General features: G+C 35.2%; 6 protein-coding genes and 1 long non-coding RNA gene across 7 annotated transcripts; 5 read left to right on the forward strand and 2 right to left on the reverse strand.

Annotated features, from left to right (window-relative positions):
- Nucleotides 1-9527: 9527 nt before the first annotated feature.
- Nucleotides 9528-10779, reverse strand: LOC121247600 (probable membrane-associated kinase regulator 6). Its single transcript, XM_041145978.1, has 2 exons — nucleotides 10038-10779; nucleotides 9528-9833 (listed from the first exon to the last, which is right to left on the reverse strand). The coding sequence occupies exon 1, from the start codon at nucleotides 10725-10727 to the stop codon at nucleotides 10038-10040; it is 690 nt and encodes a 229-aa protein (XP_041001912.1). The 5' UTR covers nucleotides 10728-10779; the 3' UTR covers nucleotides 9528-9833.
- Nucleotides 10780-21948: 11169 nt separating this feature from the next.
- LOC121247252 (14.7 kDa ribonuclease H-like protein) lies at nucleotides 21949-22530 on the forward strand. Its single transcript, XM_041145628.1, has one exon. The coding sequence runs from the start codon at nucleotides 21949-21951 to the stop codon at nucleotides 22528-22530; it is 582 nt and encodes a 193-aa protein (XP_041001562.1).
- A 766-nt stretch (nucleotides 22531-23296) lies between these two features.
- Nucleotides 23297-24202, forward strand: LOC121247601 (hevamine-A-like). Its single transcript, XM_041145979.1, has one exon. It carries the CDS (start codon nucleotides 23297-23299, stop codon nucleotides 24200-24202), a length of 906 nt encoding a protein of 301 aa, XP_041001913.1.
- Nucleotides 24203-25754: 1552 nt separating this feature from the next.
- Nucleotides 25755-55703, forward strand: LOC121247602 (delta(8)-fatty-acid desaturase 2-like). Its single transcript, XM_041145980.1, has 4 exons — nucleotides 25755-25785; nucleotides 29356-29365; nucleotides 53194-53202; nucleotides 54035-55703. The coding sequence occupies exon 4, from the start codon at nucleotides 54102-54104 to the stop codon at nucleotides 55443-55445; it is 1344 nt and encodes a 447-aa protein (XP_041001914.1). The 5' UTR covers nucleotides 25755-25785; nucleotides 29356-29365; nucleotides 53194-53202; nucleotides 54035-54101; the 3' UTR covers nucleotides 55446-55703.
- Nucleotides 29185-30465, forward strand: LOC121247605 (hevamine-A-like). The gene has a single exon (XM_041145982.1). It carries the CDS (start codon nucleotides 29242-29244, stop codon nucleotides 30133-30135), a length of 894 nt encoding a protein of 297 aa, XP_041001916.1. The 5' UTR covers nucleotides 29185-29241; the 3' UTR covers nucleotides 30136-30465.
- On the reverse strand, nucleotides 33313-34162 carry LOC121247606. Its single transcript, XR_005937262.1, has 3 exons — nucleotides 34112-34162; nucleotides 33721-33855; nucleotides 33313-33634 (listed from the first exon to the last, which is right to left on the reverse strand). It is a non-coding gene; the product is annotated as an uncharacterized LOC121247606 (long non-coding RNA).
- Nucleotides 38041-39201, forward strand: LOC121247604 (hevamine-A-like). The gene has a single exon (XM_041145981.1). It carries the CDS (start codon nucleotides 38210-38212, stop codon nucleotides 39104-39106), a length of 897 nt encoding a protein of 298 aa, XP_041001915.1. The 5' UTR covers nucleotides 38041-38209; the 3' UTR covers nucleotides 39107-39201.
- Nucleotides 55704-72089: the final 16386 nt, after the last annotated feature.

Below are 72089 nucleotides of genomic sequence, written 5' to 3' on the forward strand. Positions count from 1 at the left end.
TTATTTTATTTTATATGAGAATTTGGAAAAGTTATAATGATGAGATGAGATGTTTTCTAAAAACAAACGAGGCCTGAATTGAAGTCGGTCTCTCCTAAAACCGATTCCAACTCTGACTTTCTCAGAGTTGACTGTAGCTCCAACTTCCATAGTTTCAAACTCGACTCCGACTAGCTTCTTGGAGTAGAGTTAGGTTGTATTTGGATGTTGAACTGAGTTGAGATGATAAAATATTATTAAAATATTATTTTTTAATATTATTATTATTTTGAGATTTGAAAAAGTTAAATTGTTTATTATATTTTATGTTAGAATTTGAAAAAGTTGTAATAATGAGTTGAGATGAGTTGAGAGGAGTTTGGCTTCTAAACGAAGTCTTAAATTTGGATTTTTTTTTGGGCTTCACATTTTTCCCATTTTGGGCTTCATTTTTTTGTCAGCTTTCAAGTTTCAAGTTTACTAAAAACATTACACAAAAAAAAAAAAAAATTGAAAAAAAAAACAAAATTTAGATATGAAGAAACCAAAAATATAACTAAAAAATTAAAAAAAATTAAAGAAATTAAAAATATACAGTAGGCCTTTAGGCTATTCTTGATATTCTATCATTTATAATTTCATATTGGAGCCCCAAACTCCCAAATCAACTAAAAATAATAAAATGATTGTTCAACCATCTAGCTAAGGCACAACATAACAACCAAGGCCCCAAATAACAACTAACAAATAAGATCAAATAACACTAGACTTATTTCTATACTAATATCTAACTTATTTTTATATGAGAATTATACTATTGTGTCTAATTACATGTTATTATTGGAGTGTATGTAGAGACTGATTTTAGAGTTAAAAAAGGTGGATGTGTGCTCGACATGCGCTCGAGTGAAACTCAACCCGTGAGTACGCTTGACATGCGCTCGACATTGGGCTTGAGTGAAGCTCAACCCGTGAGTTCACTCAAGTCTCGCTCAATAGTGAGCTCGAGCGTGACACAAACCCTAGTGTTCGCTTGACACCCCATTTGAGCCAATGTTGATATGATTGTTCGCTCGAGGCACACTCGACACGCCGCTTGAGCGAAGACCGCAGATTTTGCCAATTAGGGTTTTCAGCGCCGCTTGCTATTGTCATATTTGACTTATGTTGGATGACTTAAAAGCCTATTTAGGGAGAGAACAACTGTCAAGTGAGTGCATATTGATTGGGAGAGCAAAAAAGCCCTAGAGAGTGTGAGTTGAGATTTAGTGATTGTAATCTCCTTTGGTTAAATAAGATTTCTGCAGTTTTGTATACGTATGCAATTTGCCAAACCACATATATTATGCGTTGTATGCTTGATTGTGATTGCTTTTACTTTATTTGTCATCATTGATGTGTGTGTTTTGCACAACATTTCACAACAACTAGTATCAAGAGCCAAGGTCTGATCTAAAGGAGAATGATGGCTGGAGATAAAGTGATCGCACCCGGGATCAAGAAGTCTGACGACACTGATTTTGGGTACTGGAAAATGCAGATTGAAGACTATCTCTATGGGAAGAGGCTCCACCTTCCACTATTGAGAAATAAGCCGGAGCGTATGGATGATGCTGAGTGGACCTTGTTAGATCAACAGGTTCTAGGGCTTGTTCGGCTGACCTTATCTAGAACAGTGGTACACAATGTCAGTAAGGAGAGAACCATGATGGATCTCATGACAATTTTGTCAAGTATGTATGAAAAGCCGTCGGTGAACAATAAGGTGCACTTGATGAAGAAATTGTTCAATCTAAAGATCTCAGAAGGTATGTCTGTAGCCCAACACTTGAATGAATTCAATACGATCACAAATCAATTGTCTTATGTAGAGATTGAGTTTGATGATGAGATTAGAGTATTGATTTTGTTGGCATCGCTGCCAAATAGTTGAGAGGCCATGAGGATGGTTGTGAGTAGTTCAGCCGACAAGATGAAACTAAACCACGATGACATACGTGACATGGTCCTTGCTAAAGAGGTACGTATGAGAGACTTAGGTGAGTTCTCGAGTTCAGGATCTGCCCTGAATGTTGAAAATAGGGGCAAAGGACATGATAGGTCAAGCTCCAAGAGCACAAAGAGAACAAGACGAGATCTAGGCAACAGATCACGTACTGGAGTTGTGGCAAGCCGGACCACATTAAGAAAAACTGCAGGAATCAAGAAAGTGCTAAGAATGATAAGGTGAATGTAGTGGCATAAGAAATTCATGATGCAGTACTTCTTGCAGTGCATAGTCTAATTGACGATTGGGTGTTGAATTCAGGGTTTCGTTCCATAGCACCTCATATCAAGAAATCATGCAGAATTATTTTGCTGGTGATTTTGGAAAGATGTATGCGGCTGATGGAGAATCACTGAATGTAGTGGGAGTGGTTGATATGCACATTACACTTCCAAACAGGGGTGTATGGATTTTACAGCAAGTCAGACATATTCCAGATTTGAAGAAAAACCTGATCTCTGCAAGACAGCTTAATGATAGCGGTTATGCAGTAGCGTTCTCTAGAGGAGTTTGGAAGATCACTAAGGGTGCACTAGTCTTAGCGTATGGTAAGAGATCTAACTCATTGTTTTTAACATTAGGGTCCAGTGATGTGCAGGGAAATACAAGAGTGCAAAAAAAAAGGCTTGATTGCGCGAAACATGTGAGGAAGCCAAAGAGAGTCAGCTTTGTCGTTCCTCATGAAAACTTGGGAAAGTTGGCTAAGGTTACCAAGATTGGTTCAAGACCGGATATTCCTGGTGCAGTGGGAATTATGAGTTGCCCTGTGGATGTACTGACTAAGGGCGATGTATGTGGAAGACTGAAGTTGGGCTTGACTTCAGTGCATCTTCTAGCTGGAAACAATGGTTGGTATGTGGAGACCCAGTCTCCAAGTGGGAGATTGTTGGGGTGTATATGGAAACTGGTTTTGGAGCTGAAAAAGATGTTTGCTGGATGTACGTTCGACACGCGCTCGACGTGCGCTCGAGTGAAGCTCAACCCATGAGTTCGCTTGAGTCCTGCTCAATAGTGAACTTGAGCGAGACACAAACCCTACTGTTCGCTCGAATCCCGCTCGACACCTCTCTTGAGCCAATGTTGATTTGGTTGTTCGCTTGAGGCGCACTCGACACGCTGCTCGAACGAAGAACGTATATTTTGCCAATTAGGATTTCCAGTGCCATTTGCTATATATTTGTCATATTTGACTTGTGTTGAATGACTTTTTTTGCCTATTTTGAGAGTGAACAATTGTCGAGTGAGTGCATATTGAGTGAGAAAGCAAAAAAGCCCTAGAGAGTAATCTTCTCTGGTTAATAAGATTTCTGCAACTCTATGGACATAGACAATTTGCCGAACTATGTATGTTGTGCATCGTGTGTTTGATTGTGATTTCATTTACTTTATTTGTCATCGTTGGTGTGTGTATTTTGCATAACATTTCACAATAGTTATTACACTATAGTATTACATATTATTTTTAGTATCTAATTACATGTTCTGATATTATAGTATTATGTGTTATTAACTTATTATGCTAGACTTTTCTATACTAGTGTCTAATTGCATGTTATTATATTATAGCATTACGAGTTATGAACATATTATACTAAGCTTTTTATGCTAGTGTCTAACTTATTTCTTTACTTGATTATGTATGGTAGTAATAGTAGTAATATTATGATGTTTACATATACTTAACTATTAATCTATTTATATTATAGTATAAATATATTATTTTTATAATAATTAGCTCATACTAACATATTATTTAATTTTACCATATAAGTTGTAGTTATATATATAACTATATAACTATACTAGTATATATTTTTTAATAAAACAGATCATAACCCTTCATTAAGAGAGGAGTTACAAAATTGACTTGAAAAATAAGCCAATTACAATCGTTAGTAGATTTCCAGTACACTTTCATGACTGACATGGTCTAGTCCAGACGGTAAATATCTAAAGACCTAGGTCTTAGAGAAATACCACCTCTGTCCACGACAGAGGTTACAAAGCCCCCTACCCTGACTAAGCAGGGTATGGTTCACCAAAACCCCACCAAACCCAGTCAACATGGAGGGTGGGACCACTACTCCATTCGGATCAAAGTCTGAAGACACTACTTTTTTGAGATTTTTATTTTCCTAGAAACAACATTTTATAAAAGAAATTACAAAAAAAAAATACTGCATAAAAAGGGAAAAGCAGTGCACAGAGGTTGCTGTGGCGCATGCAGTGCACGCACCACTCTGGGAAAAGAACCAACAGTCGATCTTGGAGATCCCGAACTCACAAACTCCAGAAACGCCGCGTGTGGCATTGGCAGAGGGCTCCCCGGTGGTGCGTGAAAACCACGCACCGAACGATGCCGGAACTTCAGCGTGCGGGCTACTCGCCGCTCCGCTTGGTGCTGCATTCGGTGGTCTTAAAGATTGGCGGCTAGGCAACACCATGGTGGGGCACGTGTTGGGCTGTGAGCGGTGGAAAGACCCAGATTTGTGATTCTCCCTTATTTCGCTTTAAAATACACAAAACAAAACACAACACAGAAGAGAAGGGAGGGAGGAAGGAGGAGGGAGGGAGGGAGGGGAAGGGAGTCGAAGCTCCCACCCCCCTCTAGCCGGATCTGTGGAGAAAGTTTTAGAGAGAAGGGAGTGAAGGGATGGTGTCAGCTGCTAGCCTCCACTATACTAATATATATGATCAATATATAAAGAATATATATGTTTATAACATATATACAATATCAAAATTGGAATTGGTCAAACAACACATCCGACTCCAACTTAGGCTAAAAAATCTAAGAAAGAAAAATCCGACTTCGACTTTGTTTTGTTAGAGCTCCAACTACAACGGTGCTAAATCGGAACGAAGTTAGATTTTTAAATTTTTGTTTAGTCTTAGACTCGAAACGTTTTCAATTATTTTATTTATTTTTTATTTTTTTATCTCATCTTATTTATCAAATATCTCCTTAATCTTGATTAGCTCCGATTTTTTTCTTGAGGTTCTCAATCAGCATGTCAACTCCGTTGATATGAGTTTCACCCCTGTTTTTATACGTTTTTAGACCTGCATTTAGACCTGCATTTATAGCGTTTTCTTTTGAGGTGTGGTACATCTATTTGATCAATTTTATTGACTATCATTCTTTCCTTATCTGGTTGATGAGAAATTTTTGAGTTGAGAAGTGACTTTGACTCTAATACAAGTTGGAGCTCGAAGTTATGATTATTTAGGTTAGGTTTAGATAACAAGTTGTGATAAAATAAGAGTTAAAAGTTAAATAAAAATTTGTTAAAATATTATTTTTTAATAATATTATTATTATTATTTTAAAATTTAAAAATATTAAATTATTTATTATATTTTATATAAAAAATTATAAAAATTATAATAATAAAATGAGATTAGATGAATAGGTTACTCTCAACCTATACCGATCCGATTGTAATAGAAATAAAGTCGGGATTGAGCCCTTCTCGAAATCAGAGTAGAGTCCATAAAAGACTTTGACTCTCATTAGAGTCAAGCTCAGAGTTACGTATTCATGGATCAGAGCCCAACCTTATCTATAATGCTGCAGATCGTATGACTCATAAAGCCAGAAAGAGTAACCATAGATATATTTATTTTTATAATTATATTTTAAATGTGGTCCTTATATAAACTCTAAGATTTCATATAGAGGTTGGCGTATTTTGATAAAGTGAAACCATCACATTAGTTGGTTGCAAAATCGATGTATGAATATTAGGGGTGTACAAAAACTGTTAAAATCGGCTGGGATAGACGCAGACCAGCCGCCAGAGTACGGACTCAGTCGAAACCAATAGAGACTGGTCGGCCAGCGGTAGAAATAGGCTACAACCGACGTCGGTCAGTTCGGTTCCAATTTGAACCTAGTTCAAACCAACGAACCGGACAATTATATATATATATATGTGTGTATATATATTACTATTATACGTGTATAAAACAACGCCGTTTCACTTAAGTAAGTGAAACACCGTCGTTTTAAACAAAGGGTTTTGAAAATATATATATATATATATATATATATATGAAACGACGTCGTTTGGTTTAATACACCAAACGACGCCATTTTGGGTTAGGGCTTCAACCCTAAGTCCCGACCCCCCTTCCCTTCTATCATTTTCACTACCATTTCTCTTTCAACTCTCTCTCCCTCTCAGATCTCTCATCTTCCTCTCAGATTTCTCTCTCTCTCTCTCTCCGATGCAATATTCCCCTCAGATGTCTCATCTCCCTCTCATCTCTCTCATCTTCCTCTTAGCTCTGATAAGACGACACACGCAGAGAAGATCGATGAAGGGATACCTTCCTCTCTGATTCATTTTTCTATTTTTTGTTGTGATATTTGATTATTTGTTGTGAGATTTATTGATATTTGTTGTGAGATGTCAGATTTGTAAAATTTCTTTGATGGGAGTGAAACCGACGGGGACACCAATAAACCAAGGGTAACTGGTTGAAACTATGCTTGCCGGTTTTAACTCCTTCATTGGCCAGTTTTGATTTGTATCACCCCCTGGAAAACATGTCGGTGCAGTTTCGGTTTTGGACCAAAACCATACCAAAAACTCCCCTAATGAATATTATCATTGTTGAGAAACAAAAACCATTACAATGTAACAAATAGGGACACCAATTATAAATTGAGAAAACAATAAGGAAATGAAAGGCAGGTTACAACTTATAAGCTGACTCATGGACAAGCCATTCAAAATTGATCAAGTCAAACTCGATTATTTTATTAAATTATCGTTCGTCAACACAAAATCATGATTGCTTGTGAAACTAAACAGCTCGTGGAAAGCTCGGTTCGATTCGACTCGTATGTACACTCTTATAACTCGTATTTATTATTTTTAAAAAATTAATTTTAACTTAATATCTTGAGTACTATATAAAGAGGTAGGGGAAAATTATGTTCTTAATACTACTTATATATGTTACTTGAATCCTTATAATAAAGATAGATATCTATTGTTAAATTTATATATAAACAATATAAAGATATTTACAAAAACTCAAATATTATTTGCCAAAGTCTGTAGATAAATTAAATTATAAGATACAATATAAATAATCTGTTTTCTCAAAATCATGTATCTTTTAAATGATACTTGCCCGGCCGGATTATTCGAATGATCACTATAAGAAAAATTGGTTTTTGTGACTAATTTATTGCGACTAAAAGATTATTCACAACTAATTTTAGTTGCAAATAGTTATTTCGTTAGAATTAACTGCTCGCAAATAAACAGTTTTTTTGTAGTGGATAGAATTAAGTTCTTCAAGAAAAACAAAAAGAGAGCATGAACAGATAAATATCGGGAGAAGGTTGCCAAATTGGAGGGGGCCGGGGGTCATTGAAAGCAGCTTCCTCCAACATGCATATATGGCAAGTTTTTGTCTGGTTTATTTATTTTTAATTTTTATTAATTTACTGCATTAATTACTTTGTGTTGTATGCTGCTTATAATTATTATTTAATTTAGTAAGATTTCTGCATAGACTAACTAATATGATAATCGATCTTGAAAGTTATAACATATATATCGATATAATAATTCTATTAACGTAGGACCGACATCAATTAATTCCAACATGCAACATGTCATGAGGGCGAGGGCGGGCATGCAAATGTCTATGGCACCATGCATGCAGACAATTTGCTTACACATTCTAGCATATATGTTGTCTGGGAGTGTTCTTTATAAATATATCAGATTCCCTGAAACTTTGCTCCTATTTTTCTGAGAATATATGTTCGTACAGCTAACAAATCCCTGAGTTTCATATATATATATATATATATATATATATATATATATATAAGTGAATATATATATAATTGATCTATTATGTGCAGACACTTTTACATATTCATTTTGTATTCCGTTAATATGATTGATTGCGTCATTTTTTTTTAATATAAAATAATTATTTTGGTCAATTATATTAGTGAAGTGTACAAAAAATACGTAACAATGACTGTATATAACAGAACTTTATATATATACATACTTCTTTGTTATGAAAAAAAGAAGAAGAAAATCATGTCGTGATCGGAGCCTCGTTGTTTTTGAGAGAGACGGGATGAATTGTAGCGAAGACAAGAAGGAAATTGGAAGGGTTGGTCCCCTCCTATATTGATGCTAAAATTTGTAGCTACAGAAGAAAAACAAATAATATTATTAGGGGGATAGAGGCAGCCACAGTATTATTCCTCCACCTAATTTAATGTAAACATAAAAGGTGATGGTGCCAATTGTGGCCTTTTCTCCTAGCATTGCCTTCTCCATGTCTCCTCCTTGTCTTTTTTTATTTTCATATTAAAAATATTTTGGGGAACCAATCCCCTGAGCTCTCTCCATCAATATTCATACCTATATATAATCTATCTCCTTAAAAAAAAAAAAATTGTTTATAAATAAATTATTTTATAAATTAACGTGATTTGATATGATAAGTTAATTAAATATGTAATATAATAAAAATAATATATATGACATGATATGATATAACATCGGCTGACCTTTTGCCATCTTAGGCTGTATTTGGTTCCTAAACTCAGTTCAGTTCAGTCTAATTTTAAACTAAATCTAACATTCAAACACCAAACTCTTAAATTACTAAACTCATCCTAACTCAAAACCTTCTTACACGTGAGATCCACAACTTTTTTCAACTTAAAATATCTTTATAAGTGGGACCTTTTTCAATTTTCCATAAAAATTATTAAATTCATCTTAACATCTAAACATACTTTAAACTCAGTTTAGATGGCTTCATAACTCCATCCACTACTCAACTCATTACTATTAATAAAAAACTCAACTCAACTGAGTTCAGATCAAGATCCAAACACAGTCTTAAAATTCATTCTTCCGCAAAATCATGAACAGAAAAGCGACATACATATTTAATGTTGCTCATATTTACGCTTGTAGGCAATTTCAATATTTCATAATGTTGATCGCTCAACCAATGAATTCGTTGTTCATGATCTGACACAAAGAAGATCTCTGGTCTCTTGCATATATATAGATATATACTCCCATTCCTCCGGTAAATTAAATTCCCTTTTGGTTTATGAGTTTGCTATTATATCTAGTGTACGGCAAGCTTTTATCTATAAATTAACTAACTTTATTTTCTTAGGAATTAAAGAGATAGAAGTCCTTTGGAGAACTATGGCATAAATATCACACAAAGAATTAATATAAAGAGGAAACAAATGATTGACATGAAAAAAAAAAAAAATTAACAAATATTGTAGAATTCACTTTATCTATTTTTCCATCTCTGACTCGAGACACTTTATATGTATTTATCGTTAAGAAAATACTTTAAATACAAAAAAATTACACAAAAATAAAAGTAAAAGAGAGAGTGCATTTCCTCATCTGGTTGCCAATTAAGCTCACATATTGGCCATGCATAGACACATGATACAAATAGGATAGAGTTTGAAGTAATCTTAGTTAACAAAGAACGTCAAATAATATTAAAATTTTAAACTTGTCCTTTCAAGTTGAAGACGACAAACGATATCTGATTTTTTTTTTTTTACATGGGTTTGGTATCACAGCTGTGTATGATATGAAGCTTATCTTCTCAAATTCACATGAGTTGCCTGGAAGAAACAAAGAAACACAGTGAAATACGACACAGAACAAGTTGTGCATGCTGGATCTCGTACATACATGACTTCTAGAAGCCCATCACAGCTCCCAACCTCTGTTTCCCTTCTCCCTCCTCCTTTCTATGGAAAGTAATCATTTTTCTGAAAACAAGAGCACAAAATCATGTAAGAACTACAGTCAAACATGCTAAGCATGCACCAGAATATATCAATCTGCTCACTTGTTGGAAAATATACAAACTGATATGATCACCGCCAGGCACGTTAAATTACTAACAATTATCTGTTTGAGGGAGCCAAAAAGAAAAGAAAAAGAAAAAGAAGAGATATATAGCATCAGCAAACCTATTGACATGATCTCTTGCAATGAAGAACAGCCTCATGAATTGAGCTCTCCATATCAGCAAACCTTTGTTCCGGAGATGCTTGTGGGGAACTGCTCCAGCTCTTAACTTCCAGTGATCTCCTATCGATGTCATCAACTCTAGTACATTTTCTTGAGCCTCGTAGTACTCTGCGGCATAAAGGCCGACAGAGATATCCAAAACACTCCCGCAAGATTCTCCCGGTCGCCAATGTTCTTTTCCATCTCCGGAGAAAATGACAGTTAACTTGAACAGTTGGAACAAGAGTTCTGGAAGAAGATGATGCAGAAGAGAAAGGTATGAGGGGATTATTGCCGTTTGAGACAATACTGGAGGAGTAGTACCGTATCCTTTGTGGATTTTTAAACACTGGTTTAATGATGCCGTTGGAGAAAAGCTCATCAGCATGAACAAGATCAGAAGAAGAAGAAGACTGGGATATGGGAACATTGAAATCAAAGTTCTGGGTTTCTAATTCCGAGTATCTCTTTGAGTTTTCCTTGGAAAACGAGCATTTTGAGGTGGTCTCATCATGAGAAGTACTGTCAAAATTTGATGCTCTAAATGGGATGCAGCCAAGATGATCATCCAGATGATCAGGGAGTTCTTCATTTGATAACCAACTGAATGAAAAACTCTCAGTGGCTAGATCAGGCTGTGAGGTTTCCATGGTTATTGGCAAATGCAAAATGCTGATGAAGATAAGAAAGACGAAAACCTAATATACTCGTAGAGAGCGAGAGATCACTTGAGTCACAATATGATTGGTATTTTAAGGCCATATTTGGATACAGGATGGTTTATTCTTATTTTATCTCATCTCATCATTACAATTTTTTTAAATTCTGACACAAAATATAATAAATAATTTAACTTTTTCAAATTTCAAAATAATAATAATATTCTAACAATATTTTATTCAACTCATCTAAGACCATCGCATCTTACTATCCAAACAAGCCTCTCTAGACCATAGTGACCACAAGTGCATATATTGTCTACAGTACCAATTCCAAGGAACAGACATGTGGAACAAGAATAGAAAAAAAAACCATACTGAATATTATTAAAAATAGATATATTTCAAAGTTGTCTTATAAATAAAATTTTATCATGTCAACGCTATTTAAAGTGTGTTCTTTGCTTGCAAATAAGATGACTCTTTTATTAAGTATTTATATGGTGACAAACATTATTGAATTTTGCTTGCTAGCTTATCTTGGTTATACTAATTCACAAAAACATTATACGACCACTTACTGCTATTTATATATCATGTTCTTTTAATATTTAATTACAACTTATTTTTCCAAAAATAAAATAAACGAGAATATAAATTAAACAGCTTGAGTTAATTGCAAAATCAATATATAAGTTGTTACGGTTTTACAAATGGAGGCTTAAATTCTCAACTTTCACAAAAGTGATACTTCAACTTCAAACAACTGATCACTATTAGGTACAATATTTGTTAAAAATTCAATGGAGCATTGCTATGTAAATGGCGTATTAATGCCATGCGTCAGTTTTTTATTGGCTGTGGCATCGATCGGTATGTAATATTAGCTAATTAAAGAGTACTGATGCATGGCATGTTACCAGCTTGTAAAGGAAAATTAATAAAAGTATCTAACTGCGAATTTTTTGAAATTCAAGCACTAATTATATAAAAATTAAAAACCTACGTCTCGACTTGTAAAAAGGTGAAAGTTCAAGTACTGATTTTACATTAATTAACATATAAAAACAGTTTAATTAATTAGTACAGCGAGTAGTTATGTTAGAATTAAGTAGTAAATTAATATTTGATATATCCTAACTTGTTCGATCGTATAGAATGACCAAACAGGAAACTATAGTAATTGACCTTTGCCGTCTGAATTATATATATATATATATATATATATATATGTAATATTATAAGGAATAATTGAATTTTATAGTAGTGTTCTGGAAGAGCTTTAAATAATTAAAAGCCTTTTGCGTGGTTCTAGAAGTCATTCAAACATTATTTTTAGATAAATGGCGTTCTAGAAGCAACTTTAATTTAATTTTTTGAATGGTGATCGTCATCTACAAAGCATGCATGCATGTGGCATCAATTCTTCATGATACTTTACAATTAATGCTTTAATTAATTATCATGTTAACCTTCTTCTTCTTCATCTTGTGATCATCACCATATATAGCAATTATAAGACTAACTATATACGTACTGCTCCTTGCATGTATTTGGAATATTGAGTATTCCATGTATTTGGAATATGAAAGGTGTTGATGTCGTGTTTTGCAGGTCTAGGAAACTCTATGCCGACAGTGTTTCGATGTGTGTGAGTTGGAGCCCCCGGCAGTATTCCAGTGCGGCTATACGGTGGCGATTCATACGTCCATGGCGGTGAATGAAAAACAAGTACAGAAAAAGTAAAAACAGATGGACACCAAAATTTACGTGGTTCGGCAACGAGCCTACATCCACGGGATTTGGGGAGGGAAGTTTCCACTATAATATATCTGTTTACAGTCACTCATGAATCCTCATATCTCACTGTATAGAGAATTTTAGAGCTCTTCCTATTGAAGATGCTATCTTTCTTGAGAGGTTGCTTGAAAAAGAAGATCTTGAAAAAGCAGTGGTTCTACCAATCACTACACCTAGAGGGGGTGAATAGGTGTAATCCAATTTTTATGGTCTTTTCAAAAATAGAGACAAATAAACAGTTAATCAATTAACACAAGTAATCAACACAATGACTTTGATCACGAAGTGGAAACTCATTTGAAGAACTTCTTCAAATTCTAAAACCACCCCGGGTGTAAGGCACCACCTAAAATTCACTATAGAAAAAGTTTATTACAACTAATTTAGAGATACTGACAAAACCTTTGTAGTGGCTAAACTTGACTTGCAACATCACAAGTGACCCACTCTATCTCTACAAGCACGTAGTGCCGGAACTCCGACCTTCTATAGCTTCCTACGAGAACCTCTCGATTTCTGCATTAACAGCAGCTTCAGACTCTTCCCGCCAATCAAAACGTCCACTTCAATAGACCTTGAATAAGATTTGATCTTGAGTGTGGTGTGGTGGAGATGTGTTTGTCCAAGAGAGATTCACAATGTGAGGAAAGATTTCTCTCTATGGCTCTTGAAGCAACTAGGGTTTTTGCTCTGTTTTTCCACCCCAAAGAACAAAAATAAATTGTTCTATATACAGTCTCAACAAATCACGGTGCTCAAAATCCTGAAGTTTAAGTTGTCTTGAACATTGGCTCGAGCGAGGTGTCGAGTGCAAGTCGAGTGCACATTGTCTTGAACATTGGCCCAAGCGAGGTGTCGAGCGCAAGTCGAGTGAACCTCTCTGGAGTTCTGCTCAAGTGCTGAGTCGAGCGAACCTCTCTGGATGGGTTCAGCTCGAGCGTTGAGTCGAGCGCACATCGAGCGAACCTCTCTGGATGGGTTCTGCTCTACGTCGAGCACACATCGAGCGAACCTCTCTGGATGGGTTCTGCTCGAGCGCTACATCGAGCGCACATCGAGCGAACCTCTCTGGAAGGTTCTGCTCGAGCTCTACGTCGAGTGCACATCGAGTGAACCTCTCTGGATGGGTTCCGCTCGAGCGCTACATCGAGCGCACATTGAGCGAATCTCTCTGGAAGGTTCTGCTCGAGCGCCAATCGAGCGCCAGTTGAGCCGTGTTGAGCACACTTCAATCTTTTTCATGTTACACCGCTTCAACACTTGTTACAACTCAATTTTACACAGGTTTTCACACGAATATGCCAATCAACTAAATTTTCCCTCAACAGATCTGATTGTGGGAGAGTTTAGTCCGTGTGCGGAGTAGTCGTCGTCCATTTGTTCCTCGTATCTTCTCAATCTCTCCCCCTTTATGTTGTCTGGGCATCTCCTTTTATACGTTGTTTGACCCTTTATTGCATATGTCAGCCTGCCATGAGGTGGCAGATCTCCTTTGCGTTTGCTTTCTTCCCCTGACCCTCTGACATTTTACAGCCCTCATATCCCTCTTGTCTCTTTTCTTGTTCCTTTTTATCTTTTTCCTTATCTCTAGTGATGGTTTGGTGGGCTAGGCCCAATTTATGAGCTATGGGCATTTTTCCCCTTCACAAAAGAGTAATAAATTCTTAATTTGTAGATATAAAGACATGAAAGTAGAACATTATGGTGCACTAGATCGGTCACATAAAACCAGGTTTTTGTGAGTCTTACTATGATCTAATGGGATCGGGAGGATTGTAATCGATCCCCTATATATAGTATCCATTGAACTAATTTAGATCTATAGTACTAAAAAAAAAGAGAGACATATAAAGTCGACTACACGCACAAGATTAATTTCCATTTAAATCTTTCAGCCATATTATTGAATGTCAAATACGTATTAATATAGTGCCCATTTTGAATATTTATATCTCTCTCGTTTTAAGCTTATTTAGAATTAGGAAAAATTAAACACTAACACATCCAAATCCCCTAAATTTATTGGAAAACTTGAGGGCATGCATTGAGTTAAACCAATCTTGACCCTTCATTTAAATATGAAAAACACTATAGATACAAAAGAATCTTATAAAAGGATCTCAGACACTGATGAAGCACACTACCAGTGTGCCACGTCTCCTCCTTCTTCTTGATCTTCTTCTTCTTCTTCTTCTTTTCTTTCTCCCTCTTGTCCCCTTCCCTCCTCCCCCTTTCCCTCTCTTTCTCCCCTCTCCCTGTGCCCGCCATGGTGGTCGGGGACCACCGGCTCAGGGTGGGCAAAAGTCACCAGCGGTCCAAGCGGCACCGTTGATGGGGATATGAAGCTCACGACATTTCCGTGAACTACTGTGAGCTTGCCGTGCATAGTGTCATGGTCGACGGCCACCTTCAGTTGGCCGGGATGTTTGCTACTTGCATGGCCGACGGCCATCGTCTGTTGGATGGGATGGTCGGGAACCACCCAGGGAGGGGGCGGGGGCAGACAATGCGAGCAAGGGAAAGGGGAGGAGGGGAGAGGAGGGAGAAAAAGAGAGAGAGAGACATGTCATACTGGTAGTGCGTCACATCAGTGTGTGAGATTCATTTGTGTCTCTAGTAGCCCTCTTTAAATATATATATATATATATATATATATCTATTCCCTTAAATATTATTTTATAAAATAAAAAGAAAATTTAAAGAGAAAAAGAAAATTATGTATTTAGAAATAAAACAACTAATGTGAGAGATATAGTGGAATGATGCTTTGGCAATATCACGACCTTTTACTTTCAAATAATTAAAGGGTCAAGATAATTTAATTGATAAACTTTAAACTTTAATTTAAGTACTTGAGGCCGGGATCATCCTTAATTGCTACGCAATTAATTAATTAACTCTAGTTCGATAGTTCAAATTTACACGTAGTAGTACTTCAGGGCCCAAAACATATTTTGTCCTATAATTTGTATACAATTTTTTTAGCTAATTAATAATTATTATATGCATGCATGGGAGGGCCTTTGATTAGCATAGAAAATTAAGGGTCCTTGTCACTACTTGATCAGCATTATTATTAAATCTTAGTGCTAGTGGACATTGTTATTACTAATGTACATTAACATGCAGCAGTAATTCAATTTAGAACGACTCGTGTACATGCATGTGTTAATAAAGTAAGCAACTGCTCATTAAAAGTCATGTCAAGTGCATGATGCATTTAGAATCAATGATGCATGCAGGCTTAGATTAATATTGTAGCCTTGTCTTCTTTGCCAGGAGATCAATAACAAACAAGAAAAACAAAAATTTTCGTATCATACGTAATTTATAAGACAAATGGACCTCAAAAACCAGCTGCTCCATGCCAAAGATATTTTTAATGAGAAATATTTTAGCCACAAAGAGATTTCATAATAAGTAAATTACTCACAAACTAACGCGATTTGATTCAATACGTCAAATTAATTGTAAAACTATTTTTATTTTAAATTAAGTTATACGGAAATCTAATGTATCACATAAAATTACGTCAGTTTATAAGTTTACTTTTATAAAATCTCTTTGTGATTGTAGTATTTCTCTTTTCGAATATGATTAATATGATTGCATGTAGAGGATCAGTGTGCTTGGAAGGCAAGTTCTCTTATCGAATAATTAATGATTATATATGCAGAGATACATTGAATACATACATGCATAAATTAACAAAATGAAAATATTAATGTATTATTGGAGTACCTCAAAAAGCCCCATCCACTTTCCCTCCGGTTGCAACTTGCTTCTATCCAAAGAAAATTTCTCATGAAAGACAAGGTCCAAGATCCTCATGACTTGGGCAAAAAGCTAGGTTTAAAATACAAGGACAAAAGAAAAACAAACTCCTAATTTATAAGATTGTCCATGGATGAAGTGTTTGTCATTTTTGCCATGGTGAGTCACTTTTAGATAGATCGATCCATACTATGTCTTGATTCTCTTGACAAAACATTTAAGGATTTGGAAATATTTGTTGTGTATTTCAAAACAGCCATATGCCTAAATCCACATGAAAAGGTTATAATTAGCAGTGTCTAAAACTCCCGAATGGGAATAAGATTATCTCTGTTTCACTTAAAATGGAGTGTATCCTTCATAATATGATTCTCCAAATCACCGTATAATAAATGCAATTAATTCATATATCTCTTTTAAGAAAACTCATGAAAATAATGTAATATTTTTCCTAGATTATATTGTGTAATTTTCTAAGAAAAAGAAGGGAAAGTTGGAAAACTACAACTTAATTATGCTCTGTATGGGGACTTTGGATACAGAGATGATAAGATGAAACCATCTCACCTCATCTCATCTCATCTAACCTAATTTCAACTAATAATCTCACTATTATTCACAAATCATCTCAACTCATCTCATCTCATTATCCAAACGAGCCATATATTATTGAGAATTTAGCAATCAATGAATTCAATTGAATGTTACGTACGTTACAACCCATTTAAAAATTTGTAAGTATTTGAGAAGCACATTTCTTTTTTTTAATGAATGGGCATATGACAGTTTTTTAAGCTGATCAAAAGAGTTTTGAGCAAAAATTCTAAGATCTTATGTTCTTTTATCTCAATCTGATAACAACGTCATATGCATGAGAACACTTTATATATATATATATATATATATTGTTGATGTCGTGTTTCGTTCTTGAATCTTGCTCCAACAACTCAAATCTTCACAATGGGCCTTGCAAAGAGAAGAATGTATGCGGCTTTGAGAGGGCGGTCTAAGGGCCGGGAGCCTTCGGTGCCAAAGTCAATAAATGTTCTTGGAGTGTAGTAAACAAGTAAGAAAGCTTAAAAGCCAGAGAGAGTATCTTTGTACTTGGGATCAACTATTTATACTAGAAGTTCGGTGAGCAGATCAAGTCTGTCGCTATGAGATCTGGAATCCTCATACTATTCATTTTGTCAGAATCTTTGAATGTGGCGTGAACCTGCTACAGTTTCATTAATGTGGCGTGCGCACAGGCGATAGAGCCATTAAATGCGGCATGGTTCTCCAGCCTTCTCCCCTTGGTTTGCATTTCCCCTGGTCCGTTCATGCTTTCTCTATCAGCAGATCGACGATCCTCCGCACATTGTGCCTGTTATGTGGGCAGACACTCGATGACTGGACATTATCCGAGAAACCTCAGACCAACGAGTCTCAACGAGTCCCATCTTCTGCTGCACCGTCCCTCCCACAGGTCGTGTACATGGGATCCTCTAAATGGGTCGGATTTGTGTCATTTCGTCTTGGGCCGGGCTTGACTGGACCTCCTGGGCCTCGAGTAGGGGGAAAATCCCCCCCCCCCCACACATATATATATATTATATTTATATATATATATAAAAAGACATTTATTTTCATTGATCACCAATAGAAACATATTAAGATATTTTGTTTCAAAAATTAATATTCTTAAAATTCTGAATAATCCATTGAAACGTTAAATATATAGCAGTAAAACAGTGCTCAAGAACTATTCAATTGCTCCATTACAAGAACACAAATTGGGGGAAAATGATATGGGTCCCGATATTGCACCGTACAGTAAGTCTCGATAGTAGATTTTTTTTTTTTTTTACTTAATGATTAAAGAAGTATTTTTTAATGATATTATGATTTTTATTTTTAAATTTTTAAGGATATAAAAAAATATATATGAAAAAGACCAAATTGGCATTTTTTGTGAGTTTTCTAAGAGCATCTAGTCATTTTCAAGTCTAAAATCTAGCTAGAATGTTATCTTTTGGCCATAACATGGACTTCTAGCTTGATTAGTTCACATTGGACTAGCTACCCCAAAGTCTAAATAATAATAAAATATTATATATTTTTTTATTTTTTTTAATATTTTGCAAACACACATTTTTAATCTCCACAAAATGCCTATCACAGATCAATTTCAGCAACATTTCCACCAATATTTAATCCAAAAATTGAGAAATCTACCAACTCCAGCAACTACCAAACCAACAAAATAAAACATGTTACTACCCAACCATAAAAAAAGTTCATAAATCAATTGCTACCCAACATTAAATTCCACCAATAAAACAAAACATTTATACATATTTTCACCAACTTCAGTAGCAGTAGCTAGTCAAATTACTAATTAAAGTTTTAAAAAGAACTTAATAAAGCCATGAAGAAATTGTGGAGTAATCCATCCAAGATAAAAACACAATCTAGCACACACATTAAGAGATGCTCCACAATAGTCTTTGATCTTTCATCGCTATTCTGATATGCATTACAAAACTCCTTGAAGCCGTGAGGAGCTGCCAAGAGATGCTCCATAACATAATTTCCTGCCACAAAATCAATGAAATGCCACTTGTTAGCCTCTCCAACAAAAGGGTTACATTACAAATTCCATGTTTAAGTGCAAAAACTTCCACACATCATGATTTTAAGAATGGGGGACCTAATAGGTGTAACACAGTTACACTGTAAATTAGTAGAACATGCATTTGTTTAGTTCTACTTTATGACTTCATTATGGACCTGGATTGAATTTTGATAAAGGAATCTAGTTTTTCTTTAAGAGTCACAAAGCACATCACGTTCAATTGAGGTATGATGCATACTGAGAATCATAGGTGCAACTTCTCAAAATTAAAAGAAATATAACCTCTGTGTGTGTGTGTGTCTATCTTTATATTTAAAAATATGTACATATATACATGTGTGTGGAGAGAGAGACAAAGGGAGAGACATCAAAGGCAAAAAAAAAAAAAAAAATTGAAACTACTCCCTTCACAATTCCCACATAGTCCGGGATTATTTGTATAACTAATCATGTATACTGCTCAAGTACACATACAAAGAAATAAAACAATCTTGTAAGAATCATGTGTAAATAGAAAAGCTTCAGAAGTATTGATGCTTAAGAAAAACTATAGACATAATTCACGATGGCCTATACATGTGAATGTACAAATAATTAGATGAGTCATTACACGGCCAGATGACTCACTACCATTCCCCATATATACATGTACACACATGCATGGTCAACTGTTAGGATTTGAACCCATGCCATAAGACTTCACTATGCAAAGATATTATAGAGATTTCATATAAGACCTATCACAGTAATAGTGCATCAACTAAATTAACTGATCCCACCATGAAATGGCCTAGAGACAGATTCAAACAAAAAATTGAAGCTTCAAGAATAGCCTAATTTAACCTGCAACCTAAGATTAGTGAAGTAAAGTAACAAACACCACGTTTCCTACAATGTCAAAAGCCAATATCATATTTCACCAAAAAGCATCAATCTATAATGCTTTTGAATAAGCCAAGTAAACAATTTTCAATTTAAAACATGCAAGTTACTTGGTCTAAAAGTGAAATGCCATATTAAATCTGTCAAAGCAAAGGACAAGGGCCATAACATAATGCCCAAAAGCATTACAGCAGAGGACAAGGGCCATAACAGAATGCACAAAACCATCACAGCAGAGGACATCACGCATGCACAACAGAAATACACGACAACAGACACAGAACAGACACAGTGAACTCTTCAACTAAACCAAATCTCAATCGTATGAGAGTGTAAATTGAAACCCATGTAAGAAATCCATAAAAATCGAAACCCATGTAAATCAAAACCCATGTAAGAAATCCATGTAAATCGAAACCCAAATCGAAAATCAATTTGTAAGAAATACCCAAATGGTGATTTTATTGTGACAGATTTGGGGACGAAATGCGCAGGTCTCTTGTGGGCTGGAAGACGACGGCATGGATGATCGATGGAGAGAATAGGGCGTGGATGGTCGGAGAAGACGCATGTCTCTGTGTTTCGCACGTTTCAGGATGAAGAAAAAGAAAAACGAGGAAAATGAAATGAAGAAAGAGAAAGAACGAGGAAAAGAGAGAGGGCAGTTGAAATAATAAAATATACCTTTCAATGGTGAACAGTCCCTCGCCAGATTTGGAGAGCTGCTAACATTTACTGTAGCATAAATGTTAAACTTGAGATGTTTAGCTAGGCCAATGCTGAGATTTTTTCTCACATTTCCTTTTAATTTGAACTTGTATTGGCAAATGGCTAGGCCATTGCTAATGCTCTAAGTAGGGAAGATGATGAGAAGAAGAGAAATAACTTGGTTTGGTCATCTTCTTGAAAAAATTGGAAAGAAAGTGTTGGGTTGGAAATGTAGGCTTCTTTCACAAGGGGGTGGGTTAATTCTGTTACGAGATGTTCTCTCTAGTATGCCTATGCACTTGTTGTCGGTTCTTCATGTTCCTAAGCTTGTTTTTAAGAAGCTGTAGGGCTTATTTGCTAATTTTTTCTGGGGTGAACAGGGTGGTAAAAGTAAGTGGAAGTGGATGGCATGGCAGAAGCTTTGTGTGCTAGTGGAGGAGGGAGGTATTGGTGTGAGGGATCTAGATGAGGTTCAAAAATCTCTATTCCTTAAATTTGGGTGGAATTCGTTGACAAAAAACCCTCTTTGGGAAAAATTGTTTTGGGCAAAGTATATTAAGCATGGGCATATTGTGCTTAGTGATGAGAGTAGCTTGGGCTCCCTGTTTTGGAAAAAGATAATGGAAGTGATGTCGTCTTTGTGAGAGAATACAAAATGGAGGGTGGGGGAAGGAAAAGTCTTCTTGTGGTACGATAATTTCCTGGGGCATGGGCCGTTGTTCCGAGATGTTAGAGAGGTAGTGGAACCTGACCTTCTAGTGCAAGACTTAGTTGTGGATAATTGCTAGGATGTGCAGCGTCTTTAGGAGTTGCTAGGAAGCTAGAAGGCTGTAGAGTTTGTGGAGTCGATTGGTTCATTGAAAAATAAAAAAAAAAAAAAAAGATAATTTTCTATGGTTACATGAGATTTCTCTACCAAGTCAGCGTGGGAGCTAATTAGAGTTAAGATGCCAAAGTTTGAATGGGTGAGATGGGTGTGGCATAATTTCTTACCGAAAAAGATATCTTTGTGCATGTGGAAGGCAGTTTTTGGTTGTCTAAGTGTGGATTCACAGGTTCGGCGCCTTGGGATCGCTTTAGCTTCTGGTTGTAATTTTTATTTGAGCAAGTAGGTAGAGACTTTGGAGCAGGTCCTTGGCAAAGGGGATTTTGCCATGGAGGTCTGGAAGTTGGCATTGGCTGATTTGGGAATCCCATTTGTTCTGCAGCAGTGTTGGCAGGAAATAGTCTAGGTATGGTTTAATCAGGCAACACGACAATCTCAACTGGGTACGTTGCTAGGCTTACTTCCTAGCGTGGCGTCTGTGGTATAGAAGGTGTATGGCAAGATTGAAAGGGAGGGCTGAGTCAGTACGGGAAGTGTGGTGCTCTATAAAATACTGGGCGCAGATCTTAGCATCTCAGATAGTCAAAGTGCAACACCTGTCGATCATGGATGAACACATTCTAAGGAGATTAAATGTGTTGATAGTTGAGAAGTCTAAAGTGCAGGTGAAGGTCGTGCAATGGGTTAAACCGAGAATGGGACGCTTGAAATTAAATCTTGATGGCAGCTATTTTGGGAATCCCAGTCCTGCGAGTAGGGGTGGGCTGCTTCGGGATTATGGAGGTAATTTGGTTTTTGGTTTTTCAAAATTCTTTTATTCTTGTTCTAATAACGAGGCAGAGCTTCAGGCTGTTATTGAGGGAATAAAAATTTGCCGGCAAAGGGGGTTAATGTGTATAGACATAGAGTGTGATTCTTTATTGGTGGTTTTGTGGATACGTTCTCGGATTTGTACAGTGTGGTATCTTTGGGATTATTGGGATGAGCTTTTGATGCTTTTGGCAAATTTTGATTTCTCTATTTCTCATGTATTTAGAGAAGGGAATCAAGTGGCGGATGCATTGGCGAAATGTGGTGCGTTGGGTGAGAATAACATATTTATTGATTGTTTACACCTTCCTTGGGTGATTAGAGGGTTGTATAGATTGGATAAAATGGGCACGGCGTATGTTAGCTGTAGAAGATAAGTGCTTAGTTTTTATGTTTGGGGAAGGGTTTGTTAGAGGATTATTTATGGAGTTGGTTTTTTTTTGTAACTACGGTTTCCTTTCGTCACAAGCGAGGATTTTTCAATAAAGTGTCGGAAGGTGCCGCCCTCCTTTTGGCCCAAAAAAAAAAAAAAAAATGTTTTGGGTCGAGTAGTTCTTGGAATTGGACCAATTGGATGAGACACGTATCTTACATCTGACGGATCCAGTTTTAAAATTAGTTAGAATCAAAGCTTTTTCCCAAAAGTAAAAGATGAATGAAACAAAGCTGAGAGAAAAGGAAGAAGAAGAAGTGCAGAAAGTACTCAATGAAATATTGTTTTAAATCCTTAAATATTAAATTAGATTTAATTTATTTAATATTTTGACAAAGAAGAATTTGTGTATAGTACATATGTATACGCAGATACAAGTCATTTGCAAATTTTCTATTGAGGATCAAACATTTGTAAGCGTTCCATATGGCCAAAGCTAAGAGACAAGGGAAGTTTCAAATTGTTCTCTCTTTTTATACCTTCAGACGCCCCCGTCTGCGTACAGCCAACACCATTCATAAGACAGAGTAACCACTAAGGCACGTACGCAGTTTGCAGCATAATGACAAGGTTAATTGGTTTTTTGTTAAAAATATAGGCATCCTCCAACTATAAAACTGATGATCCTCCTGACATAGTTACAGCACAAGAATAGCATACATATATAGCTTGACTGACACAAAGCTTATACGAAGTAACGTACAGCATTAATGGCTTCCAGTTCTGCAGCCTCAATGTCATTCCTTTCCATCTTGGTGATGCTAATGCTACTAGCATTAAGAGGTGCAAATGCTAGTGGAATTGCCATTTATTGGGGTCAGAATGGAAATGAGGGCACCTTGAAAGAGACTTGTGCCACTGGAAACTATGAATATGTCATCCTTGCCTTCCTTCCAACTTTTGGCAATGGTCAGACTCCCATGTTAAACCTTGCTGGTCATTGTGATCCTTACAGCAATGGCTGCACCGGCTTGAGCTCCGACATCAAGTCATGTCAAGCCAAAGGCATCAAAGTCCTGCTTTCCCTTGGAGGAGGGGCTGGGAGTTACTCACTTTCATCCTCTGAGGATGCTAGGCAAGTGGCCACTTACCTTTGGAATAACTTCTTGGGGGGACATTCATCTTCTCGTCCACTCGGGCCGGCTGTTTTGGATGGAATTGACTTTGATATCGAAGGAGGGACAGACCAACATTATGATGATCTTGCGAGGTACCTCTCAGGATACAGCAACAAAGGCAAGAAGGTTTACTTATCTGCAGCTCCTCAGTGCCCATTTCCTGATGCTTGGATAGGTAATGCCCTAAAGACAGGTCTGTTTGATTTTGTATGGGTTCAATTCTACAACAATCCTCCATGCCAGTACACCAGTGGTGATGTTGCCAATCTCGAAGATGCATGGAAGATATGGGTATCGGATATCCCAGCCACAAAGATTTTCCTAGGGCTACCTGCATCTCCTGAGGCTGCTGGAAGTGGCTATATTCCTGTACCTGATCTTACCTCTAAAATCCTTCCATCCATTAAAGGTTCTGCTAAGTATGGAGGTGTGATGTTGTGGTCAAAGTATTATGATGATCAAAGTGGATATAGTTCTTCCATCAAGAGCCATGTCTAAAACAATTAGTACTCTATCAAGGTTGTGTGTGGTGGAGTTGATCTATAGTCACAGGCTCATAGCCTTACTTGTCTTCCACATGTAATCTTCATTTGTGTATCGATATCATTTATATACTATATATATATATGAATCATATATATGTGTGCAGTGTACTATAAAAATCATGAGTCTTTGACATGCATGGTGAGCTGCCGACATATTATCTTTGCAGAAAGTTGATGACTTGTAATCAAATAGGATATGATGCTGCTCAAAAGCATCTTTAGTTCGGTGATCATAAGGAAAAATACATTTTTCAATTTGATCTAAAATCTGGTTTATAATTTAATACACCTAAAACTATCAAAATTGACATACTAATAGAGTACAAGATTTAAAAATGTTCAAATCTTAGTACTTAATACTATCTCTTTCATCTAGCAATAATGACTTGACTATATTCAAATCATTCTCTCCCAAATAGATTTGATAGCATCCCTATCTTTGAATAATTATCAATTCGGTTAATATGACAATTATTATCAATTGTCGAACACCAATATTTTCTTTCTGCTTTGTTTTGAATTTACATGTTGTTTAGGTGTTAAGTAGGTGTTCAAATGACTCAACGCCTAAACTACATTTCATATAGTTACTAGAAAAATAGGGCCCACAGCTGATGTTTGCCCATGTAGGCCTTTATTTTTGTTTGATTTTTGTGTTGGCCCAATTTTTATTTAGTCTGTCCTAAGCATTGTTGAAGCCCAGCCAATCCAATATTTAGTTTGTTGCCAAGGTATGTGTGATCATTACTTTATTAGGTTTTTTTCATTGGTCTTTTTTTTTTCTTTTTTTTTTTTTCCTAATCAAGCATATTATAGATATATAAAACAGTTACAAAATATAAGAGATAAGAGGGCGGGAGACCTCGACATTCATCCCAAACTACACACAACAAAAAGAAGAAAAAAGAGGGATATGGCCTATGGGGCCAAAGACTTGGCCCCACCCATTTCCAACAAGGGGAAGCTATTTGAAGTGATTTTGATATAGTCTGATAAATAGACTATAATACTGCGACCGGAAGCTGTCATGAATGGATCTATGCTGCATGTCGTTGATCTGAATTGATTTAATGAGACTTTCACTATATTTTTCCCACAATCCTTGATTAAGAAGAGCGATAACATAGAAAGATAGTAAGCGGGAGAAGCGTCGAATTGTCGGTGGGCGACCGCCATGAATTGTGGTGGCACATGAGGCCCACGTGCCAAACTAAGAGAGTTGAGGTTGGTTGGATCTAAGAGATCCGAGGTCGTTGACCCTAAAAATGCCTCATGTGGTGGCGACAGACTTGCCCTGGTGTGGCAGCACGTGAGATCCACGAGCGGTTTGGGCCGCGCGTGAGATGCACCAGCCACTCTTTTCGACGGTTTTCTTCTGCCATCCGATGGATCGGCGTCTTCTTTATTCTATAGTCGGAAAACTATGAAAAAAAAAAAAAAAAACATGGTAAACAGTATCTAGACTCTAGACTATAAAAATGGGAGGAGCCACCCTCTGGACGAAGAAGGTAAGATTTTTGGACCTTCTCTAAAAGGGTGGGACTAGGAGTCGAATGGGTGTGAAACTTCATTTTATACCCACCAATAATAATAAGACACGCAAGCACCATACCAAAATTAAACATGGAGCTACATGCAGTGAATCTGTTGTCCCCCCTCCCCCATACACCCAAAACCTGATCTTCAATTTGTTATGCCCACACACACCCCCATTGTCATCCCCTCCCAACCCCCCAAAAAAAAAAAAACCGATTAAAATATGTTCCCTTCTCGATCTCTCTCCTCCTACTCACCCCACTGTCGATGGTCGATTTCATTTTCTCCCCCCACTCTCTCTCACTAAAATACTCTCTCTGACTAAGATTCTCTCTCTCTCTCTCTCTCTCTCTCTCTCTCTCTCTCCCCTTTGAACATCGGTTTACTCTGTAAGTAATGATAATATTTTATGCTTATGGTGTATTTTCAGGGCTAGATTGGGTGTATTTGTTGCTCTATAATGGGGTTGTGACCTTCTGGCAATGGCTCTCCCATTCTGGAATATTGAATTAGTTCCTTCTAGATGAGTTGTTGTTACCAATTAGCTTGAGGAGACTGTTCTGGTTGAGCGTCCCGCTCATATACTTGCATATTACTCCCTTGCTAGACCAATAATAGATTTTCCAGATACTGGTATCCCTTTGGATCCAGAATCCTTGGTTACTTAGAGCTGCATATACCTCTTCTATGGATTAAGGAGTTTTTTCCCTTGTCATTTCTTGTTCATAAATTTTTTTCCCCTTTGGTAAGAGGTTTTTGATGTTCATGTAATTTTCTGACCTAGTTCTAGACATTATTCCTGTAATAAAGTTGGGATTTTTTTTTGTAATTTGGAAGTACTTGCATCCTTGGTGTTACCGTCTCACTTCACCGCTTGGAACAGTTTGGCCTAAACTTCGACATTTTGGTGACTTATACATTTTGGCAAGTAAAACGATTTTTGCAGAGACGAAGATGGGTTTGAATCTCTTGAACAAAGATGGGATCTGTCGAGAGAGACGGAGACGAAGATGAGTTCGAATCTCTTGAAGGAAGATGGGATCTATCGAGAGAGATAGAGAGAGAGGTTCGATGTGTTGAGGGAGAGCCTCAGAGGAGAAGAGAGAAGAGAAGGGAGAGGAGAGAATGGACTCGCACCCACCGTAAGTCTAATGAGTCTGCTACGTGTTACTCTTTTACTGAAGGGTGTGAAAGGGGAAATGGCACCCCCACCGGTTTGAAGTTTTTCCCTCTCTGGAGAGCTTTTTGTTGGAGAGAGAAAATAACGGTTTGCGGTGTGTATTTTTTGTTGATTGGTCTTGTTTGTTCATTACGGCCCATTTTGACTATTCTTGACCAGCCTATTCTAAACCCTTTATTAGCCCTAGGCTTCGTTTGAATAATGAAAAGAGATAAGATGATTAGTAATGAAATAGTTTGAATTAATATGTTTTATGTGAGTTTGAAAAATGAGAAAAAAAAAAGTTGAACAAAAATATTATAAAATTAAAATATTATTAGAACATAATATTTTAATATAATTTTTGTTTTGAAATTTGAAAAAATTGAATTATTTTTTGTGTTTGTTTGGAAGTTTTGAAAAGTTGCAATGATTAGATAAAAAAGTTAAAAATTTAAATTTGAAAAATGTGTGTTGATGGTGGTTGAATATTGAGATTAGATGAGATAAGATGAAATGAGATGAGTTGAGAGGATTTTGCTATCCAAATTAGGCCTTAAGTTCACTTGTCTCGTTCACTTTCACAAAACTTCTCATCTCATCTCATCTCATCTCATTTAATCATCACAACATTTTCAAATTTCTACACAAATTAAAATAAACAATTAAACTTTTTCAAATTTCAAAACAAAAATAATATTAAAAAAATATATTCTAAAAATATTTTATTTAACTTTCAACTTTTAACTCAGCTCAACTCATCTCATCTTATATGTAAAAACAAACAAGACCCTAAGACCTACTGTTATTAGCACGGCTTTGAACCCATCATTGAACACTACTATTTGTGTCACCATCGCGGGACACTCCCGTCACTGCCATCTCCAATACCACGACTTCACAGCCACCTTATATCATCATATATTCACAATTTTGATTGCTTCATTTGTCATTGTCTAATGCCAATTATAGACTCTAGCAACCCAATGCTGTCCTAAGTTGCCGCGCCATGATCGTCAGTTGCTTAATTTAGTATTGTCAAACATCACAGACAGCCACTTGCCGCCGCCGTCTTTTACAGTCATCAACAAACACACTTGCATCAAAACCAAACTGAGCTCACTATATATTCAACCAATGTTTATAGTTAAAATGCAAAGTATGAGATGCATATATATCAATTAGAGTACTGGAAGAAGTACTGTATTAATTTTTATCAATATTGAAATAATCAATTCAAAATTGTAATGAATCGTCTGATTCAATTTTTTGAACTACCTGAATCGGTTCTTACGAAATTTCGTACCCAATTTTAATTTTTCGAGCCTTAATTGAGATATTCATGGAAATCCAATAACCAGTCCCCTCATTAGTAAATGTCATAAAGCATTTAATAATAATAATAATAAACAACTCATTTTGAGGATGAAAATATGACAAATCCTTGGAAATCAACTACATCTTAGTCTCTTTATTTTCTTTAGTGAACTCAATTGGACAATTGAACAGTTCTTGAGATACCATTTTGAGGATGAGCATTTAAGCAATGAATGAAAAATCCACTAGTTAGTCTACTCATTGGTAGATGTAAAAGTGGAAGTCCAATTTTAACTTACCCAGAGTTAATCGGTCTAGTCTTCATGATAACATGAGCTTATGAACTTTACCTTAGTTCCAACACTAACTCGTCTGCATTTTTCTACTAAATGAACCTCAAAAACTCCATGAAAATGACATCCAAGATCTTGACATATAGCACACACTCTTCATTTGTTTTCAAAGATGAGATGAGATGAGATAAGTTAAAATTAAAGTTAAAAAGTTGAATAAAATATTATTTAAAATTTTTAATATTATTTTTGTTTTGGGATTTAAAAAAGTTGAATTGCTTATTTTATTTTGTGTGGAAATTTGAAAAAGTTGTAATGTTGAGATGAAAGGTTTTCAAAATTTTTAAAATTTTGAGTTTTAGTCTTGAAAGCAAACCATGCCATTTTTCCCGAAAGAAAAGCCTTCTAAAGACTCTTGCTAATGGATGGAGTGTTTGTGGGAAAAATGATGGATCATACTATGTCTTAATTCTCTTGACTTGGGATTTAAATGTGTGGAAATATTTCTTGTCGTGTTCAACCATTCATGTGAACCGAACTTGGTGGGATTGACTGACTTCTAAGTAGCACTCATAGAAGTTAAGAAGCAGAGCATGATCATTTTCCTCCTATAAAAGACATGCTTCTCTAAACACAACGAGCACCAATAGAAAAACCAAGTCTAACAATCGCAAAACCTTGTGCATTATGGCATTAAATCCTACCATCTCACTAGCTTTCCTCTCATTCATAATTCTAATGCTGGTGGTTGGTACTGATGCTGGTGTAATCGCAATCTATTGGGGTCAGAATGGAAATGAGGGTACCTTGAATCAAACATGTGCCACGGGAAACTATGCCTATGTAAATATTGCTTTCCTTCCGACCTTTGGCAATGGCCAAAAACCAGTCATCAACCTTGCTGGACATTGCGATCCAAACAGTAAAGGCTGCACCAAATTAAGTTCTGAAATTAAATCGTGTCAGGCAAAAGGAATTAAGGTGATGCTCTCCATCGGAGGTGGGGCAGGGAGCTACTCCCTTACTTCGGCTAAAGATGTTCGGCAAGTTGCAACCTATCTTTGGAATAACTTCTTGGGGGGACGATCATCTTCTCGCCCTCTTGGAGATGCTGTTTTGGATGGGATTGACTTCGACATTGAAGGAGGATCAACCCGATACTGGGATAAACTTGCGAGGTATCTCTCCGGATACAGCAAACAAGGAAAGAAGGTATACTTAACGGCAGCTCCTCAATGTCCATTCCCTGATGCTTGGATGGGTAGGGCTCTTAAGACCGGCCTATTTGATTATGTATGGGTACAGTTCTATAACAATCCTCCATGCCAGTATTCCCCAGGAAATACTGCCAATCTAGTAAATGCATGGAATCAATGGACTTCTATTCCTGCAACCAAAATATTTTTAGGACTTCCTGCAGCACCTAATGCAGCTGGAAGCGGCTTCATTCCTGTTGCTGATTTAACTTCTAAGGTACTTCCGGCCATTAAAAGTTCTGCCAAGTATGGAGGTGTGATGCTGTGGTCAAAATACTACGATGATCAAACTAAATACAGCTCTTCCATCAAAGCCAGTGTCTAGAACTCCAAATCAAAATAGGATCTCTGAGAATCACCCTATAATAAATGCAATGTTAATAATAATCTCTTAGTAGGAGTACCCACATCTTCCAAGCATATCTATGCTCTGTAGTCTGTATTGCTCTATATATAAGATGGCCTCCATAAAAATATCTATCTATCCATAAATATGATCCATGTTTGCCTCCTCCTCTTGATCTCTTTATTTCTTTTCTGATTTGTTTGTTTTTCTGCTATCAATATTGTCTGCACGTTTATCAATATGGAAGTGGAAATGACAAAAACTTGGCAATTAGCTTATACTCTATGATATGGATCGCAGAATTTACTTATATAAATTAGTAACGCTATGTACCGCACTTGCATCTCGGTTTCATCTCACTATATAAAATGTGACACTTTTAATACATTTAGATCATCTTTTATTTTATTTTTTAAAGAAAAACTCAAAGGTTGACGAAAGTTTATCAAACGACGACAATATTTTTCATAAATGCACCAATTAAAAAAGTTAGGATTTTTTTTTTTCTGGTAAAATAATATTCTAAAAGTCCGAAAAATCCCTTTAATACTTAGATCGAAAGGAAATCAAAATCAACTACCAATTGTTCCAACAGCTAGCACATGAGATAAATGGGGCAAAACAATGAGAAAAGGTGAAAGGATTTCGTTTAGGTCCAATACTAGATAAAATTGAACTCGTTGGGTAGTGGACGGATATTTTTTGTGTGGTGTTATATATTGGATATGATGTGTCTTGCCAAAGTACCAATACTCTTTTATACTAGTTGAAGTGGATTGCTTCGACATCATTGGCAGAATAATTATGAATACATACAGGCATGCTGCAGGCACCAGCAATTTGGGTTCATGCACCTTAGGTTGGCACTTCATCAACGTGCTGTGGTAACTGAGATTTGATTTCGAACATATGAATCCTGCAGTGCCCATTGCCCATTTAGATTTTTCTATCATTTATTGCAATCCATTACCAGAGCTTCCAAACATGGAGCCTTAGCTTCCTGCGCTCCCAGCAACCAGCCAGCCAGCCAGCCAGCGCCAGGGGTGGTAGTTTTGGTATTCCTTTGGTGTGAAATCACTACTTGTCTCAAAAAATTAATTAAGCTGATGGAAAGAGGTGGATTTAATTATTTGTATTATATCCTTAACACTCACTCTCAAGTATGGGCCAAACTCCTACTCAACGAATGAGCTCAACACATGGAATATCTAATTAAATTGGATAGAGTATAAAGTCAGGGTTCAAACTTAGAACATCTTCTTTGATATCATGTGAAATCACCACTTATCTCAAAATTTTATATTAGGACATCCCCGTTGTCTTGTTATCTTGTTATCCCTCCTACGAGTAATGGATATATGTACCGGCAAACTTGCCTTAAATAAAACATCAGAAAATGGTCATATAAACAATATCTTTCTCTCTAGCTTTCTCTTTCAGCGGTAAACCTTACCAAATATTAGTTACCTCGACGAATTGTTGTCTCAACAGCTCATCACGACCAATTCAAAAGAGCTAAATGAAAAGCTGTATGCTGTACTTGGGCACCAGATTAATTCAAACTGGATTTGGTTATACCTTCAAGCATGAAGCACCCCAGCCCGCGGCAGCCTGCATGCGTGCTGTAATACCATTCTTGAGAGACTACTAAACAAATGGCCTGATCTAGACATTTTTACAGCACAAAAATAACATAGCTTAAAATGACTATTTGTTCTGCGCACTTTCAATGCCATTGATCCTTTAGAGGATCATGAGCATTGATCAGCTATCTATGGAAATCCACTAATGATCAGTACGTACGTCTACTCATTAGTTTGTAAATGCCATAAAGCCAGTTCTATATTTTTTAACTTATCAAGAGGGAGCATGCGCACTTAATTGAGATATAATAATAATAATAACTCATGAATTTGTGGATTGATGAGCATCTAATCTATTAGTGAAAATCCACTAGTTAGTATGGTAATTGGTGGATGTCATAATGATTTTCACTGTAAAACTCCTTAGATTTGTAAATGCAAGTTTTAACTCTCGAATCTTTTATATCCTGGGAATGGAAGGTAAAAGTTTTATAAAGTACAATAATTATCGTCTCCTTTTTCTAAAATCATTTTCTAAAATCTCACAATAAGGACAGACATTACATTACTGCTCCTTAAGGGTGTTCAACCGGATCCGGATGCTAAAATCCGGGCAATTATCCGCCCGGATGCTAAAATCCGAGCAGTTATCTGCCCAGATTTAGATAACCGGATTCAATCCGGATTGTAACCGAATATCTAGATTTAATCCGGATCTGAGTTATAACCAGATTTAATCCGGGTTTTTATCCGGTTTTAATGTTTTAATTTTTTTAAAAAAGACTTTAAAACTTAAAAAAAAATGCTTTTATAGCACTTGTTTTCTTTAAAAAAATTCTGATATACTTATATTGCCCAGATTTTTTTTAAAAATTAATTTAAACACTTTTAATAAAAGATTTTTATAAAAAAAAATTAACAATAAATAAAAATGCAAAATAAATAATATGGTTTTTACATCACAATGCAAAACATAAATTTACAAAAAATAAAATAAATAATAATACATCACAACTAATTAACTAAAAAATAAATTTACAAAGAATAAAAGAAATAATAATGCATCACAAATAATTAAACTAAAACATAAATTTACAAAAAAAAAAAAAGAAATAATAATACATCACAACTAATTAAACTAAAACATAAATTTACAAAGATCAAAATGCATTAGTCTTCACATCTTGAATATGGAATAGGGTCAACCTATTCCATCAGTGCTGATAGCAATCTGGAATGGAAAGCACAGGAATTTAAAAAAAAAAATGGGTGGCCAAAGTTTCCATAATGAAGAAAACTAGTCCAACATGGAAAAACAATTCTCTAATAAATTGACTTGAGCATATGCATTTCCCTTGGTATATTCAGTCACACCATAATTGTAAGTCAGCTCCAGAACAGTTGTCTCATATTCTTCTGCATACCCCAACTGTCACATACATACAACAAATATTAAAAAGGAATTCTACGAGTCCTTTTTGTGGCTTAAAGATGATTAGTGTGCATCTGCTATGATTTTTGTGTGAAATCATGTGAGAAAACATACCTTGTATTCAGGTCTATCAACCTTCAACAGCCTCATTCCCAAGGCCTGCATTGAAGGGAACCCTCTAAGATCAAGAACATCATACCTTGTACTCGTACATGGATTCTGCAAGCTGAGAACAACAGATATGAAAAGGTAAATTCAATCAGCTCCAAGAAAAGTTGCTATGACCCACCATGGATAGAGTTTGGTAGAGCCATGTGATGTACATCATGTGACCACTAGAAAAGTGCACTAATAATAGAAACAAGATAAACTCATCATTATATGGCAAAGATAGCAGAAATCAGAACAAACCAGCATTACTATCTGCATTAATTGTTGCTTCTTCTTGCTCATCCTAGAGAATCTACAAGATAATGGAATTTTGATAAACTAATCACTGAATTATATTTGAGAATGTGGGGATAAAAAAGGATGCAAGATCCTTCTAACCTGGATTTCAAGCACTTCAGTTACTAAAAAAGGTGGGGCATATATGTGAAAATTCCCCTGAGGGGATGACAAAAACTTAAGCCTCTCTGCTTCACTAGGGTCAAAAGCATGGGCAGCCAAAGCAATTAGAGTAGCCTAGAAGTACAAACAATTAGGAACCAGTAAAACCAACAATTTAAGTAACAAAACAAGAATGAAACTTAAGCACGATATCAATTCCAATGAATTATTACAAAAATAAAGGGAACCTTAAGAAGAGGGTTAAGTTGAAGTTGCTTAAGTTGCTTAAGTTGAAGGACGAGGGTTACCTTAAGCAGAAAAAAATGTAGAGGTTAAGTTAAATGGATAAATTAATAATAAAAAATCAAATTTAACAAATAAAAGTGTTTACTTTCGATGTCAACACATTCTACATGCTCCTCGACCTCCCAAGAACTATGTGGTTCACAAGTTAACCAATTTTACTTGCAAATTAGTACTTGGACAATCTCCGGAGCTAATGAGCTTCAGTATGGCTCTATTACACGTCCATCGGTGCTAAATGCGAACTCGGATGCGATGGTGGAAATAAAGATGCCCAATACATCATGTGCAATCTCCGCAAGGATGGGATATCTAAATGAATTCTTCTTCCACCAATCCAAAATATCAAACTCGGATATTTTTGGTTCAATCACATCTGAAAAATACTAATCCACGTCTGAGCTAAGTACTGAACTGTTTTGCTTCTCAAGATATTGCTTTAGAGCTATATCAAAATCTTCACAATCCAGGTCATCATTAATAATACTTGAGGAACTTCTATGAGCCATATTTGATCTTCTACTACCTAGCTCATAAAACTTGTGGTATTGCTCAATCAAATGATTCATGAGCAATCTTACTTTGACCTCAATTCTATCTTCGCATTCATCTCCTTTGCACATTTTTAACCAATATGACAAGGTTGTAATCTTATATCGAGGATCGAGGACAAAAGCTACATAAATAATCATGTTTATCCTATCCGTGTTCCCCCAATATTTATCAAACTTAAGTTTCATAGTAGAAGCCATCCTCATCAACATATCATCCTCACTCTGACCCATGTTGTTTAAAGTATTCTCAATTGTACAAATTTGTTGAAATAACATATTAGAGGTCACATACAAAAAGCCAGAGATTTTCAAAGTGGCATCATAAAAATCTTTTAGAAACTTAATAAAAATACGAGTCATTTGCCAATCTTCAAACAGAGGCGCTAAAAGCTGTGACTCCTTCACTACCATTAGTACAAAAGCTCTTTCGTATTTTTCAGCAACACTAAGCATTAGGTATGTTGAGTTCTATCTAGTAGGAACATCTAGACACACCATTTTTCCACACACAATATTCAGCTCATTTGCACATGTTTTAAACATATCAAGCCTTGCCGGTGAAGACCTCACAAATCTTATTCCTTCTCTAATCTTATTTATAGCATCATGAATAATTTTTAAACCATCACATACAATGAGGTTTAAAATATGTGTAGCACATCGCACATGTATAAACTCGCCTCCCAAAATTGTGAACTCATTATCTCTTATGTTCCTCCTCACATGATCAATAACAACATCATTAGATGAGGCATTATCCACGGTGATCGTACAAATGCGGTTAATCTCTCAATCTGCCAAGCAAGACTCTAACATCCAAGCAATAGTCTCACCCCTATGATTAGGAATCTTGAAAAGCATTATAATTTTCTTGTGTAATACCCAACTTTGATCAATATAATGGCATGTAACACAAATATAATTCTTGTTTTGCGCCAATGTTCATATATCGGTGGTCAAACAAACTCTTTGACTACTCAACAATGCCCTCAACCTTTGCTTCTCCTCCTTGTATAAACCAATACACTTTTTTTGGAAGGTGGTTCGGGATGGCAAGGTGTGTCTAGGCTCTAAATAACCCAAAAGTTTAACAAATGCCGGATGCTCTATAACCTTGAATGACAATTCATACTGGATAAACAAATTGGAAATCATCGCTTTTAATTTTTTACGATCATATTGTCCTAACACTTGAAGACTATATCATTTACCATCTATCCTAACTCCAGTGTGTGATGGTGATTTATCCTTCCCAAAATTTTTGAGAGTTCGGACAAGCATATCTTAAGTAGTGTGACATTGATAAAGTATCATTTTTATAATAGCATCCATTAATCTTAAAGCAATAATTGCATCGAGCTTTAGGTGCAATGGGATCAACAGGTTCAACTCTTGTAAAATAATCTCATACATGAGATTAGTTCGTAGCCTTCTTGACTGTTTTTTACTTTGGGGGGAGAGATGGTATGGGGTTTAGGGTATTTATAGAGGAAGGCACTAAAGGACTAGTGTTTTCCTCCATGTCCAATGAAATAGACGCTAATCCACCAACACTACCACTAAAACTGTCTTCCACCTGTTTTAAACATAAAAAATAATGTACATGCTTCAGCAAATATAATAAGAACCAACAATGACAGCAAATATCAAACAAGCTTGGCCAATTAAACAAATCTGTTGTACCATAATTTTCTTCACACTTTACACTTTTTCAAAACATAGAACCAATGTAGTCATGTAAGCTACAATGACCCAAGTTCAATGTGCAGAAGATTCAAAAAGTACTGCATAACTTGAATAATTATGTAGGAGTTATGCAGGAGTATAAGCTAATTATTAATAGTTTTTGTGATCTAAAATTGTACAAAAACCAAAACCAATGTAGTCATGTAAGCTAGGACCAAAGTACTTGACGTAAAGACATTAGTTATTCCATTTACTTTATGCTGAAGGAAAGCAAGGAGCAGGAAAAGAAAGAGAAAAGCAAAGAAGAAAACGCAGAAGAGAAAAAGGAAGAAGGAAAAAAAAAACCAATCATAATCTAAATAATAATTTAATACAATAAGGATACCAAATCAAGAGATCTACAAGAATATGTTTAAGAATTATGTCAATCCCATGTACACTGGCAATACCTAGACCTTATAATAATGTATAAATCAATAAAACAACCAGCAGAGTGTTTTATAGCAGAAATAGAGTTGTACCCACTGAAAAATTCATTTTAATTGAAACAAGTCTACTGAAAGTCTGAAAATGGGAGAACATGAAACAAAAACCTTGGTTAATTCCCCAAAACTAGAAACAAACCCTCCCCATCTGAAACAACCACTCATATCATACATAAGAAAAAAAAAACCCCCTCTTATTCTCTCTTTCATAACTCGGTCCCAATGGGACCGTCCCATCGTTTACAACCAAACCCTAAAATACCCAAAAAAAAACCCTAAAACAAAAAAAATCCCAAAACACCCATTATTAACCAAAAAACCCCAACACTCATAATCAAAAATTCTGAAACCCACATTTACAAAAACTAACAAAGTAGAGAAAGAGAGATGACCATACCGTACAAAAACTAATATAATAGAGAAAGAGAGATGACAGAGTAGAGAAAGGCTTGAGAAATATACCTTACGAGCTTAGACTTCAGAAATGTTGGATGGTAGCCTCTACGTCTCTCTCCCAAATGCGCAAACTACAAAGGACTTCGAAAGACGAAGGGATTTAGCATAACAGATGCCTGCGTCAAAGAGAGAAGGCAGAATGGATTCGGAAAGGAGACAAGACGCCTGCATCGAAGAGAGTAGGTAGAAGGGATTTGGAATGGCAGAAGGGATTCAAAAGTTAGGGATTTTGCAGTGCAACGTGGGGCGGATTTTTAAAAAAAAAAAATGACCTGGTTACGGATAACCAGGTCACGGAACCGGATCCGTAATCAAATCCGGATTCTTCTCACCCGCCTGGGTGTATCCGGGCGGTTGGGTGTAATCCAAGAGGATAACCGCCCGGATACACCCAGATTTCTGGGTTCCAGACCGGACCGAAAAAATAAACTGGTCCAGATGCACAACCCTACTGCTCCTATTTTAATCTATGTAGAGTTTGTGAGCATCCTAGTCTTGAAGTAAATGGATTTGGTCAAGTATTAATGGTGATAATCATGTCACCTACTTGTGCTCATTACATATAGGCAAACAGTACTCAGGTTTGAAAAAAAAAACAAAGAAAGAAAATAAAAAGAAAAATGGCTAATTAGCTTGTGCACGAGACTTTTGTTCAAGGATGATGTGTTTGTCGCTTTCTTGTAATGATTCACTTTAAGATGGATGTCTTTATTCTCTTGACTTGGGATTTAAGTTATGTGGAAATTCATATTTCTTGTCGGTTTCAAAAGAGGCATTAACTAGTCTTGATCCACAACCATTATTATTCATATGTAGCGAACTCGATCGGTGGGACTAATTGACTTCTAAACATTACTCAATAACATAGAAGTTAGGCATTAGAGCATGATCATGGTTCTCCTATAAAAGCATGCATCTCTGAATTCCAAGAGCACCATGAGAAAACCAAGTGATCTAACAGTGACTAGTGTACTGTGACCTGAACAATCACAAACTTTGTGCGCTATGGCATCAAATTCAACACTCTCACTAGCTTTCCTGATCTTATCGGTGATTCTAATGCAAGTGGTTAGTACTGATGCCGGTGGAATCGCAATCTACTGGGGTCAGAATGGAAATGAAGGTACCTTGGCTCAAACTTGTGCCACTAATAAGTATGCATTCGTAAACATTGCTTTCCTCCCAACCTTTGGCAATGGCCAAAAACCAATCATCAACCTTGCTGGTCACTGCGATCCAAACAGTAATGGCTGCACCAGATTGAGCTCTGACATAAAGTCATGTCAAGCACAAGGAATTAAGTTGATGCTCTCTATTGGAGGAGGGGCAGGGAGCTACTCCCTTACTTCGACAAACGATGCCCAACAAGTTGCGACCTATCTTTGGAATAACTTCTTGGGGGGACGATCATCTTCTCGCCCTCTTGGAGATGCTGTTTTGGATGGGATTGACTTCGACATTGAAGGAGGAACAACCCAACACTGGGATGAGCTTGCAAGGTATCTCTCCGGATACAGCAAACAAGGAAAGAAGGTATACTTAACGGCAGCTCCTCAGTGCCCTTTCCCTGATGCTTGGATGGGAGGTGCTCTTAAGACCGGTCTATTTGATTATGTTTGGGTACAGTTCTATAACAATCCTCCGTGCCAGTATTCCTCAGGTAATACTGCCAATCTAGTAAATGCATGGAATCAATGGACCTCTATTCCTGCAACCAAAATATTTCTAGGACTTCCTGCAGCACCTAAAGCAGCTGGAAGTGGCTTCATTCCTGTAGCTGACTTAACTTCTAAGGTGCTTCCGGCCATTAAACGTTCTGCCAAGTATGGAGGTGTGATGTTGTGGTCAAAATACTATGACGATCAGACTGGATACAGTTCTTCCATCAAAAGCAGTGTTTAGAACTCCGAATGAAAATAGATCAGTACTTAATGTTGTATGGTACATCAATGCAAAAGGCATTAGCTAAAATAAATAAAGTGTGCTTTGATTAATTAGCCATTAGGAATGCTCCAAGGGAGGTGATTTGAACTGATCAATGCGTTTTGGATCCAGGTTCTACTACTAATTACCAGCTGGTGTGTAACACATTTATTGTGCAACTTATTATAATTATTAAAATCAAATCAAATTCTTAGTACCAATACTTTTTTTATATGAAAAATTCTATTCATAAACTTCACACACCATCCTTTTTTGTTTTTTTTTTTTTTTTAATTTTTTCTCTTACCAAATGTGTGGTATATAAATGATAAGTAAAAGAATTGAATTATATATTTTAAGAATAATAAAACCAAAAAAAATTAAAAAAAAAAAAATTTAGTGTGCGATGACGGGAGCTTATGAGTAGAAAAACTCCCTCTCGCCCGTTCCTCTCTCCCTCACCCCTGCGTAGTCCCATCCTCTGCAATGTTGCCTAGCACCCTGTCACCATTGATTAACATATTGAGGAAAATAGAAATTAATCATTTTTTTTTAAATCTCAAAAATCTTGAATGATTGTTCAGGTGTCTAAGACAAAACTCTTAACTGACAGCAATCAAATCCCTTTCCCATGTACAGGTGAAGAAAAAACAACGAAGAAATTTTTATGGGTGAGGACGTGCACATGTCCGTAAATGTATGAGGCCTATCAAGAACAACACCGCCCTCGGATCTCAAACTCTGATCATCGTCTCTGGTGCTGCTGCTAATACCGACAGTAGAACTCCAAAGCACTGGTTTCGAAGAGCATCGCTTCAAAATCTCTTGCTTTTGTTTTCCAATGTTGTGCGATGCACATTTTTTTCGTTATAGAGGTCGTAATTTGATTCTTCTTCCATATGAGAAAGATTCAGATCTGTTAAAGTGTGAGTCCGACGAGTTGGGAGAGGTCGGTTGGAGGAGAAAGGAGATGGATCAGTCAGTCGATCGGAGGCGAGGAGAGGGAGATAGAATGAAATTTCAAAAAAAGAGAGAGAACGAAATTAAGAGAGAGGAAAATAAAAACACCTACATGGCTACGCCGATTGCAAGCCGTTTACACTATTATTTTTAGATGTTCAACTGAATTGAGTTGAGTTAAGTTAAGATGATAAAATATTGTTAGAATATTATTTTTTAATATTATTATTATTTTGAAATTTGAAAAAGTTGAATCGTTTATTATATTTTATGTTAAAATTTAAAAAAATTATAATAATAAATTGATAAGATGAGTTGAGCTTGATTTGGTTTCCAAACATACTAATTAACATGAGTGCCTAAGGCATATCTCTAAAATGGCTTGTAAATAGGTTTTTTGTTTGAAATTATGTGGACCATACAGGGAGGCACCAACAGTAGTGTGCGTTCATAATAGGCTGGCACTACATCAACATGTTGTGACAAACGACATTTGATTTCAGACGCATGAATCCTAGCTACATGATTAATTGCCCATTTAGTTCTGTCTATTGTTTATTGCAATCCCGCGCAAAAAGCTCACTAATACAATAAGAGCTAAATGAGAACCTATACATGAGGAATAAAAGATAAAGATCACATGCTAAACAAGTTATATCAATCTTCTTGCATGTGTGAAGTAGTCTTTCAGCCCGTCTTTGGCACCAGATTATGGAAAACTCTTGCCTACTCAAAGTAGTTCCTAAAAAGAAATAGTAGTTCCTAACAGTACTATGAATTGCTTATGACGATGGATCAAATTTTTACACCGTCCACAAATCACACGCATAATAATAGGGTTAAAGGTTGGTATAATTGTGTTCGGGTCAATTCAGGTTGACGCAAAGATCGAATTTAATATGATTAATAATTGTGTAAATCTTGGGCACTTAGGTTAAATAAATTGGGCAAATATAGGTACCATATGCAAATATTCTATCTTGAAATAAGGGGCCCCACTATTTTCAAAGAGAGTAAGGCTTGCACATATTAAGATTGTGTTTGGTTGTTAAAATCAACTCAACGCATCTTAAATCAATCATTGATAAGATTCACTATTTTTTTAATTTTTTTAAAGTTAAGCTCATCTTAATCTATTTTATACATTCAAACACATATCTCAAACACATCTCAATGGGACTCATAAAATATTACTATTTACAAATCAAACTTAGATCATCTGAAATCTCATCAACATCCCAATAATTTCACTTGTGATATTTGGATAGTTGCTGTCTATATATATAACACGATATAACAACGACACGTGATACTATTGCATGAGTACCATAATTATCTGTTCGTTTAGTCCCATGCTGCCTGTGTTCACATCGTATTTGATATATCTGGCATAATTTTTGTGGACATGAGAAGCTTCTCCTGATGTTAACGAGCTTGTCCTGAAGGAAATAAGCACGTAATTCGGACCAGCATTTAGATTAGCGTGTTCGCGAAACTAAAGGAAACTTCGCACAAGAAGAGTCTGTGAACATCTTCGCAATATATCGTCTGTACTATATAATGTATGCTTACTGGCAAAGCAAGCATTACCCCCTAACCCCTATTTGCAACGCTTCTTATTTACGCACCAAATGCATCGTCGCAATAATTAATTAACAGAGAATGTCTTTCCGTAGCTAAAGTATGTTTGGATGTAAAAATGGAAATTATTATTTTTTTTTAACTTTTTATAAAAAAATAAAATATATATTAACTTATTTCAGTATTATTCAAACATATATGAACGATAAGAACACCCAAATCGAATCAAAAGCCTTAGGAAGATGAAACGAGTGCTGTCAAAAGGCATAACGTTGGACCGTCGCATCATTAATGGGAAACGCGTGGGCGGTGGAATTAATTGCAGCAACGTGGAAGCCTGGCCCTGAGCATGCCGTGTGCCGCGTGCACAAATCCCATCCTTTCTCCTGGAAATGGAATATTATAAGCATAGAAAGAATCTTTCTTCAGGCTTTTCTCGTGAAAATAATAAATAAATACAGCTCAGTTGGGGTGTACAGGTTTCCCGTCTCTCGTAGATTTTCCAAACAGGGTGGGAAATTGGTCCTACATCGGACCTCTACGACTGCCAGCATGGTGTCCCACTCACCAAATACAGTTTGTTTCAAGAAGAAAAAATTTATTCATATTTTTTTTCTTTTACCGTCCTCTCATTATTAAATAATAGATTTATAAATAAAATATAATAAATAAAATTCAATCATTTAATATCACATCATAAAATGATAAAAAGATAATAAAATTAAGATGATAAATAATATTACTCTTTCAAGAATTGTGTTAATTTTCCTCTTTCAAGTTAAACAGGACCAAGTAGGTTTCGTTTGAATGTTGAGATCATCTCATCTCAACATTTAAATATTACTTAAATATATATAAATACTTTTTAATTTTAAATTTTTAACTTTTCATCTACTTATTATTAAATCATTACAATTTTTTCAAACTTCTAAACAAAATATAACAAAACAATTCAATTTTTACAAATCTCAAAATAAAATTAATTTTAAAAAATTATATTCTAACAATATTTTATTTTTATAATATTTTTATTCAAACTTTTTTTCTACTTTTTTCAAAGTCTTATAAAACATATTAACTCAAATAATTTCATTATTATTCACAAGATTTTTATCTTATCTAAATATCCAAACCATACCAGGCCGTTTAAATTAAAAGTTGAATAAAATATTGTTAAAATATTATTATTGTTTTAAGATTTAAAAAAGTTGAATTGTTTATTATATTTTGTTTGTAAATTTGAAAAAGTTATAATGAACAGATGAGTTGAGATGAGATGAGATGAAATACTTTCACAATCCAAAAATTTGAATTGTTTATTCTTTTAACTATTATTTGAATAAGAGTCAAGCTCGAGGTTATCATCAAATTACGTTTTATATTTGCAAAAAATTGATCATTTAGCACTATTTGGATTGAGAGATGAGATAAGATAAATAGATGGTTTGTAAATAGTAGTGATCTTAACTCATCTCTCAATCCAAACCGACTTATTATTCCAGTGAGTTCAAACATGTCCTCATTACACAAAACACACCAAGATCACATATTCTAAATTGCAGCAAATATAAATATTTGCATTAAAAAAACACACCAAGATCACATATTTGAGACAATTAATATCTCGTTTGTTTTCGTAGAAGAGATGATATGAGCTGAGATGAAAATTGAAAATTAAATAAAATATTATTAAAATATATTATTTTAATATTATTTTTATTTTAAGTTTTAAAAAAAAATGAATTGTTTATTTTATTTAGTGTGGAAATTTAAAAAAAAAAATTATAATGATTAGATCAAATAAAATGAGTTGAAAATAGTTGTATAAAGAAACGCCTTCTAAATTCAGTGAAAGTTTTGATTTTCAAAATTCTAGCAAAATAGTTGCTAAAACTGGGCTTCTACTCGTAGTTGATGGTGTATGATGCAGTTTTTTCTTTCCTTTTTCCCGACATTTTAAGAAAATTATAAACAAATTACTGTTTATGAGAAGTTTGTTATTATTTATTGAAAAACATAATAACAAAAACAAACTAGGGATCGATACAGATGATGGGATACCCAAGGTGTATGCATCTCACCACTACCAAGTTTACATTTTTATTTGGAGGCGAAGAGCTCATTTCGGTCTAGCTCAACTTTACATTTTTATCGGAGTATGTTTGGTTGCTAAGCTCATCTCAGTTTAACTCAAATAAATTATTCATGAAATTTACTATTTTTTTAATTTCTTATAAAAAGTTAAAACATATATATACATCTCAATGAACTCACAAAATCTATTCAAATATCTTAATTCAATATTATTTACAAATCAACTCAAATCATCTAAAATTATCTTAGCACCCAAATGTAGCCGTTGGGATTCAAAAATTCATGAAGAGTTGAAGAGAAAACTACCCAAAAGAAGAAATTTTAATATTTACATTAAACGACTTTTTGACCGAATTGCTAAACTTAACTGCTTTTTTTTTTTTTTAATCAAGCTTGCATATTTATAAATAAAAAATTTAAGTTACAGAAATAAGAGAGTACTTGTCACTATCAATACGTACAATACTAGAAGGTAAAATAGCTATTGGTATGCGACCAATTACTCTATTAGTTGCAGCCCATTACGCCACCAAATGCGCAAATCGATTTTGAAATTAATCTATTTTTTAAAAATACCATCATGTATGAGAGGACATGATAAGAGCTATATCTTCAAAAATGGTAGAAATTTGCCAAACTGATGATGACCCTTGAATTGCTGAGACTACAAGAAGAGAATCTCCTTCAATTGTGACATTTGAAAAATTTAAATGTTTAGCCATATTGACTGCAAGTCTGGCTGCAATTGCTTCTGCTATTATTGAAGTTGTTGTTCCAATTTCTTCCGTCCATATTTCAATTGCGCTTCCTTCAGAATCACAACTTACTGCAGAGGCCACAAGGAACAATGTTCTAACTGCCGCATCAAATGAAATACTTATTGTGTTGAGATGAGGGTTTTGTCATAGTTGTGGTTGCTTTTCTTTTTATTTCATTTGCCAAGCAAATAGATATTCTTGATAAATGAAACACAATTGATCTATAGCATTCCTAATAGATAAAGCTGTTTGATTATGGATTATATCATTTCTCAATATCCAAGTGAAATCCAATATCAAAACTGCAAACAGCTGGAAAGGGTGCACTTTCTGTGAGGTAAATCCCAGTTTTTGCTCTGGATTAAGAATGAAAGATATTCAATCCTGCATTGTAACAATTGCCAATGAAGACAGATTTAGTAGCCACTTGCTTTGGCTCCAGAGGATTCTTGATACTGAACATTCCATAAAAAGATGAAGTAGCGTTTCTTCTTTCTCATTACACAAAGGGCAACTAAAAGAAGGCATAGATGGTATGAAGTCCTTTAGCCTTCCTCTAGTTGAAAGTAAATTCCAGAAAATTTTCCACAAAAGAAGTTTATGACGATTATGGATTTTTAATTTCTAAATATTCTCTATTGCAAAGTTAGGGAAACTTACATGAAGAGCACAATCCATAGTTGCTGGCAAATGATAAGCTTTTTGGAATTAAATTGATTAGAGAAGATGGATATTGTGTATTCATTGTGCACTCCATTGATGTGATTGGCCAAAACGGTTATTTTATATTTAAAAAAAATGATGCAACCAATCACATTAGTGGAGTGTACAAAAAGTATACAAAAGTGACTACACGTAGAATTTTTCTTCTAGAAATCTTGGAGGGTTTTTATGCCATACACATATTTTTATGTTTGTGATGGAAATTCTATAAGATGTCAAAAAATGGTATGAATTAGATGAGTTTCTTATAATTACCAAGCATGTAAAACATCCAATTAACTTCAGCACCAATCAACTTCTCATAACTTCATAAACACAAGGTTATGTCTTGCTTTTTACTTTCCACCCAATTACTTGAAAGAAAAATGTGTTTGTATATATATATATATATATATATATATATATATATATATATATATATATATTTCACAAGGAAATGCCCAGTTAATTAATCACCCTCTTATTTCCAATGAAACAAAGGAAACCATCTTTCTTTTTGTTTGTTGTGAAGTAAAAGAAATGCAAGGTAAGAGTCATGAACCTAAGAGTTAAAGTTTAACCAAATCAATATCTATCAATTTGAGGGTTTTTGGATCAATCGTTATGTTTTTAACAAGTGCTATCAAAATAAGAACTATTTCATGAGTTTGGATCATGGGAGAAGTGACTTGTAGGATCGATTAAAAGGTCTTGACACTAATGTGAGCATTGTGTAAAACTATTGAATACAGCTTTTTCAAATTTTTAAACAAAAAATAATTCAACGTTTTCAAATTCTAAAATAAAAATTATATTCTAACAATATTTTAACTTTATAATATTTTTTATTCAACTTTTTCTCTCTCATTTTCTAAAACTCAATAAATACATAATTCATACTATCTTACGACTATTTACAAATTTTACATTTCATCTCATTCTCCATGCATCCCCTTAGCTTGATTTGGATAGTGAGTTGAAATGAGATGAGTTGAGATGGTTTGTGAACAGTAGTGAGATATTTGAGTTGAGATGTGATGATTTAGAAATTATTTGAGTTAAATTGTTTTATGAGATTTTGGGAAATGAAAGAGAAAAAGTTGAATAAAAATATTATAAAGTTAAAATATTGTTATCATATAATTTTTTAATATTATTTTTATTTTGAGGTTGAAAAAGTTAAATTATTTTATATTTTGTTTGAAAGTTTAAAAAAGTTGTAATAATTAAGTAATGATTAGATGAAAAGTTGAATATTTGAAATTGAAAAGTATTTGTATTTGTGGTATTTATATATTAAAATGAGATGAGATAGGATGAGATTGAAGCATTTCTCTGTCCAAACCAGACATAATGGATGAGATGGCTAGAGAAGTGTTTGTCCAGCCATCGAAAGTTCATACATTTGTCAAGTCACTACATAATCAGTACATCAAAAGTTCATACATTTGTCCAGCCACTACATAAGTATATAAGCTGTCAATCAAAAGTTCATACATTTGTCCAACCCCTACATAAGTTGTCAATCAAAAGTTCATATATTTGTCTTGCCACTACATAATTTGTCCAACCATCAAAATTTCATCAAAAGCTCATAATCTGTCCAGCCTTCAAAAGTTCATCAAAATAGCAAAACAAAATAGGAAAATGACACAATAAATCTTTTTTACAATTTTTATACAACCATGGGTTAAATGGAGGATATTTTTGTAAAACAACTTATAAAGATAAAATAACTTTACATAAATACTCTCAATTTAATACATGGTTGTATAAAGTTGTAAAAAATAGTTAAAGTGTATATAGATCAAAGCAAAAAGTTATCTCAGCCACTATAACGTACAAAAACAAACACTGAATAAATTAAAATTGAGATGGTAATCTATTCTTTCGTTTCTTAAGGATTTCCATTTGAAGAGACCTAAACTATTCTTGCTACACTGCCTTCATGATATCGACATCCAAACTCACGATTTCTATCTCCATCTTCTTCTTCATAAGATGTATTAGTTAAGACATGTCCCTCTCAGCTCGACTTACCGCTTCTTGTCACTCAATCATCATTATCTTCCTATCACTTTCCATGTGACTTAACAAATCAATAGGTGAAGAATATTTGTTTTTCATTTTTCTTTCCCTTTCTTTTTCAGCTTTCTTGCCCAGTGGTCTCTCCACATTGACAGACATGCTCTCGTAAATGTTGTCATCCCCGGCATTTGCATCTGGAATGGTAGAGCAGCCTCCATTTCTCCTTGTTGACAAATTATCCATATGCAATTGCCATTTTAGTTAGTGCCTCAATAGATTCCAAAAATAGTCCAAATTAAAGGTGATTTTTTGTGTCAATCGGTATATTATTTTTGCTTTCTCAATCTAAACAACAATAAAAAAAATATATAAATACGTAGTTCAAAGAAAATTTTAATAATTAGAACCATACATTGTCTTGTTCATTGGTATCACTTAGATGCATTGATTCAACTTAAGCCAAGTAACCACAAAACTCGTTTGTGCATTTTTGGATAGTTGATCATCAATTAGTCAACAAGACTACATAAAGCCAGTGTGTAGTCTATTCAGAACACATGAAGCATCCAAAACAACAACCATAAAGCATCTCATTGTTAAGCCAGTGTGCATTTTCGTTTGTGCATTATTCAGAACACATGAAGCATCCAAAACAACAATCATAAAGCATCTCATTGTTAAGCCAGAAAATCCCAAGCCGATAGTCTTAAAAGATGACATCTTTTTCACGATCAAGGTCTTTGTTGTTGGGGTAAACAAAATCAGCATGCTAATAACCAAATCAGCATGCCCATCTTCATCAAATCACATATCACAAAAATAACCATGCGAATAACCAAGAAAATAATCAAGAAATTTTACAAATCACAACAATAACCATGCTAATATGCAACGATTAGGAGCAAAAGATGAAAGAAATAATGAGAGAGCTAGGAGAAGAGATAAAGTACAATGAATGGTTAGCAAGCAACCTGTCGTCGAAGAGGAGAGGCTTCACGGGGGCTCAGTGGTGGAGAGGGCGAGGGGGATGGTTCGATAAGGGCTTAACGAGGGTTGAGAGTTTTTGGAGGGGCTTCACCCAAGCAAGGGGGAGGGGGAGGCTTTTTGGAGGGGTGATGGCGAGGGCAAGGTTTGGGGAGAGGAACCTTCTTCTGGTGAGGGGAGGGGTAGCTTCAGAAGTGAGAGAGAATGGTGATAGGGATTTCGAGAGTGAGAGAGAGATAGTGTGTCCAGGAATTGTGAGAGAGAGAGAGAGAGAGAGAATGGGGAGAAGCTTCTAGAGCGACAAATAATGGGGAAAGGCTTTGCGTGGGAGGGGAGTTTTGTTTTCTGCAAATTTAAGAGGAATGAGAAATAATATAAAATGTATTTAGCTAAATTACTACGAGCTACTACAGCTTATAGTCAAATTTATATACCAATGCTTAATCCAACATGGGAGTTTTAAGGGACATATTAGCTAAATTTGAGCTAAAGTTAGACTATGGCTAATCCAATAAAAATGCTAATGCAATGAAAAACTCTATTGACTACAACATCCCAAATAAGCACTAAACTTGCCGGCAATAAGACTTTTTGACTAATCCTCGGCTCCCATGTCTATTTCTTCCCGATCCAAATTGGTGGGTCTTAAAGCTGACACATAAGGATTTTCCCATCTTCAACTTAATTTTTAATTCTCCAAAACATGCAATGGTTCTTCAGCTCCACCAATGTCGGACCTAGTTTGGTTACACAAAAGAAATGAAAAATGAGTAATGTCAAGTACGGTTATGTGTTGTATAAGTATTGCATATTTTTTTTGAAAAAAAGTAGTTTCATGTGTATCTCATATTTACTCTTTTTTCAAAAAGAGTACGTAACACTTGCACACTCTGTAACTATAAATATTATTTCTCATGAGAAATATATGAATAGTAGTAGGATAGTTTATAAATAGTAATGAAATAGTTTGAGTTAAGATATTTTATGAGGTTTTGGGAAAGAATAGAGAAAAAATTGAATTATAATATTATTATAATATAGTTTTTTATTATTTTTTTTGTTTTGGAATTTGCATTATTTTTTGTGTTTTGTTTGAAAGTTTGATAAAGTTGTAATGATTAGGTAATGATTAGATGAAAATTTTAAAAATTTAAAATTGAAAAGTATTTCTATTTAAATGATATTTAGAGCACTCTCAATGACTCTTGTAAAATACAATTTTCTTTAAAATATAAAGAAAAATAGTCGAAAGTCCCTTTCATTGGATTATCTATTTTATTTCTATTTTATATTCAGCTATAGTAAATCATCTACATTTAGAGGTAACTGTTCATTCCTTTAAATAATCTTTTATTATTTCTCTCTTATTTTATCATCTTTCTTTTTTATCTTATTTTCATTTTAACCATTTTATCACTTTTGCACAACCACACTCTCTTATCTCTCATCTACTCTCTAGCAGTCCATTTATAGTCCCTTCAACTTTTATGCATGCAGAAGTTTTGATATTGTTAATAATAAAGGCATGTATTTTTTTTAAGTAATTTAAAATATTACATTATACATAAAGAAATATTGCAAATATCAAACTATATTATGTATAGAGAAATATTTGAAATATATGATGTGTAGAGAATATAATATTTGAAATAAATAAAAAAGATTAAAAGGTATAATATTTAAATGATATAAAGAAAAAATAGATAAGCTGATGTATAACATATTGTAAAAGTCAGTATGTAAATTAGAAAAAGTAGGTTTTGATGATTTATTTTAAAGGATAAGATAAAGAAACTATTATGAGTGCTCTTAAATGTTAAGATGAGAGGGGATATATTGAAACCATGTGTAAAACCAAACGGAGCCTTAGGACTTGTTTGAATAATGAGTTGATCTCAATTTTATCTCATCTCATCTCATTTAATCATTACAATTTTTGCAAATTTTTAAATAAAATATAATAAACAATGAAACATTTTCAAATTTAAAAATAAAAATAGTATTAAAAAACTATATTCTCAGGTATCTTAAGTGAGAGTATCTCAAGTACTTTCACTACTATTTTTTACTTTATTATTACTTTTCATCTACTTTTTTACTATTCATTACTTTTCACCTACTTTTTACTACTATTCAATATTTTATTATTACTTTTTCATTACTTTTTCACTACTATTCATAAACATTCTCAACACTTCTCAAATATTCTCACTACTCAAACCCAGCCTGTTTGGTTTCACAAATAGTCTCAAGTTAGGGTGTCAAATCATGTTAATGGGTCGTGTTAATGTCATGTCAAGACATGTATATTATACTTAATAAGTCAATTCGAACACAACCTGTTAAGGATTTCGTGTTAAAATCTCAAATCTTCACACAACCCATTAAGATAACAGATTGACACAACACAATCCGTTTTGACCTGTTACTGAATATGAAATACATTGATACGATATGACACTACTCGACCAAACCCGACCCGACCCGTTTCAACCTGCTTACATTAATAGATTGAACAAACCCGTTTCAATCTTTTTGACTTGATTGATTTTATATAAATATTAAAATATAAACAATATCTAAAAAAAAAAAAACTAACTACAAGTCTAAAATTATAATCCAAATAATAAAAATACCGACATTAAAATCTCAACAGTACCAAATATGATAAACACACAATTACACAAATATGATAAACATACATCGTAATAATATTAAAATTACAATACCAAATATGATAAACACACATTGTAAAATATTAATGTTACAATCCTAAATATGATATAAATGTAAATTCAACTTTCTTAATGGGTCATAATGGGTTGACCCGTTAGTAATTCGTTAAGCAATCGTGTTTTAACGGGTCAATCTGTTTTGACCCGAATCCGTTAAGGCCAAATTCAAACTCACTTTTATCGTGTCGTGTCGTGTCGTGTCGTATCGTGTTCGTGTTGGGTTGACTGGTTGTGCCACGTATTGTAACCCCTAGTCTTAATACATCTCATCTCACCTCATCTTAACATCCAAACACTATTCAAACACAAAGACTTTTCAATTTCAAATTTTCAAACTTTTAACTTTTTTATCTAATCATTATAGTTTTCTAAACTTTTAAATAAAACACAAAAATAATTTAAAATTTTTAAATTTCAAAATAAAAATAATATTAAAAAATTACATTATAACAATATTTTAATTTTATAATATTTTTATCTAACTTTTTTATCCCTCATGTTTTAAAATCCTATAAAATATCTTAACTCAAACTATTTTACTATTATTTATAAACTCTCTTATTACTATTTATAAATTTCTTATCTCATTATATTTTATCTGTGTAACCAAAAGAGACCGAAAAACATATTACAAAAATAAAACTTATAAATTGATGCATGGGGTGAGTTACAATAATAATCATAAAAGCTGTGGCAAACCAAGTTTGATGATGTCGATGGTATGATGTTATGGAGATAGTGATGGTGATGATGATGGTAAAAAATTAGTGGCAGTAATGGTAATGGCGGTGGAGGTGGTGATGATGATGCGACCTGAAAGACCATGGTGTCAACATATGGTGGATATAGTGTAAATGGTGGTGATTATATTAATAGAAATTTGGAAAGTATTAATGATGGCATGAAAATTAAAAGAAAATTTTATATACCTTATTATCATCTAACTCTCATTCTATTATGTAAGATATGACATATTTATCACTGGTGGATAATTCTTTATTAGATAATTATTTATTATTTAATGATAATAAATGTGTCACATCTTGCATGATAAGATAAAAATATGGAGTATAACATTACTCAAATTATAATATTCAAAGAATCTTTACAACAATATTCTCACAAGAATTGCTATTTACACAAAAAAATTATACAAAATAAACCTACAAACTGGTACAGTTTTATGGAATCCGTTAGATATATTCTACAATAAAAAGTAACTTTACAATATAACGTACCACATTAACCTACATCAGTTTGTAAGTTTACTTTTATATAATCTCTTTGTGGATGTATTTTTGTGAGTGAAGGATAATAAAAGTAATGTTACATATAATTATAGACTATGTAAGTACCGTGTATTCCTTTTGAAAAAAGTGAGATCTACTATTAAAAATTTAATTTTTTTATGTGAGTTCCATATTTACTTGATTTTTTTAAAACTGCAAATATCATTTCTCAAATAATAAAGAATGTGAGGTAAAAGAATTATATTACATACAATCACTTTTGTGTATTCATTACACATTTTGATGATGTGATGGGATGCATTATTTCTTTTAGATTTTAAAAAAATGATACAGTCAATCACATCACCAGAATGTGCAAGAAATACAAAAAAATAACTGCAGATCAAAATTTTTTAGTTAAAATTAGAGAATGAGCACCGCTTTATTGGTTAAAGACTTATTTAAGATTCATGTTCAAATTGAAATTTGAATTGAAAATTTAAAATTGAGAAATAAATTCAATATTACAACTTTATATTATTTATCATCGTTTATATAGATCTAAGTTCTAAAACGAGGTAAAATTAGAGAAAATTGGTACTTTTAAATTTGTTGTCATCGTTCAATAAATAGAGAAAGGTTGCTCTTCTGTCAAATTCACTAATGACACTGATATTTATTTATATATAAATAGCATTGTTTATGTAATTACAAAAATTTAAAAAGGTTCATTTTATCCGTTTATAAAATTAAAAAATAAAAAATAAAATAAAAGTTCCACAATAAAGGAGTTGAGGTAGGAATCCGAATTCCCACGAGCATCTAGATTCCCTTTCCTAAATTCCATTCAAATGGGGGTAAATTTTAATTTTTATGTCAATTTATTTCATCTCAACTCACTATTCAAACTATTCAAACTGTACTATATCTTTATCTCTTTTTCGATTTTCTTCAATCCACACTCTATACAGATATGTTAAGAATATAACCAATCCTTTGATTTGTGAGTATCTTACGTTTCCTTTTATTTCCCGTTATTTTCAGCAAGCAAGCTATTGCTTGAAGCAAAGCCATGATTACGAGGATGTCTCCTATTATACTCTTAAAAAAAAAAAAAAAAAAAAAAAAAGGGATTTTTTCAAACATTAGTACCTTGTTTGGCTAGCAGTTTTTAAACGTTACGAAGGAATGAGTTTATTTCTCCTATAACCGTTTTCACGTTAAAACAATTGCTTCCCCTCATCTAAACCGTTAAAAGGCAATCCATCTCCAACACCTTTGGATCCCACGCAGACAATCTACGGTCAAACCCGTCTTTTAAGAAAGAAAGGACTGGAATCATGCCCCGTCGCTGCACCTAAATCTTCTCTCCAATTTGTCGTTGTATTTGAATAAAGAAAAATGTTATTTTACTAATTTTTTTTTTTTCATTTTACACTTTATGTATTTTTTTTATTTAATAGTTAAAAAAATAACTGTTAATATATTGATTTTTTTTTTTTTTAGAATATTTTAAAATAATAAAAAAATATAAATTAAAAAAATAAAAAGAGAAATTTGACCTGACGGTGAGCGGGCACTCTGAACGATAGAGTAGCACCGCTGTTTGATAAAACCACCATATGTGGGGCACTTAACTGCGTGCCTCGTTGTGAGCCACTGCTTCGTTGTACGTTATATATTGGAACTCCATGAAAGGTTAAAAAATGGCCAGGAGAGAGAGAAGTTGGAAGAGACACTCCAAATCAAAACAGGCTTATCCCTGACGATGGGGTTGAGGTTTTCATCGTAAAAAATAAAAAAAACTACCTCATAAATTACAAAGAAAGATTTTTTTTCGTTTCTGTTGTACCTTTTTTTTTTTCCTTGTTATTCGATTCGCATTTTTGCATATTCTACCAGAATGGAGGCCGAGAAGAAGTACATCACCGCCGAGGAGCTCAATCAGCACAACAAGCCAGGGGACTTGTGGATCTCTATTCAGGGTAAGGTTTACAATGTCTCAGATTGGGGTAAGGATCATCCCGGCGGCGATGATCCTCTCCTCAATTTGGCTGGCCAAGATGTTACCGACGCTTTCACGGCTTACCATCCTGGTACCGCATGGAAGTATCTTGACAAGTTCTTTACTGGGTATCATCTGGAGGATTTCAAGGTCTCGGAGGTGTCCAAGGATTACAGAAAGCTTGCGTCTGAGTTTGCCAAAATGGGTTTGTTTGAAAAGAAAGGACACGGGACTCTGTACACCCTTTTATCCGTTGCTTTCATGCTTTCCCTTGTGGTTTATGGTGTTTTGAGGTCTGAGAGCGTTTTCGTTCATTTGTGTTGTGGTCTTTTGTTGGGTTTCCTTTGGGTTCAAAGTGCTTATGTGGGTCATGATTCGGGGCATTACCAAATAATGTCAACTCCCAGATTCAACAGAGTTGCTCAAATCCTTGCTGGGAATTGCTTGACCGGTATCAGCATTGCTTGGTGGAAATGGACTCACAATGCACACCACATTGCCTGCAACAGCCTTGATCACGATCCCGATCTCCAACATATCCCAGTCTTTGCAGTGTCCTCAAAACTGTTTCATTCTATAACATCCTGTTTTTATGGGAGGAAGTTGGAGTTTGATCCTCTGGCTAGGTTCCTAGTCAGTTACCAGCATATGACATTTTATCCGGTTATGATTGTTGGGCGGATCAACTTGTTTATCCAGACATTCTTGTTATTGTTCTCTGGGAGGAGGGTTCCTCAAAGAGGATTGAACATCTTAGGAATTCTTGTATTCTGGACCTGGTTTCCTCTCCTGGTGTCATTCCTACCCAGTTGGACTGAGAGGGTGATGTTCGTGATTGCCAGTTTTGCTGTAACGTCGATCCAACACATTCAGTTCTGTTTGAACCATTTCTCGGCCAATGTTTATGTTGGACCGCCTAGCGGGAACGATTGGTTTGAGAAACAGACTAGTGGGACTCTGGATATTGCTTGCTCTTCTTGGATGGATTGGTTCTATGGAGGATTGCAGTTCCAGCTGGAGCACCATTTGTTCCCACGATTACCTCGATGCCAGTTGAGGAAGGTTTCTCCTATTGTGCAGGATCTATGCAAAAAGCACAACTTGCCTTACAGGAGCTTGTCCTTCTGGGCGGCTAACTTATCCACCATCAGGACCCTCAGGACAGCTGCCCTTCAGGCTCGGGACATGGCCAGCCCTGTCCCAAAGAACTTGGTGTGGGAGGCTCTTAACACTCATGGATGACGCCACAAACCATGGATTCCTTTTTTTTTTTTTTTTTTTTTTTTATTTATTTCAAGTTTTGGTATTTCATAAGATCATGCCTTGCCATCTTGGGGCCGCTAGGATGATCGTTGTATCCAGAATTGATATCATATCAAACACATACCTTGCTTCAATTTGAGATCCAGATTCGTTTTGATTTACTTCATTTTTTAAAACTATATTGAATGCCGTTACCAGAATATGCATCATATGTCTTGATATTGTTGGGTTTTTATGAATATTCTTGGTATTATTGTTGCATCCTCTGCCTACCAGCTGTGTAGATTCTTCTTTGGGAATTCTATATATCGACAGAAGGAAGGTGCTGATCTTGAGCATTTTCCCTTGAATAAGCTTATTTAAAATGCTATCTCCCATCATGCATGACGTCCTTTGAAATGTTGTTGAGGCTACAGGCTATTGGATGCTTAAATTATTGCTGATTTTATCTCAGTTATACTTGATAATATGTTAGGCAAATGGATGTAGAAAATGGAGATAGCAGAAATCAAAACACCTTCAAATTTTGCTCTATTTAACTAGGAGAATGCATCAAATGTGTGAGAATGACTGGTGAGGAATGAATTTTGTCATCTGACCATATTAAAACTCGTCCGATGCCAAGCATTTAGTTTGTGCTTGATGGCTGGGAGTAGTTGTGAAGCCAGATCAATTGCCGGAAGCTACTGCTGAAAGGTATCCCAGAACGGCCTTGCTCGCTTTAGTCTTGGATGCCTTCCCAAAAGTTAAAGATATCCTAACAAATGCCAGGGGTGTTCACTGTGCTGCTGCTGTATTAGAGCATTTAGAGCATTCACTTCTCATAAAATTTCCTATAATTTAACTAAAAAGTACATTTTTTAAAATTTTTTCTTAAATTTTACTCATCTTTAAAAAATATTCTACATCTCATTCTTCATCCCCATCTCTATCCTATTAAATAATATTTCTCTATTCTTTTTTTATTATTTTATTTTCTCACTTCCATTTACAATCTTAACTACTAACTATTTGTATTATTACTTTCCTTCTTTTCAAATATCACATTCTACTAAATATCTATACGATTTTGACCACCGAATATAGTATTATTTTTCAAACTGAAATCCGTATTATAAAAATAGTAATTTTTTTTAATATGTGTATTTTATAACGCTAACATTTTGAACTCCTACATTCAACAATAACATCTTGAATTCTTGCCTCCAACGATAATATTTTTAGTCTTTTCTTCAACAGTAATATTTTTTGTCTTTTCTCCAACGGTAATTTTTTGTTTCCTATATGTAACGGTAAGTTTTTTCTTTATAAATACGCATTCTGTTTGCATTCACATTCTCATAAACTCAAGTTTCATTTTATCTAAAGAAGCGAAATTTAACAGTCTTCCATGATATCTCACTCCCTTCATCCAATAACTCGTACTTTCCATAACTATTTCGTCCACCAAATTCTCCTCAAAACTAAAAATCTCACATATTCCATAACCACAAACTCTAGCAAATTATCCTCAAAACCCACAAACTCCACAAAATTATCCTCAAAATCAAAAACCCCACACATTTCATAACCACAAATTCTACCAAAATTTTTTCAAAACCAAAAACCCCATAAATCTGTGTGATTTTTTTTATCAAATTCTCGGCATTTCAACAGTCAACATAGCCAACAGCCAACAGTCAACACAGCAATGAGATAAACAAAGTAATTAAAAAATAAATAAATAATTTTTCATAACTTTCTCATCAGCCAAACAACTCGAGAGAGTCAAAATAATAAAGAGAAATCAATGGCAACGCATGTCATAAAAATGAGAATTGATTTCCTCAACAAAGCCCAAAATCACAAATCTAAACGAGAGTGAAAAAAAAATTTGTAAATCAAACAGTAGACGATTTCATGGTGTTTCTCGGCAGCTAAAAAGCGAAAAGAGCCAAAATAATACAGAGAAATCAATGGAAACGCAAGAATAAAAATGAGAAGTGGTTTCCTCTAACAAAACCCAAAATCATAAATTGAATCCCTCAGATGAAAAATCAAAACAAAATGCAAAAGTGAGCCATTAGTTTCTCAGTAGCCAAACAACGAAGATATCGCCGAGACAGAGACAGAGTTGAAGAACTTGTATGCTTACCTTAATCATGGTGTTGGAAGGAATAAAAATGGGAAGAGAGAAATATAGAAGGAGAGAGATATTCCGAGAAAATGAGGGAAGAGAGAAATTGTTTTCATTTTGAAGAAACCGAAGTAAAACTTACAAAAATTGCCGATGGAGAGGGGCTGCATTCATTAGTGTTGTGAGGGAGGGGCCAACCGATGGAGAGGGTTTTCGCGGGACGAAGAAGACGCCTAGTGACGATGCGGATGTATATTAATTCTCCATATATGGGGAACGACTGTAGATATAGTATAAACAAATCGTAAAATGAAAATTGGAATGGAGAGGATTTTTCTTCAAAACTCTAAAATAATTCCTAAATTATAGAGATAGAGAGAGATGGAGAACGGATTGGAATGGAGAGGATTTTTTTTTAAAACTCTAAAATAATTCCTAAATTATGGAGATGGAGAGATGGAGAACGGATGGATGCTCTTACCCCACATTGGAAGGGAGCATTTATTGGCCTGAATAATGATTCCAAGGGGCTCTGATTATAGCTCGACTGGTCTGTTTAGAGTATACATCTGGTTTGGACTTTTCTTGAGTTATTAGAGCTGTAGTGAAAATATTTACAGTATTTGAGCTGAAATTGTCCAGTGTGGTCCATGCTTTCCATTAAGAAAAATGTTATTTAGTGCACTCCTCCCTTGCAATTCTCTCCTCAAGTTATTCCAAAGGTGAGCTAGAGATAGTTTTTCTCTCTCTCCAGATGTAGAACGGCAAAATGGTCCAGTTCATCCTCTGATGGTACCATTTCCTTCGTGCCTTATACTTAAAGCAGATGATGTAACAGCTAATGCTAGTGCAGCCACCACTTCTCATCTTCGAGTATGTTTAGATGTTGAAGTGAGTTGAGTTGAGTTGAATTGAGTTGAGATGATAAAATATTATTGAAATATTATTTTTTAATATTATTATTATTTTAAAATTTGAAAAAGTTGAAGTGTTTATTATATTTTGTGTTGGAGTTTGAAAAAATTATAATGATGAATTGAGATGAATTGAGAGTAATTGAAGATCCAAACAAAGCCTTCATCTTTTCCTATCTTTTCTCTTTGCTTTCCTCTTTGTATCTTCTGCTTAGCATAAAATAACCCAAAACCAGCTAGATTGATTTTTCTTTTTCTTTTTTTCTCAAAGGTTTCTCTGTTCCTTTGGGACCTTCAAGAACACAGAACAGAAGTTATTCGAAAACAGAACACTACCTTGGTACCTTAGGTCATTACCATCTGAATGCTAATATTTTAGATGGTAGATTAGAGTTTTTAATTCATTCTGTTGATGTGCTAAATTATTGATAAAAATTCTGTCTCTTCTGCCTCTCCTTTTTTTTTTTTTTTTTCCTTTGCTTTGGCATGAGCAACCTGTCCTGTTAAACTAGACTTTTTCCGATGGGCTAGTTATATTAAATATATATTGTCCATTACTGTAAATCTTGTCTCATCTCGAGTGATTAAAAAATATCTTCAATATGAGGTGTTCATTCTATAACATGCTTAAAATAGTAATAAAATAGTTTGTAAATAGTAATAAAATAGTTTGTAAATATTAGTGAAGTTGTTTGAATTATGATGTTTTATTAAGTTTTAGAAAATGATAGAAAAAATTAAAAAAATATATTATAAAATTAAAATGTTGTCAGAATATAAACTTTTAGTATTATTTTTATTTTAAAATTTGAAAAATTAATATTATTTTTCGTGTTTTGTTTAGAAATTTAAAAAAGTTATAATAATTAAGTAACAATTAGATGAAAAGTTAAAAATTTGAAATTAAAAAATATTTTATATTTGAGTGATGCTTGGAAAGAAAATTATGAGAACTTTTGAGATAAAATAAGTAGAGTTTCCCAAACATGCCCTTAGGTAGTAACTCCCTACTCCATCTTTTTTTTTTTTAATACATGGTGAGGGAAGATTCGATTATTGGTTCTTTTAGTGAGAAATTAAAATGTTGCCAATTGATCCAAAGGATCTTGGCCCCTACTCCTCCAGTTGAAAGCATTACATATTAAGGAAAACGGTTGATGCTCATGCACAGATAAAAATCGGAATGTAACCGTTCTAGTTTAGATTGATTTTGTATATTTTTTAGAACCGAACCGGTATATATTAGTTTTGGAAATTTAAGAACCGGTATTAGACCAACTCACTATCGAAACCGAAACTTCCAGTTTTTTCGGTTTAGATCAAGTCTGTCTAGTTTTTACAGTTTTTTCTGATTATCTATATTAGTAATAATATGATATTTACATATACTAAACTATTAGTCTATTTATATTATAGTATAAATGAATTATATGTATATATCAAAAGTAAGTTTATATTAATAGCATAATATTAATATTTATGTTTAAGATTAAAATTTTATGTTATATTAATTTTATATTATAATATTAAAATTCAAATGTCATATCAAATGTTATATTAAAAATTATAAGATTAATTTTATGTTATATGGCATGTTATATTAATTTTATGTTATAAAAATAATAGACTTAAATAATAAGATTAGAATTTTATATTATATTAATTACCAATTTAACATATAAAATATATACTATAAAAAATTACAAATATATATATATATATATATATATATATCGGTCCGGTTCAGTTTAAATCGGTTTTCATATTTGAAAATCAGTACCGTATCAATTTAGGATCGATTTCGATTTTTGAAAATAAATACCATATCGGATCATTTACAAATTAGACCGAATTGGTCGATTCGGTCCAATCCGGCCTAGTTGAACCGGTTTTCTAATTTTATTTTATTTTTTTATTTTTACATCCCTAGATAAAAGCACAAAGTGAAACACGGAATAGGCCAAAAATGAGTTACTGTTCACGAACTGTAAACATGATTTTATGTATGACCCTAAGCTGGTGGACCCATTACTGAGTGGATTACAATGTCCACATCAAGACTAATAACAGGAGTATGACGATTAGAAAAGTTGGGTTCTTTTCACCTCCACTTGGTAAGTATTATTGAATTTGGAGATAGATTTACTTTAGACTATTAGTATTAGCCACTCAATGATTTATAGTCTTTTAATAGGACTAGATTCTGGGCTATAACTCAAGGCGCTGGCAACTTCCCATCGTCTAAGATCTTCTTAGTCTAGTCCACAATTAGTAAGGTGCTGCTATGGTCAAGTTCAAATAAGGAGACCTCCTCCAAATGCCTTTATTATTTCAATGGTAGCCCCTAATTGATGTTTAGCATCTTATTCTCGTGCTAGGATGTGTGTGGCTGAAGCTTTACTCAGTTACAACTCATGTTTCTTTTTTAAATCCTATTTGAAGGGACGTATTCGTCCATTGCCTGATTAAATCTGACCCTTCTCTACTGAGGCTCACAACCCAGATGTTGCAAGCCCACCAGCTGATCAGAAAGCAGAGGGCCTGGGCCAAGGAAGGGAGAGGGGACAGTGTTCACACGGGTACACCACTAACTGGATGACTCTCAGGAAATTACATTGCATTAAATGCGTCGATAGGGAGCTTTGGTCTTAGCAGAAGATCCCGGCGAGAGATCTTATCCCTGTTGTTGCATTAAATGCTATTTAATGCAATGACATTTTATTTAAAATTTATAAATTGTAATAAAATAATTTATAAATAATAATAAATTAATTTAAATTATAATATTTTATTAAGTTTTAAAAAATGAGATAAAAATTAAGAAAATATATATTATAAAATTAAAATATTGTTAGAATATAATTTTTTTATATTATTTTTATTTTAAAATTTAAAAAATTAGTTTTATTTTTTATATTTTGTCTAAAAGTTTGAAAAATTTATAATAATTAAATAACGATTAGATTAAAAAGTTGAAAATTTAAAATTAAAAAATATTTTATATTTGAGTGATATTTGGAAAGAAAATTATGAGAAATCTTGAGATAAAATAAGTATAGCTTCCCAAGCATGCCCTTAGGTAGTAACTTCCTACTCCAATTGAAAGCATTACATATTAAGGAAAACGGTTGATCATGCACGGATAAAAGTAGGAATGTAACCGGTCCGGTTCGATCCAATTTTGTACATTTTTTTATAACCAAACCGATATATACTGGTTTTAAAAATTTAAGAACCGATACTGGACTGATTCACTATCGAAATTAGAACTTTCAATTTTTGGGATTTCAGACCTATTGGATCCAATTTTTCCAGTTTTGCAGATTATCTATATTTGTAATAATATGATATTTACATATACTAAGCTATTAGTATATTTATATTATAGTATAAATACATTATATATATATATATCAAAAGTAAGTTTATATTAATACTTTAATATTAATATTTATGTTTATGATTAGAATTTTATATTATAAGAATAATAGATTTGAATAATAATTAGTAATAATATGATATTTACTATATTATAATTAATAATAATATCTACCGGACCGGTATATATTAGAATTTTATATTATATTAATTAGTAATTTAATATATAAAATATATAACATAAAGAATTATAAATATATATACCGGTCCGATTCGATTTAAACCAGTTTTTAAAATATAAAAATCGGTACCACACAGGTTTAAGATTGATTTTGATTCTTAAGAAGCGGATTGCTTACAAACCAGACCGAACTAGTGAGTTTAGTCGAGTCCAATCGAGTTCGACTAATTTTTCAATTTTTTTTACACCACTAGATAAAATCACAAATAGAAACACCGAATAGGCCAAAAATGAGTTTACTGTTCATGAATTGTAAAAATGATTTTATGTCAGATCTTAAGTTGGTGGACCCATTACTGATTAGATTACAATGTCCACATCAAGATTAATAAAGGAGTATCACGATTAGAAAATGTGGGTAGTAAAGTTGTATCTTCTTCTTCTTCTTCTTCTTCAACTTTTAGCAAAATGGGAGGTGGAGGCGACTAATGTAGCTATCCTCCCTGAGCGTGACCATAGGAGCTCCTCCCCACTATGAAATATCCGGTTTAAGTTATAGCTATTGTCCAATGGGCGAGTCCGTCACTACAGACGGAGCTACCACCTTGGTGGTAGTAAAGTTGTATTCAAGTTCTCATCTTTTCACCTCCACTTGGGGTGGCTTAATGGTTTTCGAGTTACTTTTGCATAGTTGGGGAAGTATTAGGTTTGGATATTTATTTAAACTATTAGTATTAGCCACTCAATGAATTATAGTCTTTAATTGAACTAGATTTTGAGCTATAACTCAAACTCTACTTAAGGGAGAGCTGGCAACTTTCCATCGTCTAAGATCTTTTTTGTCTCGGCCACAATTAGTAAGGTGCTGCTATGTTCAAGTTCAAATAAGGAGACCACCTCCAAATGCCTTTATTATTTCAATGGTGGCCCCAAAATGATGTTTAGCATCTTGTTCTTGTGCTAGGGTGTGTGTGGCTGAAGCTTTACTTAGTTATAGCTCATGTTTCCTTTTTAAATCCTATTTGGAGGGACGTATTCGTTCATTGTCTTATTAAACCCAGCCCTTGTCTACTGAGGCCCACAACCTAGATGCTGCAAGACCACCAACTGATAAGGAAGCAGGGGGCCCGGGCCAAGGTAAGGAGAGGGGATAGTGTTCACACAGGCACACCACTAACTGGATGACTTGCGGGAAATTACACTACATTAAATGCGTCGATATGGAGCTTTGGGCCTTGGTAAAAGATCCCGACGAGAGATCTTATCCCCAATAGATGCTGTCAAATTAAATGCGACAACATACCACTCAAGGTAGGGGTAGACACCTCGAGTACATGAAGAATAGTGACCCCATCGAAAGAGGGAAGTATAAAAGTCCTGGCATAAGTACAATTCGAAAGTCATCTCCCTCTCTCTCTCTCTCCCTGGAGCTAAAAACTAGTTTAGGCATCGAAGGTGTTTAATGGCACTTTGGGTCATCAACCTTTCTTGTCTCAGGTGACCGTCGAAAGTAGGCAGCTGCGAAATACGTCCTTAACAGTTGGCGCTGCTAGTGGAATCTACTTTTGGTAAATCCAACATGCCTTTCATATGCTGGTCGCGACACAGTCCCAGGCGACAGCAATTAAGAAGCTATCTCTAACGAAGAAGGGGGGTGTGCAGAAATGAAGAAGCAAGCTACTCCACCACCTCCTGAGCTCATCGAATGACCAGTGGACACTAGGGACAAGTGACAGCTGAAATATGGAGTGGCTGACAAGATCTTGGAGCTAATTACATTAAATGAAGCTCACCTCGAAAGGAAGGTGACAATAGGAACCAAGATGAAGACTGAGGTGAGCTCTCTGTTAAAGCGATTGTTGATCGAGCATAGAGACGTTTTTTCCTGGAGTCACAAAGACATGTCTAGGATTGAAAGGGGCGTGATTGACAACCAGTCAAGTGTGAATCTGAATGCCAAGAAAGTCTGACAGAAGTGCAGAAGCTTCAACACTGAGAAGTACATGGCCATAGCAAAGGAGTTTAACTGCTTACTCGCCGCAGGATTTATTAGGGAGGCCCACTACCTAGAATGGCTTTCTAATGTGATTTGGTCAAGAAGGCGAATGACAAGTGGATGATGTGCGTCAACTTCACTGACCTGAACAAGGCGTGCCCTAAGGATAGCTTCCCCTTACCGCGAATCAAGTTGGTCTTGGACTCAATTGCCAGATACATAACAGACCGAGTTAAACTTCATGGATGCCTACTCCGAGTGTAACCAAATCTAGTCGAGCTCGGGCGATGAAGAAAAAATCACATTTATAACAGATCGAAGACTATATTGCTACATGCTCTTTGGGTCGAAGAATGCCGGAGTAACCTATCAAATGCTGGAAAATCATATGCATAAAGAACAAATAGGATGGAACATGGAAGTCTACGCGGATGACTTGGTCGTAAAAGGCAAGGAGTCAATGCTGTGAAAATACAAGATGAAACTTAACCCCATGAAATGCTCCCTTTGGAATGGAGTCAAGCAAGTTCCTCAACTTCATGGTTTCGGAAAGGGGAATTAAGCTAACCTAGAGAAGATACAGTCCATCGTCAACATGAAGCCCCCCAAAAAACTCAACGATGTTCAGAAGCTGACAAGCGGAATCATTCTGCTTGACAGGTTCGTTTCCTGATCAACAGACAAGTGCCTACCATTTTTCTCGGTGCTACACAAGGTGCACAATTGGAACAAGGAGTATTCACTCAACTCAAAGAATACCTCTCTAATCCCCTCTCCTGAGCCAGACTGTGCAAGGAGAAACTCTCTACCCTACATTTGTCCTTCACACTAGAGGTCGTCTCGGCAGCATTGGTACGAGAGGAGAATGAAACTCAAAGACTAGTCTTCTACACAAGCCGAGCATTTAGAAGGGCGGAAAATAGGTACCCACCTATGGAATTGCTAGGGTTTGCATTAGTAGTAGCTACCCGCCTCTTGAGACCCTACTTTTAAGTACACCCGATAAACGTGCCGACTGAAACTCCCCTCAAGAAAGCACTGCAACGACCAGATACGTCTAGACGACAAGTAAATTGGTCGATCGAGCTCAGTGAATTTGACTATGTCCCCCAAACCACCATCAAGGGACCAGTACTGGTAGACTTCATAGCGGAGATGGTTAGCCCCTGTCCACACCCCTGAGGAGGTACTCGATCAACCGGTTGACCATCCCTCACAAGTCTATGTTGATGGCTCGTCCTGTCATTCCAACAGGGGAGAATAAGAGTACATAGTGTCAGACTCCAGTGAAGAAATCAATTACTCGAGAAGGCTCGAATTCAAAACTACCAATAGCGAGGCCAAATACAAAACCCTACTGGTAGGGCTCGCCATAGCCAGAATGCTTGGAGCAATGGAAGTGGAAGTAAGACGGACTCTCAAGTGGTATTAAATCAAGTCAAAGGAAAATACGTTGCAAAAAGTGAGCAACTCTATCTACGGCAAGTGTGGAAGGAGTGTGAATTTTTTCAAAATTTTGCTATCAGACAAATCCCTCAAAAGAAAATTGGAAGGCAAAAAAGTTAGCACGAACAACTTTAGGAATGGACGAGGCAGCACTACCGTGGGCAATGATCAGCAAAGTGTTAGAAACCCCCGCCATTAGGCTAGAAGTCTAGGAAGTGGGAATAAAAATAATCGAGTCGGCACGAGCAATAACCAAGTTACTAACCATCAGAGAACTACCAATTGAGAAAGAAGAGGCAAGGAAAATAAGGAATAAAAAGGTCGGGTTCACCCTCCTTGGTGGGACCTTATACAAACGAGATCTTTCCCCGCCCTTTTTAAGGTGCATATCACCAGACAAAAACTCAATAAGTAATGGTAGAAATCCATGAAGGACTGTGTGGAAACCACTCAAATTGAAGAACCTTGGCAAGAAAGGTCTTAAGAATGGGCTACTACTGGCCTCACGCCCTCAGGGATGCATAACAATTCGCTAAGAAATGCATAGGGATGCGAGAAAGGTCGGGTTCACATCCTCATGGCTTTTCGCGCAGTGGGGGGTAGACATAGGGGGCCCATGCCCCCAGACAAGGGAGGCATGAAATTCATCCTAGTGATTGTAGATTACTTTACAAAATGGGTAGAGGTAGAGCTTCTGGCAACAATAACAGCCACCGACATAGTCAAGTACTTCTCTCCAAGACAACCTCAAGCGGACGGGTAGGTCGAGCCGACTAACAAAACCCTTGTGGGAATACTGAAGAAGAAACTGACGAGTAAGAAAGGAATTTGGGTAGAAGAGCTGTCAAGAGTTCTATAGGCCTACCGAACTACCACAAAAACTTCAATAGGGAAGACCCCTTTCGCACTAACGTATGGAAGTGAGGTCGTATTCCTAATATAGATAGGGATACCAAGCTACAAGGTCTGACATTTTAATTAGAAACTGAATGAAGAGGAAAACGAAACAAAACTTCAAGAGGAAAACGAAAAAAAACTTGGTGGAAGAATTGAGAGACAAAGCTGAGGTGAGAGCGGCAATTGCCAAGAGGAAAACGGAACAAAACTTCAACAAAAGAGTAAAGCATATGGCGTTTAAGGTAGGAGACATGGTCCTGAAAGAAATAGGGGTAACTTCTTAGAAGGAAGGGAAGCTCGGACCAAAATGGGAAGGACTATACGAGTTTATGGCTTGCCACAATTTTGGAGTTTACTGGCTAAAAGATGTCGAAGGAAAGGAATTGCAACGTCCATGGAACGCGTAGCACCTCAATAAGTATTTTGCCTAGAAGTGTAACATACTAGTCATGGATTTAGGGTATATAGGTAAATCTTCTAGTTATATTTTTCCTATTATTATTATTATTATTATTATTATTATTATTATTATTATTATTATTATACTCTTATCAGATTTTATATTTATTTATTTTAATAATTACTATTATCATTTTGTTGAATTTACTAGAGTTTTGTTTTATTATTTTTTTCTAATAATTGTTACTAGATTTTATCAAATTTTAGAGTTTTGTTTGAATTTAAATTTTGTTTCTACCTATCCCCACCAATAAAAGAATCATCCCTATCTATCAAATTTGTAATCCTAACCTCATATTCATCCTCATTCCTAATTTAGTAAATTCAAATTCTAATAGGAGACCAACTCATATATGAAAACCTATTATATATCCTTCCTATCATCTATAAGAAACCCACGAAGCTTCTGGAAAGAAAAAAGAAAAAAAAAATTGCTGCCGATTTCTTTTCCTCACCCCAGGTCCACCATCAAGCCATCACGCGTTTACGTCTCTTACGGTGAGTTCTGAAACTCCCGCATAGCTCACTTTTTCTTCTTTTACTTTCTAGTTGGTGAAGTCTATTTTTTTTTTTTTTTTCCTTATTCTTACTTCCGTAAAGTCTAGTTGGTAAAGTACTTCCGTAAAGGACCCTTTTGACTTGTAGCTCTCCTATAGCAGTATATAATGAATGTTTCTTTTATGATTATTACATATACACCCCTTAGTGTTTAAGAAATGACTGAATTGTTTTTGGACTGACTATTTTTACGAGGGCTCTATCTACGGGCTAAGGTCTTATTTTTGTTACAAAGATTAACAAGTTGTTTTTAAATTGGATTGGACTTTCATATTTTAAATTAGGCTTAGTTTAATTAAATAAGTATGTTAACCCACTAATCTATATTTTATAGAAAATATTAGAAATTATTTATATTATTAAATATTAAATTTTTACTAGATTTCAATAGTAAATACTAAATGGTTTAACTATATAATGAGTCTTATGAAACCAGTTTTCATTAATATCTAATACATTTAAATACAATATGATTTCCTACTAAATTAAAATATGTTATTAGTAATTAAATAATTTAAGATATAAGAATTCATTGATTTTATGGTGTTAAACAAAAGATTTATTTAACTATATTTTGATTTGTGAATTTAATTTAGTAGGATATTAGTAAATTTTGTTCCCAAACAGATTTAGTGATAGTTATTATTGCGTATAAGTGTCAAGTTACGAAGTGATATTCAAGAATAAGCACAGCGAGGTAAGTAATTTGATCACAAATTAGGATCATCACAATTCAGCTTATATATAAGTATTATTCAAGCCAGTTCATTTCCAGCCATTATTTATGCACCACTCATGTCATATGCAAACATATCATTCAGCATAGCATACGATTATATCATTCCGCATCATGTTCAAATTCAAAAATTATAATTATGTATGTAATATGTCATGCATCTCATGTATAAGACACATAAGCTATCTTAAGTTCAAGTGCAAGATAAGATAAGATCAGTTAATTAGATGGACATTCAGATGCATGGTACCAATGCAGTTCAGTTTCAGGGTGGAAGTGCAAGTCACGGGCTTAATCGTGGTCCACCATAGTATGACAGAATACTATCAGCGACTCCCCTTGCGACCGCGGGACGTGGGGCCGGTGCACAACCTCGCACACAGGGTTAAGTGTGTTGGCCAGTCAGTTAAATCAGATAAATCAGTCAGATCAGTTAGTTAATTCAGTTAAATCAGTCATGCATAGCATAAGCATCAATATGAACAATCATGAATTTAAACTCTCAGCATGAAAATTTTTATGAAACCCTTATGTTTATTATGTTTATGTTGTGATGGATTTCTTGCTGAGTTTTCGACTCATTTTTGTTTGTTTTCATGTTTTTAACCACCCAGGTGAGGATGATGAATACGAGCAGGTAGGCCAGGATTAGAAGGAGCAATTAATTTTAGTTTCAGACTTTATAAAATAAAATTTACTTTTATGACATAAATTTATTCAGTTTATTCATTTAATTTTTTGGAAAACATTTTATTAGACGTTTTTCTACAAAATAAATTTCTAATTTCATTTATGAAATATGAGATCTCTTGCCGGGTTTATTTTTATGAAAAACACATGACACTCCTAGCCTACGGGAAGGGGGTGTTACAAGAAGGCTCTCATGTAAGAAAATCATGTAAACTTAATAAAATTACTATACATTTCGATGCATTCCCCATACGTTTCATTGCTTGTCTAAGCCAATGCTTTGTGCTCGCACCCGGCGAATAAAGGAGGGAACACATCTCCTAAGTGTCTCAGCTCTCCTCGCCACTCAACGCAGTCGAGCCCATCTCTCGCCTAGTTATCTAAGCTGATGCTCTGAGCTCGCATCCAGCGAACAAAGGATGAAACACCTCTCTTAAGTGTCTTATCCCTTCTCGACACCCAGCACGGTTGAGTCCAATTCCCACCTGGTTATCTAAGTCAATGATCCGAGCTCGCACCTAATGAACAAAGGAGGGAACACCTCTCCTAAGTGTCCCATCTTTCCTCGCCACCCAGTGCGGTTGAGTCCATCTCCCACCTGGTTACTATGCCGATGCTCCGCGCTTTAACCCAGTGAACAAATGAGGGAACAACTCTCCTAAGTGTCCAATCTCTCCTGGCCACCCAGGGCGGTCGAGTCCATCTTTCGCCTGGTCCTCTATGTCGATGCTCCGCGCTCGCACCCGGCGAACAAAAGAGAGAACACCTCTCTTAAGTGTCCCATCTATCCTCGCCACCCAGCGCGGTCAAGTTTATCTCCCATTTAGTCCTCTAAGCCGATGATTCATGCTCACACCTGGCAAATAAAAGAGGAAACACATTTCCTAAGTGTCCTATCTTTCCTCACCACCGAGCGCAGTTGAGTCCATCTCTCATTTGGTCCTCTAAGCCGATACTCTACCCTCGCACCCAGCGAAAAAAGAAAGGAACATCTCTCTTAAGTGTCTCATCTCTCCTCACCACCTTGCACAGTCGAGTTCATCTTCCACCTAATCCTCTAAGCATAAGTATCTTCGTGCCCAGACAATAGTCGATAGCCTTTTCGCTCAAATCAAAGGGCATGATCCCCAAGCATACAAAATAAGGGACATCAGCCATCACAACAAGTGGAAGCCAAAAAAAAAGAAAAGGGAAAGAAAAGAAAAGAAAGAAAAATAAGAGGAATAAATCAAAAAGTGCACATATTCGTAGACACCAACAAGATTCTAAATATAAAAAAGACGCATATCACTCAACAACGAAAGCCCAAAGTATATATACAATTAACTAATTGCTCAACACATACCCAAAAATCTATACATTTGTTACGCAAAATCAAGAACTTGGAGTTATATTGGGAAGGCATCGGGCATCAAGTCTTTACCCATGGAATTAAGGAACTAAAGGGCTTGGCCATCGGGCTTGAGGGTCATTAGGTTAAGAGTATTTAGGTTGGTCTGGGGATTCTCCATCAAATAGTCCTTTAACCTCTCCAAGCCCTATTGCATACCACCTTGGCCGTTGACTTCTTGGCCCTCTCTGCCACAATGACCCTTTCCTCCTTGAGATCTTGCCTAGACTTGCCACAATGACCCTTTCCTCCAGCGCCACCTCCTGGCGGGCCAACCGATCCAATCCAGTGTCCCAACCCTCCTCTATAAATTACATTCCAAGATGGTAGTGGGCTATCTCCTCCTGAGATCTTATCAAGTCACTTCGGAGATCTGCCACCTCCATGTCAAAGGAAGTCTCCAACTAGTTCCTCTCCCTTCGCGCCTTGAGGACTTCTTGACAAGCTTGGACAATGAAAGATTGCAACCAGTAGACCTCCTTCTCTAGCTCACCTCTCCCGTCGATGATCCAAGAGCGAGGGTATCAACTCCCTAGCGATCCAATGAAGGCCGGTAAACAAAGGAACAGTAAAAGAAAAGATCGAGGGTGAATAGAAAGAAAACATACCAAGGACAAGAACTTTTTAAGCTTCTCGGCCTCTCGATTGACAGCCTCAAGCCAAGCTCTGTCACCACTTGAACTGGATACTAAGGCCCCACGACCTCCTTCCCATAAGGCTCGTCTCAAGCCTTCAAGCTGCAAAGGCAATCACCGATGCAACCGGGGTCTTCACAATGGGTGTTGGTTAATCACCGGAGACTTTCGCGCCACTCGCAGGGGTAGTTGGCAATACGGGCTTCTCTGAGACTGCCAATGATGTGATCTCCAGTTTGGGCAAGGTGCTGAAGGGCGAGGAAGGTATGGAGACCCTGTCCTCTCTAAGGTCCAAAACTAGGGATCCTGAGGCAAGCCCCTAGGGTCGAGGGGAAGAGTGGACGCCTCGCCACCAGGCCTTGTAGATGGAGCAGAATGGGAAACCCCACCACCATCCTCGAGAGGTGCATTGACAAATGAGTCGACGATCACCTTGGGGACATCTCGATGGTGTCTTCGAAAGGCACATCAAATTCACGAGACCCCTCAAAGCAGGCTCAAAGAAAGCTAAGAAGAAGGCCCATCTCGAACTCTTCCTCATCCCGGCTAAGATTCCCAATCGACACCCAGTTACCTGGCGGGGTAGAAGGCAGAGCTTGCAAAGACTAGCCAGGGCCTCCAAGCCAGAGATTTTGTCCTCGACAGATGCTACCGCATTAAATGCGACGACATGTCACTCAAGGTAGGGGCAGACACCCCAAATCTAGGAAGAACAATGATTCCACCAGAAGAGGAAAGTATAAAAGCCCTAGAACAAGTACAATTCAAAAGTCTTCTCACTCTCTCTCTCTCTCTCTCTAGAGCTAAAAACTAACTTAGGCTTCATATATGTTTTATGGCACTCCAGGCCATCAAACTTTCTTGTGTCAGGTGACCATCGAGAGCAAGCGAGGTGGGAAACACATCCCTAACACTATTAATCTTTGCTAAAAACTCATGTTCATATTCTTTTGAGATAGGCCAGATTTCTATGTTTGGGTCTGTAATTTAGATTGGACTTCTTTAATCAGAATCTAATACTATTTGAAACTTATTGCTCATATGGTTTTCTTAACGTGGCACCACCAGGTGATGCCACAGGGTTATTAAAAAATTATAAATACAAACACAGAATGGGTAAAGAGAACCCATAGTTTCAGTCTTCCTCCTTCTATATTTTTGGATGCCCTTTTGGTTTGAATATATATATATATATATATATATATATATATATATATTAATAATCCA

The sequence above is a fragment of the Juglans microcarpa x Juglans regia genome, chromosome 1S (assembly GCF_004785595.1).
Source record: "Juglans microcarpa x Juglans regia isolate MS1-56 chromosome 1S, Jm3101_v1.0, whole genome shotgun sequence".
Lineage (NCBI taxonomy): Eukaryota > Viridiplantae > Streptophyta > Magnoliopsida > Fagales > Juglandaceae > Juglans > Juglans microcarpa x Juglans regia.

Bases quoted from the DNA above. Each gene is read 5' to 3' on its own strand.
- LOC121247601 (XM_041145979.1), top strand. From the start codon at position 23,297: ATGGCTTCCAGTTCTGCAGCCTCAATGTCATTCCTTTCCATCTTGGTG.
- LOC121247602 (XM_041145980.1), top strand. From the start codon at position 54,102: ATGGAGGCCGAGAAGAAGTACATCACCGCCGAGGAGCTCAATCAGCAC.
- LOC121247600 (XM_041145978.1), bottom strand. From the start codon at position 10,727: ATGGAAACCTCACAGCCTGATCTAGCCACTGAGAGTTTTTCATTCAGT.
- LOC121247252 (XM_041145628.1), top strand. From the start codon at position 21,949: ATGGATGAACACATTCTAAGGAGATTAAATGTGTTGATAGTTGAGAAG.
- LOC121247605 (XM_041145982.1), top strand. From the start codon at position 29,242: ATGGCATTAAATCCTACCATCTCACTAGCTTTCCTCTCATTCATAATT.
- LOC121247604 (XM_041145981.1), top strand. From the start codon at position 38,210: ATGGCATCAAATTCAACACTCTCACTAGCTTTCCTGATCTTATCGGTG.